Below are 50,600 nucleotides of genomic sequence, written 5' to 3'. Positions count from 1 at the left end.
GCAATATGACTGGAAAAACCCCAGTATTTTCTAAGCCATAAGGTGGAGCTGAAGGTCTCAGATGAGTGGGAGCACTGCTGATCTCTTTTGGGGCAGCCTCACTCCTGTGCTGTGGGCAGACTGATGAGCACAAGGCTCCCTGTGAGCACGGGTTCTGCTGGAAGCCAGGGCTCATTTCCCTGTGAGATGGGATGAAGCAATAGCTCTATCTGGGATCTTCTGCTGTGACAGCGAGCCAAGTTCTGGATGTTCCTGCACAACAGTCTTTGCTTACAGTCATCAGGAGCTCAAGGCTGATGAGGTCACCACCTTGGAAGCAATGAGACAACCAACTCTGTGGTTCACATTGTTTGAACATTTATTGCAATTCAGTGTCAAAAATGTTTTACAAAAATACTGTCTGCACAGAACAGCTATAAAAATCAGTTGAACATGCAAGGAAAGAGGAGAAAAGTGTGCAAATTTATAATGGAAGGATTTTAACCACACAATAATATTAAACAGAAGTCTTATATAAGGGATGCCTTTCACTTCATATCATCTCTAGTTAAAACTTCAAGGAAAAATAAAACAGAACACACGCTCTCTTCCATATATAAGTATTTATAATTACTGTAGATTAGTTCCTAAAGATGAGCCTATTTTCTATTTCAAATTAAAATGTTCTCTTGGTAGCTGACACATTAGCATTCTGTGCAGCACAGGATGGCTAAAGAAAAGCCAATTCCACCCTCAGTTGCCCTCCCAGGAGGAGAAGCAGCAACACTTGGTCAATAGAGAGGGAATTTCTCTGGTGTCAAGAGTACCTTTATACTTGACTGCATGTGTCAAGGACAAGATTGATTTGTTCTCCTGCAAAGCTGATTTGCTACCAACAAAATCACTGGAAGAAGACACTGGATAGAAGTTGGGTGCTGGTAAAGACTCAGAGCCAGCAGCCACAGACTGACAGCTGTGTGGAAGGGCTGACCACAGCTTAGAGCCTGGAACCAGCATCAGGACAAGCAAAGAGCTGAGAAAGCAGCACAAGCAGAACACCAGAGTCCCAACCCTTGAAGGAGGGAGGGAGTCAGTACCAGCCTGATCAGCCATCAGCTGCACAGGGCCTGGGTTGTGCAAACAGGCCAGCTACAAGAGGGGCATTTTAATTTAAAGCTAAGTCTTTTTGGCAAGGTGCTGATCTACAGGGAAGATGTGCAACACATTTGTAAGGACAACTGCGGAGAACAACGCTGCTTTGCTGTACCAAGCAGGAGCTCAGTATGAAAAGCACATCTGATTTGTTTGCTACACAACAGGATTTGAAATGTTCCTGCTCTAAATGAAATTCTAGCAACTAAGGGCCAAGGAATTTTTTGGGCAAGAAAAGCTGGTTTAGTACCTGTGCATATTCTAGAAGGTGACAGCTTCCCAAAAGTAATTGAAGTCAAACAGAAATGGGAATACAAACAGTTTAAAACCTGGGCAAGAAAAACAATATAAAATATATTCCCATATACAGAAAGTGGCAGGGTGCAATTAAATGTTTACATACAAAGCAATGTCTTCAGAGCAATACACATTTTCCTAATCACTTTACATAATGAAGGATCTAGCAACTCCCACAGTTAAAAAAAAAGAAACCCAAAAACATAAGAGGAGGTACACACGTTTTATGATCAAACTTCAGCATACCATAGTTAGTGTAAATGGCTTAAGGTATGTACAGCTGAAATCATGCCTCTTGAAATGGCCACCACATCAAAAACTGGCCTCTTCTGGAAAGCTGAAACAGAGATCTCCAGGATCTCTCCCTTCCTAAGCCTCCTCCCTTGCATGGATCTATTTTTCCTCTTCACAGCACCATGGTCTATGCTGTTGCACTAGTTAATACATCCTCTAAAGACAATGAAATTTCCCTGGAGATGTTGGCAAGAGAAAACCCCAAAGAGAGGAAAAACTCTCCTTTCCTAGTATAGGAACCGATGCATATCTAATGGAAATGCATCAACTAACTGGAAAGTGAAATGTCATTTGAAAACAACATTCCATTTCCAAAACACAAGCAAAAGTCTGTTTTTCCCTTCACAACAGCTTTGCCACAATTGCCTTAAAATGAAGAAGTCCTTTTTGCCAGAGAGCAGTCTTAAACCATCCCACCTGGAAGCCCCTGATATCACTGTCAGTTCTGTAACCCTGCCACCCTCAGCCAGGCAGATGCCTTTGCACCCCTAAAATACTGATTGCTTTGTTTGTGAATGACTAAGGTATTTGGATGCAACAGCATTTTGTTTTAAATACAAACCAAGAGTCTTGAATTCACTGCAACATCTCCCTGTACCAGCCACCCAAGAAACAATGGGTGTCCAAAGAGAGCAAGGCCATCTTTGACAATTGCTGCAGCAGGAGGGCAATGACTGAGGCATAACTGAATAAGGCTTATTCTGTTTCTTTCTGTTTACTCTATTTTGTTCCATACAGTAGCTGCTTGGTTTGTTGCTTGGTTTTGGACACTGACAGCAATATCCCAAGACCTCACACAAGCAACAGACAAGTGTCTATGTATAACAAATCATCTTCAGCACTTAGACCCTTACAGTGCTAAAAAATAAAACATACAGTAATTGAAGTAAGTTTTAAAACTAGGAGCCTCAGTTGCACATTAAATCTGTTGTCAGCATGACCCATGGTCTCTGGGTAGAGGAGGCCAGTGAAGGGTTGATAGAGGCAATGGCTGGAGCCAAGACCTTCCCAAATCACAGCTCAATGCTGAGAATTCCCATCTTCTTACAATAGGAATGCAGTAGGCCAGATTCAAATCTGAGCTTAAAATGCACTCAGTGTCCCAATCTCCCAGAGGGTAAGGGCTGAGCACAGATGCAGAGTAGGCAGAATGCTGCAGCATTTCATACCAAAATACTGTTGCCTCCCCATCACAACAGGCTGGCTCACCATGGGTGGCAGAGGCAAAACAACAAAACAAACCAACCCCAAGTCAGAGCTGGAAACAAAAGACGCCAAAGGGACAGATCTTCTCACTGCTGGAAAAAGGAGCTACAGGACTCTCCAAACTCAGTGGCAATGCTTCACTCACTTCACTTGCAAGTTTCACTCCTTAATGTCCTCACTCACTGAAGCCAGATTTCAGCCTTGCCTACCCGCTGCCATCAACGCAGGAAGGAAAACAGAAATTTGCCTCCTTTACTCACAAACATCCCCCAAACAAGCACAAGTGTTTTTCCAAGGTAGCAATTTTTAAATCACTTTCAGTTGACATGGGTATGATCAGGAGGCTTATGCTTTCCACCAGCAGTCAAACTGATGAATGGGGCATCAACACCAAGATAAAGCTTGTTATCCTGCATGTGCTTTCCCCTCATTTCTGGAGAGTGACAAGCTCTGGGCTAAGGGTGGTGCAGGCTCACAGAACTCCCTGGAAGAGCAAAAACTCAGGATTTGCTGTTAGGTGGCTGGAGAAGGGCAGTTCTTGACAGCATTTTCCATGTTTTCTTCCCCTCTTCCCACTGCTCCATCTAGAGGCAGTTTCTTTCCCTTTTCACATCTCTTCCAAGAATATGCAAAGTGATTTAGTTTGCAAAAATGCAAATACTGTCATTTTAAAATACAAACAGCTGCAGAAAAGTGTTCAAAGTCAGTTATAAAAATGTAAAAAAAGGAACAGCATATTTAACAATAATTAACTCAAGTAGTTCTTCCTGAATTGTCCTGAGTACTCCTTTTCCTCAAAATTTTTGTACATAGTCACACACAACCCACTAAATATTTACCCTTACGAGGTATCCTGCTTACATCATACACAGAGAAAGTGCTATACAGGAAATCCACTAGCAAACAGCAAAAACTTTCCACTGCAGGTTTTCAGACTGCTATGTAGGAGCTGGATTCTTCAAGCTCCACTCTAGAGAAAAGTGAAGCACTGCATGCAACAGAGGAGACAGTGAACCAGATCACAGCCATGGTGAAGTGGCCACTTACTCTATAGGACTGAAAATTTAGCTCTGGGTTAGGGTCAGAGGATCCCACAAAGCAGCTCAGCACTGGAAGCAGAAGGGACTAGGGTCCTTGGGTCTTTGCCCCTGGCATGGAGAAAGAACCAAAGATATCAATATGTTGGAAATCCCTTGCTTAGCCAAGCCCTGACTAAGTACCAATCACTCCCTAAGCTCCAGGGCTCTGACACACAACATTTGCTGCCAGTCTTGCAGGGAATAAAAACCGCATCATTTAACGAGATTCAGTGGCCCAGCTCCCCCATATATTGCCAGCTCCAAGATGACTGAATTCACTTGACAGCAGTAGGAATACAGAGCAGTGTATATGTTGGAAAACAGGCTCAAAAAAACAGATTCTAACCTCACTTAGGATTTCAACTAGTGCAATTAACCTAATGAAGCATATAAGAATTTACCTTGTGAGATTAAATCCAGTCCTTTGTTTCCCTATCATAGAACTTCCTCCCTTATAGATAATGCTCATCCTTTTGTCTTCTCTTGTCACATTTGCATGGTCTTTTATGAAACCAACAAATCAAAAGAGGATGGAGTAAATTCTTAGGTATTCGTATGGTGCCTATCATCTAGGCATTCAAGCACTGAGTAGAGCAAGAAAACTAATGTAAAGAGGTAAGCATTAATACAGGAAAAGATGCTTACTATCACAAACATTTCCCTTTAAATCATTGTACAAAATACAAAAGTTCACATTGTACACTGGAGTTTTGTTTGAAAGGTACTCAATCTATTGGAGGTAGAAAGTGGTGTGTTGCGATTCTGTCTCGCAAGTAGGCTAGATTTCTATCCTAAGTATTTCACAATGTGTCCTTTTAAAAACACAAAAGTATTATTAAACTTGTCACAGGGATATTTTTCATAAATATTTCTAAAATGTCATACTTATAAATATGTATGCTAAATAAAACCAGATGGAGGAACAGTTCAACAGTCCTAGCCTCGTATTGCTTTCTCTCTATTAGAAACAAACCAAAAGAGTTCTCAAATGGATGCGGGGCAAATTCATTTTTAACTTCTAAAAACAAAAAAATGAAGGTCTTTTTGCCCTGTATCTTGTACTCTGATGATAAAAAAGGGACTCTGTACAACATGCTGTATTTATACACCATTCCTATGGAAGTCTGTATTCCTTAAGTGCTGCTTGTCAGTGAGCAACTTCACCTTTCTTCTCCGAGATCCTCTTGTTCCTTGACTCAGGAGCTTCAAGCAAACATGAATATTTACACTATTTACAAATGGAGTGTCCAAGCTCTGTGACAGCGTCCTGTAGGAATTGCATAGGCTGCGCTGACCCAAGTTCAGAACCTGAACAAGTTGATAAACTCTTGTGGTGAAAGAGAGGTGGAGCAAGTCTCTGGGTTGTTGGCTGTGCAGGGGTGATCAGTACCCTGGGAAAGAGAAAACAATTCTATTTAGAGAGGCTGCAGAAAGGCTGCCAAAGCATCAGCCAACTTAGCACTGCCCCTCTGCCAGACATCCCATGTGCAAATAGGTAGAGCAGAGCCCAGAATAGCAGACAGCTCAGAACTGGAATTAACATCTTAGGGGCAAGTCATCAAAAAAAGCAGCAAGGATCCAATTAATTCTGTTCCCCCCTTCTGAGGGAAGAGAGGCTAGAGCCTACCATCAGCTACTGGAGTTTAACTCCAGAGACATGCCTTGCATATCACCACAGTGGTCAGCAGATTTTTGTCCTGAGCTGTTTTGCAGCCATCAGCTTTCATTCCAGCTAATCCTGTTGCCAAGACCTCCATTTGCATATAATGGGTAGAGGAAGCTGCTGGCAGTGCTAAAATGATTTCTTGCAGGCAGCCCTAAAACATGCCCCCCCATTTTCCAACCCTCTGGCCCCAATGGACACTGCTCATGTTCAAGATAAAGCTGGGATCTCTGAAGCACAGAGAAGAAAGGGCCTTAATAGCTGAGGGAGAATTAAGATGTAGGGATTCACTAGGCTATGCAGGCAAATGAACTGCCACAGCCTAAGCCAGCTGCACTCAGAGAAGCACTGGATGCCCCACAGCTCCTGCCCCAGTCAAGTCTGTCCCACCAGCACCTCGTACCTTCCAGGAAAGGATGTGGCAGTGCCTGCACAGCTGCAGTGTGTCACCATACTGCTCCTTCCGTGGGTAACACCTTATGAGCTTGAAGTACATCTTCTTCCAATCCAGCTGTCCTTTGTCAGATAAGATCAGACGTTTGCGAATCTTAAAGAAAAGATGCACACAATTATAGCAGGTCAAAAAACTGATTTGGTCTGTTCAGCTCATGGTGTTCCCTCCCTCACATGTCAACCCTGCCAGTGCCATAACAGTTCCCTTGCAACACTGAGAAAGCTCTTACTTTGAACACTTCTCAGCTTCTTACTTTCTATTTATAGCTGAAAAAGGTATAAGCATTTTCCTGATGGGAACAGCCTCACTCAACACCATTATGAGGGTCTGTTCTGCCTTCATCAACCTCACTATAGGAGGTCTGAAACCCTGGGAGCTCTCTCATACTGCTCTGACCACTGTTCCTGGCAGGCAGCACAGCAAGTAGAGTAATTTAGAGTAATTGATTAGCTGTAAAAGTTGAGGTATTTTTCTGTAAGAGTGATTTACCATATTAGTTTGGGAGACACCCATTTTTCTTTTAGGGTTCATTAGTTGCAGAGACTGGATTTGAATTTACTTAATAAAAGAAATAACTCCTTGAGAGTCACTTCCAAAGTCAGATTCAGAGTGAGTAAATAAAGCCAGGTCAGCAGAGAAATCTGGCACATGGTTTCTGAAGTGCAGAGGTCTAGCATAAACACCCCAGACATTCACCCATAAACAGAGAGTGATTTTTGTTTGTTTGCTTTGAAGTTTAGATGATCCCAGATGATTCCCTGCCAGAGATGTTTACACAGGTACAAAGTGGGCAGCAGCAGGGCTGTTTTCCACATATCATCCCATCACTCACAGAACAGCTCAGAGGGGATTTCTTGCTCTAAAGGGCAAGGGAGTACAGCTCATGGACACATCCACAAAGATTTTCTGCAAGGGTGTCAGTGCCTGGGACGTCAGGGTGATTGCTGGAGCTTGCCTGCACGTTTTCCCTGCACACGTGGGGCAAGGAGCAACTTCAAGTCATGCAGTTGTTCCCACCTGGATTAGGATTGAAATTCAGTGTATGATTAATTCCCCAAGCTCCTATTTCAGGAATCATTGCTGTGGCATGTAAAACCCTCTATATAAATCATCTTCACAGCCATTTCCATGCCAGCTTATATTATCAGCTTGCTGCACAGTCCTCAGATCCAAGAGCCAGCCAAGTAAGAGAACATGCAGGGCAGACACTCTTTCTGGGGAGGGAGAGAACACCAAAAACTGATGGCAGTTTGCACCTCTCCTCATACCTGTCTGTCTGTGAAGTGGTACTGGCACAGCTTCTTCCACAGCAGCCTGTCCTCACTGAGCACCTGGAGGTCAGGAGCCACCTGGCCCAGGCTGACCAGGTCCCTGCCATCGCTCAGTCGCTGCATGATGTTCAGTTGTAAACACAGGGGCAGGTCTGTGAGCGTGGTTCCTTTAAAGGCAGGCTGCAAGAGACACACAGAGCTGAGCTCCCAGGAAGCTGGAAACCTAAGAAATCCTAGCTTGCAGCATAACTGCTGCTTTTTTAAAAACTCCTTCACACAGAGAACAAAGCAGCAGTTCCCTCTTCTAAATAAAGGAGACATTTAACATGGATATATTGGATCTTCTGCCCCATAACTGTTTGGGATAACCTCAAGGAAGAGGACATTTATCTGTAGTACAGTAATTAGGAGAGTTGCAGTCCAAGCCTCCTTCTCTCCTTTTTGTCCACCCTACATCCATACTTGTGAGACTGCTCCCTGAAGTATCACCATCAGCTTTCACTACAGCAGGACATTGGCTGTATTGTGGTATCAGCTACTGTCCATCCAGGTCTCTCCACCTCCAGGCAGATGGGCATTGCTTCTCAAGTTCAGCTCTGGCTACACTGCTGGGAATCCCATGCTCTTCTGACATGGGTTTTAGCTTATATCATCACAGGGTCTTGCTGCAACCACAGCAGTGGCTGGTGAGCACTCACAGCATGGGTTCCCAGGTCACTGCTGGCAGGGTTAGCTTTTCCTCTGGGAACACTTGAAGGACCTGCCCCTTTCCCACAGCCCTGGTTTTCCAGGCTGTTCAGCCTCACAAAAGCAGATCCTAGCCTAAAGAGACAAAAGGCAGCCCCATCCACCTCTGCTTAGCCTCCACAGGGTCCAGGATTATTTTGCAAGTCCAGCTGGGGTACAGCTCCAGGGCAAATTGGTCACAGGAGATCTGCATGTCCTGCACTCAGGGCAAATCCAAGCTATACACAGGAGCAAGGCGTCAGCAAGGACCACAACCTGGGCACCAGCTGCAGCTTCAAAACCAGCCCCAGCCTTATTAAGGCAAGCAGCAGCTTCTAGGATTGGGCTCCAACAAAGAAACAATGTTAGACAGATGTGCCAAGTTCATCCTTTACCCTGCACAGAGAGGCTGCTATTTTAAGTTGCAGAGTCACAGCACCCGCCTCATCTCTGGCAGAGCTGTTAACTGTTTCTAACAAGCAGCACACAGCCCACCAGCAGCAGGGACACACTGCATGAGGCTGCTTTTAATCATGTGGTCCCATCCCCAGCCATCCCACGGCATGGGAGACTCCAAGGAACAATAAGTATGTCAGCACAGCAGCAGCTCCTGCCTTCCCTCAGTGCCGGCCTGCGCCGAGCAGCGACACTGCCGGGACCTGCAAGGACCTGAGCTCCTCAACCAAAACATCCATTCCTGCAGCACCACCTGCCAGGCAGAGCTGACAATCACTCCAGGAGGAGTCAACTGTCCCTACAGTGTCTGGAGGACATTCCTTTCCATGACAGCCTGGCACATTTTTTGGGGGAGGACAAATGCACTGGATCCCTGGATCGTGTCCCACTGCTCTTCCTTGCCAGGCTGCATTTTGCATTCTTCTGAACTATGGCTGCATATAAGCTTTGCTAGGGCACAACAGGCAAGAGTAAGCTCAGAGACTCTTGGGTTAAAAACAAAAAACAAAAAACAAAGAAAGCTCACACTTGTATGTCTTTTTCTGAAAAAAACCCAAAAACTTGTGACTCAAGCAAATCCTTACAGGTTTTCTGGATCAGGCCAAAAGCTCATCTGCTACTAGTTTTCCCTCAGTACTCTTTTCCAGAACTTTTCAAGCATTACTTATTTTTGCAGAAAGAACATAGATTAGACCAGAACAGATCAGTAAGCTGTCATTTTCTGGGCAGAAGGTTGTCTTTTTTTTTTGAAGCAGCTATGGCACATACAACATTTTTCAAGGTTGGTTTTACATCTTCTGGGTTTTTTTAAAAAAGATTTAGGTCTTGGTGTTGCAAGACACTTTTCCTTTCAGAAACACCACAAGTTCACTGCACCATAAGTAACTGGCTGCACAGAGCTGAGCTTCTTCCCTTCTCTGAATTAATCTGGTTTTGTTCCAGCTTGAACTGAAGTTATCTGCAGTGGTATGAATTTTTTTTGCATGTTCTACATGTATTTTATTTACTTTTTCTAAAGTGTCTGCAAACCTACACAACTATGTATAAAAGGCAGTTCCTTTCACAAGCAATATTTTGATCATTTTTGCCTGAATAGGCAGAGTTCTTCAAGACTACAAGGAGAACATCAACAGATGTCAGCATGGGGGGAAAGCTTTAGCATTTCAGTGGAGTAAGGAATGTACATATAGTCCTGGGCAACTTATTGTTGTATCCCTGCTTGAGCAGAGGGGTTTGACCAGATGACATCCAGAGGTCTAGTCCAACATCAAACCTGCTGTGATTATGTGACAGGAAACAAGTTCAGATTTGATTCCCATGTAAAGCCAGTCTAGAAATTTATCATCTAAAACATCCTTCCCATCCCCACAGATGCTGTTGAAAAAACAGATGTTGTAAAAGCAGGACTCATCCAGCTGGAACAGGTAACTCCAGACTACTGGAAGAATCATTGGTATTTTCAGCCAGGAAGCATGAAGTTATGCAGCTATTTGAAAATTTGCATTTAATTTACAGATTAAACAAATCTAAAAACCTTGGCTGTCTGGTAAGCAAGTTTTGAAGGCAATTGCTCAATTTGAGAAAGCCCAAGTTGACTTTTCACACTGAGGCCTGGCCTCTGAGGACTGAGGAAGGGAAGATGGTTTTTTGTCCAGCTCTGTTCACACAGTACTTCAAAGCCATTATGGACTCAAGCCAGTCTGTGACCAGTAACCTCAAGCATGATCCTGGGTTATGTACATTGAGTTTGAATTAAGGGAGTCAAGTAATGCTAGGAAAGCATCCAGTTATTTTGGCAACTCCAGGCCCTTTCAAGTCTGTGCTTTCACTGAGAGTAGAGTGGGAAGCAGTCACCCAAACGAGAGCCGTTGACAAAAAAAAAAAGTTTCATGATGGAGAGAATATTTTTAGCTTTCAGTATTTGTGCTTACCCTGGTGATCTGAATGTTGTTCAGTTGCTGCTGCCAGTGAAGAATGCTCTCCATCCTGTGCACCCACATGTTGATGTTTCCGACCAGGACAGACTTGCCGACGCGTTGAACCAACGTGCAGAGGGATGTGTAGAGGGTCTGCAGCAATTCCCTTATTAGCCTGATGTTCTGCTGATCTTCAAGGACTTTGGAAGAACAGGAAAAGTTAAAAATAGGAATTGTCAAAATCCTTCTCTGAATCTACATGTTTCTCAGGCAAGTTATTTGCTGTAACTTCACAGGCCAAGAGAGCCAGCCTGTGCTTTTCTTTTTAGAGGAAAGCACTTAAACCTTAGCCAGTCACAGCAGGTTAGACAGCAGATGGAAAGAGAGCCTCCCAGGATAAGCAGATGAGATCTGCTGCACTTCCCATTCCAGCCACTGGCAACCAGCCAGTTTTCCCCTCTGATACTGTGCAAGAAGTTATCTATGTGCACCTCTTCCCCATCTAATGCACATTTCTCATTATGTATAACAACAGGCTGCTGTCAATACCCAGGCTTTAGGGACAGCTAAACACCCACGAGGGAAGTGCCACATCTCAAGCACAATTCATTCCCCTGAACAGGTGAAGACCCCTCCAGAGCAGTGGGAGCAGCAGGTACAGCACAATGCCAGCAAGGCAGCAGCAGGGACTGCAGATATGCCTGGCCAAGGGCATGAGCAGCCAGAAATAGGACTCAGTAGGATGCAGAAGAGGTGGCAGTGAGCAAAGCTGGGAAAGGAGGAGTCACCTCTCAGACACCTACCAGACTACAGAAATTCCTTCCCCTCCCACCAAGCCCTTCATTGAGGAAAAGAAAGCAGAAGTGCACTACAGAAATAAACAGTGGAGCCCCTCTTCACCCATTTTGCATTGCCTGACTATTGTTAAGGATGTGGTTCACCAAAGTACACCAGATTAAATCAGACTCCTCTTCACCATTTCTGTTTCTTACCTTTCTGAACCACTTTTTCCAAAATGTTCATGTAGTTTTTCTGGGCAATGCCACTCAGTGACGTCAGCTGAGACTTTGCTATCAGCTCCAACAGCTGTGGATAAAAATAGAAGTTGCAAGCCTTAGAGCACAGAGATACCTTTCTAATCTTGACTCCTAGTCACATGACACAGCAAAACAGTCCAGAGACTTGTTTGCTGCTTGAAAATAAAAAGGAGACAGAACAACAGAGCAAAGTAATGCAAAAGGGAAGGCGAGCAGAGGCCAAATAATTAAACTCACATCAAAAGGTGAGGGGGGGGAAAAAAGGCATTTAATTATCTTCACTGTGGGGGGAGAGGGAACTTGATTTCATGGCTCAGAGATGCAGAGAAACCACAGTGGTGCTTGGACTGGCAGCCACTATTGACACCAAGGGAACAGCCTCAGCCAGCGTCACTGTCCCACACTGGGGCACAAACAAGCAGTGTCATAAGGGAGCACGAGCAAATGCCTGTGTGCATGGGCACATCACTGACAGACCATTAATGACAATCAGACTCCACAATTTACGTCACCTCCTGGTTGCATGGGCTTTGTCAGGGCGCAGTCACCACGACAGAAAGGTTCAGTACTGTAGGAAGAACAAAAATCCTCCCCACAACAAACCCCTTCCCTCCCAAAGTTTCCTTCCCTGTTTAGCTCTAACAGCCACAGTAACAAACCACCTTTCCCTCTCTGCCCTGTTTACTGGTTAACCTCCCTAATGGAAATCTTGCTTTTACTTTCAATTAGAATTTACTTCCCATCATTGACCTCCTGACTCTTGGGCAAGCTGAGCAGTGAATTTGGGCTGCAGTTGTTAACAGAAGGATACTCTCTCTTCCCCATCTCTGTGCCACAAGACAGCCGGGGAAATTTCCTATGGAACATGCTCTGCAGAACATGTGGCCTGTGATCTTACAAGCCTTTCTCCCTTCCCCCAACATTATATAAATGCACAGCCTGCCCACGTGTCAGTCCATTTGTTTTGGATGTACATAGACTTCTGTTTTAATTTAGAAAGGAAAAACCTTTTATGCTACAAATCAATCAACACATTGCCACATGACCAGCTTATTAATCCTTTATCATCTGCAGCTCCAGTATCCCATTGCTGGCACCACAGAGAGTCCAGAGAAGGTGCAACTACTTGTGTCAAGTAACTAAGATGGCTTTTGACTGGACTTGATAAGTCATGAGCTGAACTGTTTGCCCTGCTGTAAGAATGACAGGAATGCATCCAAAAAGTCACCGGCAGCTTGCCATGAAGTGGGAGCTGAGGGAGAGGTATTACTGCAGCCTGCCCTGCTCATCTGGGGCACTGGCATGTGACTGCCACTTAAGAGCAGTGAAGTCGCCTCAGTGACCAATCTCTTCTTCTGTTTAATATCCAGGCCAACACCACCATCAGATGGCTTTGAGTTTACATTCTATTAATATCTTGCACCTCACATGACCAAAAAGAACTCCAAGATGAAAAAAGACCTGCACTAAGTCCTGTCAAGGACAGGCTGCTTGTTTTCTTGGCTTGTTTGGAGGAAATGGGAGATGCAGGAGAGTTGGGGAATATTTGGTGCACAAGCATCAGTGGATTTTCTGGCTGTATCAGCTAAATGAGACCACAATAACTAAATACAAGGCAGCTTGCATGATGTTTGAAAAGTTTATAAAAGGTCCTTATTTTTTTAAATACTGGATGATAAACAGGAAAAAAACTCAACCAATGTCCCACTGTAGTCTGTAGTACTCTGTTACCCTAAACTGTTTAGCCTTCAGACCTTTGATTATAGTGATCAATTTGCCAGACTCCATCTGTACACTGGCCACACATGCACCCAGATCAGCTTGTCTGTGCACAAACAACTGCTGTCTCCAGATTGCACTGTTCTGGAGCTGGCACAGAGACAGTTTCCTCCAGGCTGGGTGTTAGCAACATTGTGCCCCTTACTAAAAACACCAAAATGCACACAGCGATAAGCATCATGTAATGTAAGAGCAGAGGAGCTGGACACCAGGGGTGTTCTTTTAGAACAATGAGGATAAAATTCTCAGTTCCTTGAGGAACACTAAATTGGTACAAAATTAATTTAGCCAAAGGAACACATTCAAATTTTCCCTGTCTGTGTTTACCAAGGTTCAATTTATGTTCAGTGAACCAGCTCAGATATCATGTGTCACCTCCCTTCTCCTACAGCAATAAACACAGGATGAAATTCCATATGAAAACTATGTTGTGAATACTTCTAGGCCTACTCCACTCCCCAGGGACCACTGACTGAAGCAACTAACTATCCTCCAAATCAAAAGATATTTTATTCTTCTGTGCTCATATAATACACAAAAACCAGGTAAGCAGTACAGTTCATCTGTGCCCCAAATGCTCCAGTGCATTGGGGGGTCTTTTAGTGTTGGCACAGTCCCCAATTATGATCTCAGTTAATGGATTGCCAAACTGGGGTCTACAGCAGTATAAAAAAAATAAATTAATGTTGCCACTTGCATAATACAGACTAAAGCAGACGGATGAATTCAGATTAATGCTGAGTAGGGTAAAAAGACCAGAGAGCTGCAAGCCTGTGTTATGATGTGGCTGCATTAAGTCCAGCCCACGCTCAGCTGAGAGGGACAGATGGTAGGAGAGAGTGCACAGGGAAAGGTTAAGAGCAATTTTAAAAGGCCTGCTTTTCAAATACACTAAGTAATTGCATTCCAGCCAGTTTTAACTGGAGCTGGGAAGTCTGCAACACCTCTGGAAAACAGGGCATTAGATCCAAATTCACGCTTCCAGCTCCTCAGAATTTGAGAAAGCTGACCTGGTAGCTCCACAAAAAAAAATCCTTCCCTATTTTATTTGCTCTTAGAGGTTTGCCAGAGCTATAGAGAAAAGGCAAGAGATGCAGTAGGTATCCCAAAGCCCACCCAGCATGGCAGTAACCTGCTCACTTCCCCTGAGTGCAGTGGGGCTCCTGCTCAAACCCACCAGCCACCCATCTGGAGCAGCAGCACAACAAAGTCTCTCAGCTTCAGCAGCAGAGCAGATCCTTCTCCTCCCATAAGCACAAGATAGAAAAAAGCAAACAGAACAGTGCCATGTGGCAGGGAACTAGGGCTCCTGCTTCAGGGCCATGAAAACACTGCTGAGCACCATGACTACTGTGTGCAGCATTGCTCAGACCTGCTACAGCCAGATGGCACTTTGGCCACAGTCTTGGTTCAACCCAGGGGTGTGCAGGCAATCCACACCCCAAATAAGCACTGCTGGGGCTTACAGCACAAAGAGCCAAAAAATCCTGCTGTGCTGAGCAGGAGAGTACAACCTTGACTGAAAAAGGGAAGGGCTCTGTAGTGATTAAAATCACAAGTCTCAAACTACTGAAGTGCCAATTCCCCACTGAATACCTCAAGCCAGCTATATGAAAGCTGGACTGCACCTTATGGGCATCCATAAGTTCCTGATGGTTGGGGATGTGACTCCTCACATCTGGACTGCTCAGAAAAAATGAAAAATTCCTCCTCTAGCCCCACCTTGCTCTCACAGCCCTTCACTTCTGGTGGCTGCAATGTCACATTGGCTGTCAGCTGACAGGTGGAGCCAGGGCAAGGCGAGTTATAATGATTTACAGTGCAGGTGCTGACAGATCTTCATGAGACAGCATCCAGCTGATATTCCTTCAGGACAGCACAAATCCAGGACTCCTGGAGCTAACCTCTATTAAAACTTAAGAAACAAATTTAAGAGACTACTTTAGAAGGCTGCACACAACCTAGATCATGTTATTCTACAAGAGCTGTGGCCAGGCTGCTTAACATGACCTAAGCTTTTACGACGAGAAACAGCACCTTCCCTTGGGACTACACAATCATCATATGAGAAATCCCTTTCTGAAGAAGCAGGCTGCAAAACCTGTCTTTGAACACAGTGTTCCTGAAGGAAAACCAACTTCTGGGCTGCAGGCACCTTTGTCTCTGCTCCCATTAATTATGCCTACAGAATGCTTCCAGTCTTTTCATTAAACCTCTAAGACCAGGGCTTAGAGAAACCAGGGCTACTTCAGACCAAAAACAGTTTGGGTCCTCTGGGTCAACCACACACTTCCTTATTGGCCCTGAAAAGGGAACACTGACTGTTCTGTAACATGTAAGCAGATGCACTAATTTGAAGGAGCAGCAAGGACCAAGTCATGACACCAATACCTGTAAGTTGGCACTTCCAGAGCTGTACCAGCAGACCATCAGGATAAGATTGATGTTAGAAGAAAATTTCTTCTGCTTCACTTACATGGACTTACTGGCTCCAGCTGATGGTATTTGGCCATGAAAAATACCTGCCAAGTGTCTTGCAGCTCATACCTCCACCCCACTTGAAGGCAGGTGCCCATTTCATCTGGGCACCATTAGAAACTCCAAGAACTTAGTTTGGGTGTATCTAAAGCACAAACTTCTGTGACAAGAAAGCAAGTACTGAAGACACTTATGGACTGTTCACTTAAGTTTGGAGAAACTCAGAAAGGTGAGCTCATGTTAAGCCTGAGAGCCCATTTTGCTACCAGCAAGTGATGCAGCTTATGTCTGTATAGGGCAAGCTTGGGTGTGGCCAGCAGAACCTCAAACCTGCAGCTGTTTCTCTCCTTTCTTCCCCTACAGACATTGTCATATTCTTTCCCAGTCTCCAGTTCCAAACTCCCTTCCTTGAAAAGCATTTGCTTGATGAATTAAGTAGCATGACATTAGGATCAGGTACCCTGAGCAAGGAGTGGAACTAGAGAGAACAAGGAGAGGGAAGGAAGGGAAAATTGTTTTGCCTGCCAATATTCAAGGCATTTTCCATGTGACAGATTGCCCATCCATGTGCTTTAGGAGGCCTGTGACTTGCAAAGGACCATAAACATGATCCACATCTAGGCAGAGCTTTTCATGAGTAAATCTGGCATATAAGGCATTTTATGAGCTACTATCCACTGGAGACTTGGCTGACACAAGCCTTTCATTTTAAGAAGTCAATTTTACAGTTTGATCCATGGTACCAGGTTTAATATCTTCTTCAAACTGCCAAACCACAAGTCAACCTCAATTAGAAACCTTCATACTTCTCAGTAGTACTGGATCTGTAAAACTACTGGGGGAAAGCTGCTCTTAAAAGCTCAGAAGAGAGGTAATTTGTAGAAACAAGGACACATGTCAGCTTCCATAGCTTTCAAAACTGTTGTTTTTGATAAAAGCATCCCAAATGTGCTGTGTATGTAGTCCTCATGAGAAAGAGAGAAGATCAGCCTGAGCTCCCCCACCAGACCCCACTGACTTCATTGAAATTTAAATTTGCTCTTCAAAAAATTTAGTGGGACTTCTGCTCCACCTTTGCAGTCCCATATGAGACATCTATCACATTGGGCCAAGCAGCAGAAGCCCATCATGTGGCACAGCATGGCCTGAGGTCATGCTCAGCAGAGGTCTTTGGAGTTCTTCACTGTCATAAGAAAGTTTGCCAAAGGGATAGCTGCAGCACTAAACAAGTTTTATTTTACATTCCTTCTTTATATTTGACTAAAGGGTTATGGCCTTGGCATGAACTGTTCCTTCTCCAGTAATCCCCCTGAAGATGACACGGCTGTGTGTGTATATATATCTCTCCAAGATCAGGAAACTCCACTACCTCAGCACTGGTGAGCACTTCAGCACAGGCAGGAAAACAAGTTGTCCCAAAATCAGCAGAGTTAGGAGAGCCTGAGTTTACATGACTTGGATCCTGCTTTGCCTCCCCCAGAGTCCCCATTCCCTGCCACCACTCCTGTTGTGGGACATCCAAGTGATCGCCCTTCCTATCCAGCCAGTGGGTCATCATCCCAATGCCTGTACCCTTCCCAGGGTGACAGAAGTTTCCACAGGTGACTTGTCACCTGGACAACCTAGGTGAACAAATCAAGGTGAGCCTGCTCAGATAATTTCTTCCTTAGACACTTTTCATGACACTGGACTCAAAGGGAAAGCAATACCACTGCTGCTTGCTCCAGAACCTAACACCTGAGCAGCTGTTGCCTCACCAGTGATCAGCTGCTCACAAGGCATCAAAAGGAGCTGTTCATAAACAGCCTCAAGTTAATAACTTTTAAAAACCTTATTGAATTCCAAATCTTGCTAAGCATTCTGAAATTCAAGATCAATTTGCAGGTAAACATACAAGTATGCACAGCTCTCAGGACAGTAGGTCCCCCAACCACTACCACCTCCTTGGCCACACCAAGCCCTGACCTGTTCTGCAAAGCCAGAGCATGGGAAACTTGAAGCTGATGACTCCTTTATTAACTAATGTTGTCAAGACTAAACAAATGTTTCACCCACTGAAACCACTGCCAGTCACAAAGGACTAAGAGCAACTGTGATCCTTAACAGGGAAGTTAAGATCAGTGCCACCATGAGGTTCACCCCATCCCCTCATTCCAAAAATGCTCAGCTCTCCTGAGTCTCTCCTGTACCACATCAATGGAGACAAGGCTCCACACACCTCAGACTGGAGCTTCTGGAGCAAAGAGGTCTCCAGTGCCCTGTGGCATCTGCAGACAGCCCATGTTCTTTTTCAGAAACTGAAAACTCAGGAATTAGAAGCCAAACCTTTTGGGTTTCAAAAGTGAATGACACAACTGAAAAGTAATAGGAATTCTAGGGTAAGGACAGCTCATCTTCCACATTATCACCACTTTCCTTTCTTTCCATTTCATAAACTAAAGACAAGATTTGTGCATCTATCCACACACAAAACTTCCATGAATTTCTTCATGCAGAAAAGCCTAACACACCCATGCATGCTCAGACATCTCTTCTTTGCCAGTGCTTCCCATTACCCAACTGGGGCTCAGTCCAGAGCCTCCACCACCATCACATCACAACAAGCCCTGGCCTTGGACTCACCCTGACGACGTAGTTGAACCTCCTGGAGTCCAGGATGGCACTGGAGAAGTCAAGGCGGTTGAAGGCTTCTCCCAGGGTGCAGTAACCATGGCGCTGAGAAGAAGAAACACTCTGGGTCATGTTTTGGCACACTTGAGTCCAGCCAGCACCAGGCAGACCTGACCCAGAGCCACTCTTTTTAGCAAGCTGATGGGTACAGACCATGGGAGCAGCTCACAGCCAGAGGAGGCAGGCCTGGCTCCTGCTGAGCTGCACTTACTGACATCAAGAGTGGGCATGGCCCAGTGTAGATTATGGTGGTTTCCCAAGGGAGACCCATGCTCTGCTCATGACCCATGAATTTACGTGGGAGAATGAGCCACACATTCCTGGGGTTCAGTATACAGTGTGAGCTCAGAGCAGTCTCCTACAGCAGCTTCTCTCCATGAGTGCAAGCGAGCCCTTGTGATAAATTCCAATGATTTTCCATGTTAGGACTGTACTGGGTGAAAGCCAAGAACAGTATTATGACTTGGCCTGCAAATGGCTGGTTTTTTTTAAATGAGGGAAGCAAACAAGTCATATTTTAAACACAAAGCCTTGTACATCAAGCCCTGGATCCCTGATAGGGGCTTAAAATCATTACTAAAATTCCAGCCACAAGCCAGATCTTCCACTTATCTCTTAAGAGCTTCTGCTGATTTACATCAGCACAGGATCTTCCACTGCTTGTAAAAATCAGTAGAAAAGAGAACAAAGAACCTGGAGAGGCACTCACCTCTTTTGTGCTTCCCTTGTGAACATAGATCCACTTCTCCTGGTGAAAATCTGTTTGGACAAAGACATCTCACTCAGTTAATCTTCCACCTCAGAGAGCTGTATCCCTGTTCTGCTTATAACACCCACTGTCTTTTACTATAAATTAAATTATTTTGTTTACACCACCACACTTGAAACCAAATCTAGCAACTTGCTGAGCTGCTTTGTTTCTGTACAGCTTCATTTGAGACTGTAGCCCTAAGCCTCAGAAAAGGCTTCTGTTTCATTGACACAGCTCAAGACTGTAAATGTTTAATCTCCCAGCCACAGATATACCATAGCACCGCCTCTTTGGTCCCAGACAGTAAGTGTGGCTGACAGCCAGGTTTTGTTGTTATTGATTTTATTAACTATTTATTACCTTGGTTACAGGCTTGGGATTGTATGTCAAATTTGAAGTTGAGCAAAAATGTCATGAGACACCAGGCATGTAAGAGAGAGCTTTCAGCAGTGAGGTCAGGCTCAGAGGAACATGCTTATGCTTGCAGCTAACTTGCTAAAAAAGAAAAAACTATGTGGGACCAAAATTTTCCTATTTCTAATTGCCCTTCCCTTCCCTCAGAATGGGAGTTGTCCCATCCATTCCCCATAAAAACTCCCCAATACCCAGCACACACTGCTAACTCTGTTTGCAGAAGAGCCTGTACTATAAGCAGTTATGCTGCTCAGTCCTTCTCCCACTCCATTTTCACATGGGCTTTTGACCCTACTTCCACCACACACTGGCAATTTAACTGCTAGTATAAAAAAAATTCTCCTCCCCACCCTGCTGGACTCCTTTCCATAAAGAAAATAATTGAACTCCTAAAGCAACCTGTAAATTAATGAACTGGAGCTATGGAATGTACTCCTGCCTGGTACTGTAAGTCCAAGGACAGACCCAGTCTCAGTTACAGGCATGCTGACCCTGCACCAAGCCCTTTTCAATGGTAGGTCCCAGCAGAATTCAGCCAAAAACTGTCATGGTAACATTTGTTTGTTCTGAGAACTGAGTACACTGAGGGGCCAACTTTTGGCAACAGTTTCCAAAATCCTGGGGGATGCACAATGAGTTAATAGCAGTGTGGGAATTGTAAGTCATTTCCTCTGGCTGTGTTTACATTTGTAGCCTTCACATGTAACTGCAGTACCTATCTTGCAGTCAGCCCAACTCAGGCCGTGCTGTCCCTGCAGGCTCCCCCGGGTGCTGCCCCAGCTGAGACCCCGGCTGCTCGCTGTGCACACAGAAAGATTTCAAGCCTTCTATTGTTTTGAGTGAGCTGAAATCTTATTTCATTTTTCATGCACTCCGCACACAGAGATAGGATCAAAGCTTACATTCAGGCTTGTAGCCTCCAGTAATGTAGATTAGTGCTCAACATGCATATGGAAGGAAGAATAAATTTAGCCTGTTGTGCACAAGGAAGTCTACAGGGGGAAAATACTGGAACTGGTTCATTTGAATGTACCATAGGAAAAAATTACCCTCCTGACAAACAAATGACAAAAATCTGAACACAACAAGCACAACTCCTCAGAACAGGGATTACTAACAGGGGCATAAATCTTCATGTTAAACTGAATCCAAGTTCTCTACTTAGGTCAAACATGGGCGCAAAGCCCTTCAAGGCTCTAGAAGGCTCTTCGTGCACTGTGCAAAAAACATAGATATGGAGCATTTTCCATTCTTCTGCAGCAACTTTTAGTTAAAAAGAAGTCCAAAAAGATGTCTTACATTGAGTCTTGGCTTTGTTATTCAGCAGATCTTTTTTTCTCTTCTTGGCAGCAACATCATAGTTTATGCTGTTGAAGAGATTCTCTTTGTTGTGATCATCTTTTTTACAAAAGCTGTGAATGACACAAAGCAAGGATTCTGTTTAGTTCTGCATTCTGTTGAACACTATGTTTCCTGCATGGAGAAAAAAACCAGATAAGTTTTTATTGTGGCCTCCAAAGCTGCCTTCTTGTAGGCTGCCCCTGAGAAGTAATCTGCATAGTTTTAACATCCAGTATTGGTATTTTCAAAGGAACCTCTGGTGCCTCAATTCTGGGCTAGCCAAGATACCCATGACAGGAGCAGGTAACAGAGATTACACAGTTCATGCTGGGACACTGCTGAGAAATGTTCTTTTCCACTCTTTAACCTATTTCTATCCTTAAGTAACACCATATCCTCCCAGTGTAGGTAGCAGATTGCTCTGAGCCACTCAGTCTGCTACAGAAGGACATATTTAGACATCCCTGAAGACATATATATGTACTGAAAATATTTATTAACAAAAGAGTTCCCACAAAATACTACTTCAGGCTTACAGGAAAAGCTTAGCTGAGGTTCAGACTTTCCTGATGGTTTTCCAGACCCCACATAGTAGTGACTACACAAGTTAACAGCTAGGATCTCTTGGCCAAGACTGCCCATTGCCTGCTTCTGCTGGAGCTCTGCTGTAGCTGTATTATTAGGGAAGGGAGCTATAACCCCTTACTTCCTTCAAGGGCAATGAAAGGTTAGCTACAAAGAGGCTGTGCATCAACATCCCCACATACTGCAGACCTGCAAATCAGCAGATCCAAGCCACAACTCGAAACTAAGAAGCCCCTGGGCAGCCACAGCATTGCTGCAGAGATCCCTGGGGTGGCAGGGGAGGGCAGCAGCACCAGGAGCTCTCAGCAGAGGCCCAGCACACAGCCTGCTGCCCAGGTGCCAAGGAAAAGACAGGCCACGTACCCAGGAGAACAAAACAGAGCCATCCCCACTGCTCTAGCAGCTTGCAAGGGATGAAGCATGGCTGCATGCAGGCCTAAACTCAAAGAAGGGTCCCAGGCACCTCTCAGCCACTGTGGCTCAGACAGCCCTGGAGCTCTGACAGGTGCCAAAACATGGTGCTGCTGCTTCAGCCCCTGGGAAGCTTCCTCTGAGACAGCCACAAGGACCCTTGCACAGCCAGGAAGCTTCCTGTACAGGCCATGTGTTTGCACTACCTAATCTCAAACAAAACCCAAACACAAGCACCATATCAAACACACCTCTGACAGCTATTCAGCACGGCCTCCTGTAAAGGAATGAAACCTGTGGGACAAGACTTCTTGTTTCCTCTGTTTACTGGCTGTGTGGCCACACCACCAGCATATGCAAAAGTCAAGTGACCAAGTCAGAGTTTCAGTGCCAGGAGGGATCCAAATCCCCTGTGGCATGATCCTGATGGGTGTTCTGGTTTGGCACCTGGACATGGCCCCAGAGGCAGAAGAAACCTCTCCCACTTTCAGAGTACCCTGACCCTCCTCCTACTCTGCATCCCCCTTGCAGGGCATCCGAGCTCTGGGGAGGCACCACTGCCATGGGCTCCACCACAGCACTGCAGAAGGGGAAGAGCAGCAGCATTGAAGGTGAACAATATTCACAGAAACAACAAATTGGGGAACCAGACACTTCTGACAGCTGCAGCTGGCTCAGAACCACCTAAACCTGAGAGCAGAACATCTCAGCTGCTCATGTACCCCCATTCATGCTGCTTCCTGCTGGGGGGATCAAAACCTGAGAACAGAATACGGCAGCAAGGAAGAAGTTGTTTTGGAATATCCAAGCTCATGTTTTATCATGGTTGCACAAAATCAATAGGGGGTCAGGTTAACACGCCCCATGCAGTCGCAGAATCTGAGCCCAAGAGCACAAGATGGATCTGCTTTAAATCTCACATGTCAACAGCACACGCTTGCCTGTTGACTTCCTACTGAATGACTCTGTAATCTGAAACCACCATAACAGCAGCAGTGGACGAGCTCCAGCATGGGAGGCAGATTATTACCCTGTTTATGTACTGCCAGGTTTCCACACAATTCTTCACAGCATCTTGACAGGCTGAGCATCTGGACCTGAGCAAGAACCTCAGCCCGGGGTCAATATGTCACCTCCTTGCTTTTAAATGGGAAAAGGAATGTATAAACCCATGCTAAACTCAGTATTACCAACACGCTACCATCAGCCAGACGTTTTTCTACCTATTTACAAATTACAAATCTAAACGTGATTTTTACTTACAGCTGACATGAAAGAGAGCAGGAGATACCTGCTACATAAGCCTCCTTGCACCATAGCGTCTCAGGAGCGGCTCAGAGCAAATCCCCTCTTACTCCAAGTCCCTTTGTCATGGGCATTCCTGACCCTTCCCTAGCAGTGGGAACGTGGCAGTAACCCCAACCCTGGCAGCGCACAGCTGAGGAGAAGATGGAGCTCTGTGAGAAAAGTTTGCTTTTGACAGGAGCGATCTTGCCGGAGCCCACGACACCCACGCTCTGCAAAGCTTCCTGCCCGCACCATCTTGGGGGTTTGTTGATGTTTTGCAGCCAGATTAGTCAAGCAGCACGTAAGGTACATTACTCATGGCCTGGGGAGGATTTATGGCTTCAGACACATCATCCTTCTGAGCCCGAGAAGCCCCAAGCAAGGTTGTTTTGTGGGGAGGGGGAGAGTGAGCAGCCACCCCAGGGCCCCCAAGAGACGCCCGGCGACGCTCCCCGGGGGCACGGCTCTGTGGCCGCGGGGAAGGGGAAGGTTTCGTCTTCTCCTCGATTTTTCGCCGCACTCCACAGCCATAAGGACGGCCCGGCCGCCCGGGGAGGAACAGCCTCCGTAGGGACGTGGGGACCCCGCCGGGGGCTGAGAGACCCCAGCTCGGAGCTTCCTATAGGCCCAGAGGGGCCGCCGAGCCCTTCGGCCGGCAGGGCCGGGGTCACCCAGACAACGACCCCCCTCCGCCGACACCGGGGCGGCCCCCGAGCCTGCCCGGGGCGCGGGGCCCCGTCCGCCCCTCACAGCCCCCCCCGCCCCGGCACCGCGCCCCCTGGCGGCACCGTCCGGCAGCGGGGCCGGACCGCGCCGCCGCCGCTACCTGCTGATGTCGCCCACGAAGCCGCCGCTCTTCTCGTCCAGGAAGCGCGTCCAGCCGTCGGCCGTCTTTACCCAGCTCTGCCCGGGGGAGCGCCAGTCCTGCCCCAGGAACGGCATGGCGACGGCACAGAGCGGGACCAACACCGGGACTGGGAGCGGCGGCGGCGACTGGAGCGGTGCGTAGCAGACCTGTGCAGAACCCGGTGCGGGGCAGAGCAGGACAGCACCCGGAGCGGTGCGGGACCGACCAGGGCGGAGCAGGGCTGTACCCGGAGCGGCGGCTGGAGCGGTGCGGTGGCTGCGGGCGCGCTCCGCGCTATTTATGTGGCGGCGGCGGGCGCGTGTTGCCGGAAGCACGGGCAGGCCCCGCCCCCCCGCACGTGGCCGTGTTTATCGGGGCAGGCCCCGCCCGCGGGGTGGGGGCGGGGCGGGTGGGGGCGGGGCCAGCGGCGCTGCGCGTGCCCGGCTGAGCGCGCCCCCGAGCCTCGCGCGCGTGCGCGGGGCTTTCGCGCTGTCAGCGTTGATCGTTGTGTGTCGAAAGCGTTGAGTGCGGAATACAAGCAAACGTAAAAAACAGTGTTTTATGTGTATCTGAATGCCATATATGGCTCCCATATTCGAGTTATTGGTACAAAAGATATATTTATGCAGGCATGTTTTCATAGGCTTATAAATATGCTTTAGGTATTTACATGTTGCATTATTGCAACATATTATTATTATCATTATTATATACCATAATATAGTATATATTGGTATAATATGTAATATAAGTATTGCAAAGTTATCTTTATAGAAGCACACAGAATCGAATCCTGCTCTGCAAAGGAGTTAAGCCAGGCAGATCCATGTCACTGGAAATACCGTCATCCTTTTAATGAGGATCACTGGGCAGCTCTGCAGCACAGTTGGGTTCGATCTGCAGGAGCAGATAAAGAGAGAAACAAATGCTAGGGAAGGCAGGCACAGAATTTCTCCTGTGTCTTTTAAAAGAAGACATCAATTTAGAACCTTGTGAAAAACAGAATAAATATAATGTTACATATTGGTTCTATATAGAGAATGCTATATAAAAAATTGTATTAGGGAATGTTTTCTAAATGTATATTTAGAAGCATATAACGTATGCTTTATAGGTGTTTTTATTTATATTTGTATTATACTTGTAATGGTTCATGTATATGAACCATTACAGATGGTTCATATACATTATCTGTATATGAACAGATACATTTTATGTATCTGTTTTATATATTCATGTGGGCTTATGTGTACTATTTTACATTCAGTGCTATTTATTTTCATATTTCATAGATAAATATGTATGACTGAAAGCTATATAAATATATATGACAGTGTTATGTGTGAAATATACATGCTGTTTACACATAGTTTATGTGGTGCATGTACCAGCACTTTTTAGTAAAACTGTTATTTATTGAATGTTAAAAACACAGAGTTTTTTGTATCCAAGCCCAGGCTGAGGGAATACCTTCCCAGCTAAGAATTTGCTACAGCACAGTCCGTATATGGAGGACATTTTGTATTAGGATGATGACCTATTTGCCCTGTGCTATGGTACATGTCTCTCAATACATACATTTTGGTTTTGCCAAGTCGTGTTACTCAGGGATAGTGTGCACAGGGTGTTCTGGGTGGCTGGAGCAGCTCCAGTCCCTGGGAAGGGCTGGGTGGCTGTGGGGACAGGCCAGCCTGGCCTGGGCTGAGGGCTCAGAGCTCAGGGCTCAGGGCTGGGGCTGAGGGTTGAGGCTGAGAGCTCAGGGATGAGGCTGAGGGCCCAGGGCTCAGGGATGAGGCTGAGGCTCAGGGCTGAGGGCTGAGGGTTGAGGCTGAGGCTCAGGGCTGAGGGCTGAGGGTTGAGGCTGAGGCTCAGGGATGAGGCTGAGGGCCCAGGGCTCAGGGATGAGGCTGAGGCTCAGGGCTGAGGGCTGAGGGTTGAGGCTGAGGCTCAGGGCTGAGGCTGAGGGCCCAGGGCTGAGGCTGAGGCTCAGGGCTGAGGGCTCAGGGCTGAGGGCCGAGGCTGAGGGCCCAGGGCTGAGGGCTCAGGGCTGAGGGCTCAGGGCTGAGGCTGAGGGCCCAGGGCTGAGGGCTGAGGCTGAGGGCTGAGGGCTGAGGGCTGAGGGCTCAGGGCTGAGGCTGAGAGCTGAGGGTTGAGGCTGAGAGCTCAGGGATGAGGCTGAGGGCTGAGGACTCAGGGCTGAGGGCTGAGGCTGAGGGCCCAGGGCTCAGGGATGAGGCTGAGGCTCAGGGCTGAGGGCTGAGGGTTGAGGCTGAGGCTCAGGGCTGAGGCTGAGGGCCCAGGGCTGAGGGCTCAGGGCTGAGGCTGAGGCTCAGGGCTGAGGGCTCAGGGCTGAGGGCTGAGGCTGAGGGCCCAGGGCTGAGGGCTCAGGGCTGAGGGCTCAGGGCTGAGGGCTCAGGGCTGAGGCTGAGGCTGAGGGCCCAGGGCTGAGGGCTGAGGCTGAGGGCAGCAGGGCCCGGGGGATAAGCTCTGCTAATCCCGTCCTGCTGCAGCCGCTCTGCCTGTGCCGCCACCGCGGGGCCTTCGGCAACATCTGCTGCTCACAAGTGACAGTGTTACATATTTACCCTCAAAAACCCAGAAAAACACCAATGAAAACAGGCCCTGGAGGTGTGGGGAAGGCTGAATCCACTGATGCTGGGAGCTTCACCCCAGGGTGTTGGCTGCCCTGGCCACGCCATGTCCTGTCCTGCTGTGGCTCACCTGTGTGGGTGTTAAAGAGGTCAGTGGAGGATGAGTGAAAAGACAGTAGCTAAAAGCAGCCATATCTGAAGGGTTCTGGCAGCCCCGTGGTACAGAGGGTGTTTGAGAGCAGTGGTGAGCCACAGTGCATGTGGAAGTTAAAATCCAGTTATGAAGGCCCTGGGGCTGAGGTCTCTTCCTTCTGCCCAGCTAATCCACTCCTACAGAGAAGTGGTCTCACCTTCTCTTTCAGGCAGTGCCAGCTGTTTCTTGAGTGTCAGGAGATACCTGAGCTGCAGGAGTGCTTTGAGCTGCAAAATCATCTCTGGCTTTTTTCTTCTGCAATTTAAATGCCCTAAGCATCTTTCAACAGCATCACTGCAGGTCACACCACCCTCCACACATCAGGAGACTCCAGAGGAGACCAGATCTGCAACAGTGGAGGTGCTTGGGGTGAGACCATCTCTTGTGTCCTGAATGTCAGTTGTCACCTGTCACCACGCCCTAACCTGGGGAGTGGGTGTGCTGGTTTTGGCTGGGCTAGAGTTAATTTCCTTCACAGTAGCTGGTCTGGGGCTGTGTTCTGGATTTGTGCTGAACACAGGGTTGATCATGTAGTGATGTTTTTGTTATTGCTGAGCAGGACTTACACAGATCTGAGGCCATTCCAGCTTTTCCTACAGCCAGGCTGGTAAGGAAGCTGGGTGTATAGGGGAGGCTGGGAGGAAACATAGCCAGGACAGGTGACCCAAACTGACCAAAAGGATATTCCAAACCATATGCTTATGCTCAGTAAATAAAGTGGAGGGAAGAAGGAGGAAGGGGGAGGTGTTTAGAGTGACGGTGTTTGTTTTCCCAAGTAACTGTTTTGTGTGATAGAACCACGTTCATGCTCTCCTTGAGATGGCTGAACACCTGGCTGCCTATTGGAAACAGTGAATTAATTCTTGGTTTTACTTTGCTTGTGTAATTGGCTTTTGCTTTCTTTATTAAATTGTCTCTGTCTCAATCCACAAGTTTTCTGGCTTTTACCCTTCTAATCCTCTCCCTGATGCTGCTGGTGGGGGAGTATTGAGCAGCTGCCTGGGGCTTGGTTGCTGTCTGGGATGAAACCATGACAGTGGGTTCAGCCAGCAGATCCATGTCACTGAAAATATTGTCACATGTCACTGTCACTGAAAATACACATCATAAAAAATGTGGATCACTTGGCAACTCTGAAGTGCAGTTGGGTGTGGTCTGCAGAAGGGGATGAGGAGAGAAGTGAGTGCTAGGGAAGGCAGATGCAAGGTTTAATTTCTCCTGCCTTTTAAAAAGCCATTGTGGTCTGTCACAGTAACCACAAACACCATCAGCCCTTGTGAGCCGCCAGGGAGCTGCAACAGGCAGTCAGCTGCTGACTGAAGGCACCGTGTCAGACCAGGACCCAGTGAGAGCCACAGGTTCAACAGAGCAGGTGGTGTGTTAAAACCTTTAGAGATTTGAACATGCTGTGGCAGGAGAGCTGCCACCACTGGCACTGTAGTGCAGCCTGACTCAATGGTAAAAAATGTTTATGACTGAAAAAAGCCCAGAGTGAAGCTCACTGTTCAGACATACAGGTGCAGAGCCAGGGGCTGGCCAGGCTGGGCCCACTGCAGGTACTGATGTTGTAGAAATGTTGTCACAGAAGGAAATTGGAGATACAGCTCCAGAGCACAGACTCTTTTCCTGCAGGCCAGAATGGATCCTGTCATGGCTGAGCTGCTCTGCTCCTCCTCCTCCTGCGGGGCACAGCAGCAATGGTCTGCAAGGAGCAGGTCATGGAGGGGTGGCTTTCTCGAGGGCGTCTCCGACAGCGTGCTTCCACACTGGTGTGTTGCAGGGCAGCCTCCTTTATTTACTTCAGCCTTTACTTAGCAGCTACCACAGGTGCTTGAACACTGCCCTCAGTCCTCCACACACCATTGGTATGCAGGGGTTAGTGAGCAGGGCCAAACCCATGTGCTGGCCTGGGAAGGTGCAGGGATTTGTAAAGGAACTGGTGGAGGCATCACCCTCAGTTTTTGTCCAAAGCTGATACACCTGTATCCGGTCATGGCCCCGTGTTTACATACCTGGGTATCAGCAGCAGAGGGATTAAAAGCAGCATGTTTTGCTGTGAAAGAACATCCCCATCCTACAGCAGTGTGGTGGCTCCTGTGAGTTCCTTGCTGCAGCATGTCCATCACAGCTGGCAGCTGTTGAAGCCAGCTGCATGAGCTGCCTGCTGTGCATGTGTGTGTGCAGACATCAAGTGTTGCACAGACACCAAAGCAGCCCCTTACATGCCCTCCTGGAGTCCAACCCTCAACCCACTTCCCCCACCTTGAACCCCTTCAAGGCTGGGCTCCTCTTGCCAAGGAATGAGTTTTATCTCAGGGCACATTGAACGGCTCAGGGTGGCTCTGCCATTGCCCAGTGCTGGTTGGAGCCAGGGGGAATTCACCACACCAGAGTTTCAAAAAACCCCCAAACTCCCATATTTTTTGGGACAAGCTGGTGCAGGGTGGCATTGCAAAGTAATCACAGGTGGCGGCTGTGGTGGTGCACACAGTCCTGGTGCTGCCACTCTGCATGGGAGGGTGGTGAGGACTTTATTCCAGCAGTATCTCAACATCAGTCTTTATGGTCAGCACATACAGATACCACAGGTGACAGCTAACAGTGCAAATCAGCTCTGGTTGCAAAAATGGGCTGAGGCTGGGGGTGAAGGGTGCTGCCCTGGGCAGTGCAGAACAAAACCTGGCAGCACTGGCTTGCAGAAGGGCCCTGGGTGATGCTGTGACCCATGTGGGTTCCCACAGGTAAGTGGACATTGGGAGAATTATTGATGTGTCATCACATTATCGATGTATGCATTAAAGGATGCATTACCCTTATGAGAATAAAGACAGAAACATTTATTCAGACCAAACTCTGGGCAGCAAACCCTCACTTGCCAGACCTCACAGGATCCTGCCCATGCAGGACTCCGGCCATCCCAAGTGTGCTCCCACCATCTGACACAGAGAGGTAGGGAAGCCATGTTTGGCTGTGGCAGCCTGTGCTCTCAAACCTCAGAAACATACCCATTCCTCTTCCCTAAAAAGTGAGCCAGCTGACAGATACTTCCTTAAAGAGGCAGATCTGGTGGCCTCCATGCCCATGTCATTCCCAGTGTGCTGTGGCTCATAGTGCTGTGGGAGGTTTTGCCATCTGGGAAAGCCATGCAGTGATGATGAATGGCATCTCACCTTGAGGTCAGTGAGTCATGGTAGGGCCCAAGCTTTATTTTACCACACCTCTTGTCCCTGAAAGTAGCAACTCACTGACTGAGAGCAAATGCCAGAAATAAGCTTGGATCACTGGCCTGTGTGCTCCACAGATGATTTAGGGGAGCTGGTTTTACCCCAGGACTCTCTGGATGCTCAGAGGTGTCTTGTGGAGCCTTATCTTTCAAAAAATTCAGTAGCTCTACCCTGGATCAGGCCTTCCTTTGTCCTTAGGCATGGGAGGCGACCCTCATGCCCCTGCCCAGTAACCTCCTGGAGACTTCCTGGTAGATCTGGGTCCTTTGAGGCACCCAACAATGAATTCCTTTGGGATCCTTTCAGGAGAGGGATGTCACACAGACACCAATGGCACAAATGCCTCTCACCATGGAATCCTGATGTGAGCATTACCCAGGCCTGGGCTGAGCACAGGTCTAACAGCAACAGCGGCACCCGGCGATGTCTGCTCTTCTTCTCATCTTCAAAGCATTTTCTGCCGGGAATTAATCCTCATACCAGGCAGGCAAGTCTCATGACTCTCGCTCCACAGAGAGGCAGAGTAAATGATGTGATGAAGGGTGAATCAGGTCACAGCTGCGATGAAATCACAGCAGTTCCTGCCTGCCCATCCCGTGACCATTAGCCCTTATGTACTCATCCAGGAGGTAGCTGGCATGCAAGGAAGTGCAGAAGCCAGCCTCTCCTCTCCGGGCAAGTTGCACAGCCTGCAGGGAGGTGCTGGGCCATGACTCACCTTTGAAAGCAGGTTCCAGTGTTAGATGAGGTCGAGGAGTCACTGAGTGCATCCTCCAGTGACTCACTCCAAGGGTCTGGCAGTACAAGGACACCCAGTAAAGGATGCTGAAGGGCTGAGGGAGGCAGCTCTGGGCAAGGTCAGAATGACAAACTTTTTCTTTGTTGCCTTTGAAAGTCTGAGCTTCAAATTTTAACTCTCTGGGTGGGATCTAGGCTGCTGATATTGAGGTGAGAGGGCCATTTGTGTTAGTCACTAGTGGGAACTTAAGCCAGGACACTGGCCCCAAGGGCAGCCCACTGCTGCTGTACCTTGAGTGAGTTACCTGATCTCAGGGGAGAAGCCTGCTCCACACTGAAATGGGAGCAGTGCTGAGCAGCAGCTCCTTGGGAGCCAGAGGGAGAGGAATACAGTTTCCTGGGCAAATACCTGTAAGAGGGTTTGGTGTGAAAATAAAAAACATTTAGGAGAAGTAAAATGATGCTTCTCTGAACCTCGGTTCACAGGAATGTACCCCTAAACACACGGTGATGTGCTTAGGACTGACACTAGAGAGGAGAAAGCCACAATAGTACTGGCAGTTCCCCATGCACAAAAGACAAACAGTAGGGTGTTGTCTGAGAGCCAACTTCTCTGTTTGTTGTGTGCAACGGGCCAGCCCATCCTCCCTCTTCCCCGTGCTGTAGGTAGATCTAAAGGAGGCAGGAGGCTGGCAGCAAATTAACGTCACCAAACCAACTGAGAAGAGAAGCAGCCCAAGGGACTTGTATCTTGTCAATCTAGGAATTATTCCTTGCTTATAGTAAACTGTGCATGATGTAGCTGACAACAGGCTTTGGGATATGATTTCATAGAAAATATATATTTTTCCATGTGAAAGAGTGTCTCCACCCCCTGCTCACTGCATTAAGTCCAGAATTTTGCAGTCAGGAGCTGTTAGTAGTGGACATTCAGTTCCACAATGCAGAGGATATGGAGTACAGAGCTGTAGTGGGCAAGAGGCCAGTGGCATCTGAACCAGTGTGGCAACAGTCCTGCAGGATGCAGGTTTCTCTGTGGGACAGCCACAAAGCAAGCCAAGAGCTGGATCAGCATCAGGGCCGCCCCAAGGTCCACAGCAGTGTGTGTGCTGCACTGCCAGTGCTGGGGAAAGCAGAAGGCACTGAAAGGCCCTAAGCTTGAGGCTATCACACCTGCAGAGATCAAGTCAGCAGGGGGGTTGGCTTGGCCCGGCTTTGTAGTGCAGGTGAGGGTTGATGTCCTAGAATAAACAATGTAATTATCCTGGGGACATCAAACAGTGGCCACGCCTTTCATCTCTTCTGTCCTCTCTGTGGCAGATCAGGGCTGTGGCTCTTACAGTAAGTCTGAAGTTTGTTCTTGGTGCTGCAGTGTTTTCTGTGGCTTTTGTGGCCCCTGTGTAACAAGCATTGCTGCCTGATTTGCCACAGCCTCAGTGCACCCAACTTGGTGCACCCAAATTCTCAATTTTTTACCTCAACTGCTTCTATTCTCTGACTGCCTGTTGCAGGGAGGTGGTTAATGTCAAGTATTCCCTTTTGCAGCCTTGTTGCATCTTCATTTTCCTGTCTCTTAAAGTGACTTGGAGCCTTCTGAGGTGGAAAGATGGTGCAAACCAAGGGCAAGCCTGCTACAGAGGACAGATGTCCCTGGAAGGGAAGGTAGGAACACAGATGGAGGGAATGGAGTGTGAAATCTCCACCCTTCTGTCCCTCCAGCAGCTTGCAGAAAGCAGCTGTTTCCATCGTGTGAAGTGGCATCCCTGGGCAGGGCAGTTTCTGAAGGTGAGAGGTGGCCCCAGGCGAGGCCTGGGAAGGTGCCAGGGCATTACAGGCATGCTGCCTGCTCCAGGCCTCCATTCAACATGAAGAGGGAGAAAATCCAAAGGTAACCCCTTGCTGTTAGACCACACAGCACATTTACCCTCCCTCACAGGCTCTGGAAATAGCTGTTTCTCTCACTGTGCAAGTGCACATTTCATGGTCATGCTGCAGAAGGTGGTGTGGGGGAAGCAGCCCAAGAAGCTGTTCCTGGCTGGCTTTGAAGGTGCCCCTTAGCTGACCTCTTGTCCCTTAGATGTTTCTACCCAGAACTACCTGTTTTACAGACCAGGTCATTTTCCATGTGTGAAAAAGCCCTCTCCTGCACCAGCAGGTACTTCCATGAAAGCCAGAGTGTAACTGCTCAGTCTCAATGAAGACCCCACAGGAGTTTCTCTGGATGCTCACCTCTATTTCTGCAGAAAGTTCCAGCCTGGGTTGCTCTGCATTTTGCTTGCCTCAACACCACCTGGGCAGTGTCAGTGGGACACAGTGAAGCTCTGTGTAAAGCTGCTCTGGGGTAGCTGCATCTCATGGGTGGCCAGGGCCCAGTGCAGCCTCAGGAGCTGGTTGCAAGGGGCAGCAGGGTGATTTGCTGCGTAAAAACCCCGTGGTTATTAGAGAGTTCCGATCCTCCACGCTGTTGGTAGGATACACAACTTTTCCTAAACACAGCCTGTCCAGCCACATTCCTGAAGAACACATTTCTTGCCAGCAAAGCTCACCCAGAGTGTGTCCAGGAATAGCACTGCAGCTTCATGTGGGACCTCTCCCAAATACATCTTTAATTGAATGGGGCCACTTGGCCCATGTGCTTGAACTCAGACCAGGACCAGTATTGTAATTACTGGTCCTCTTGCCATTTCCTACCCAAGGCCACCTATTCTTTATCTCTCGTATCTATGACTTATAAGCACCACTATTTCAGCTTTGTTTTCTGTATCACTGCCCTGTTTGGGGCTGTCCCTTGGGCAACATGGGTGCCAGTGACCAGGGACACTGGTGGAGTCACCTTCTTGAGTTCATATAGTTAAGGCTTGTTGTTGTGCAGCCAGAGGTACTAATTTCTGTCTCTGAAGCCACATAGCTGAGATTCAGCTGGCTGTTTGTAGCCACAAAGAATGCTTTGCTGGAAGGAGAGTTGCTGGCTCTTTGATTTTTATCATAAGCCTTGTGATAGCTGGCTTTCTCTTGACAGCACCAATATCTGGAGCATAGTTTTGGGGTGAGCAGCTCAGCTTTCAGTTAAATCCAGAATGCATATTTGGAGCCCTGACAATTGCAGAGAAGACACACAGTAACTTCCAAGCATGCTCCCATGACTCAGAAAATGCAAATTACCCCATATTTTGGTTAAGAAGACAATCAAGAAGGAATATTATGTTTTTCAAGGCTGCACAGTGATCCTAGAGTATTTGGCACTGGCAATCTCAGGGAAAGATGCCAATTTATCAGGCCTTTTTGTTATGGAGAAGTTCAGGCATAATTTTGAGAACCAGGACTGCAGAGATTTAGGTGGCCTGGAACAGATGACAAACTCTTCCTTCACTACTAGGCCATGCTTAGCAGGGCACAGCTGCTCAGAGGGACACCCCTCATGCCCAGGATCTTTCAGAGGAGCAGGTAGGAGACATCATACTGGCCTGGGTCCTTTCTCTTGCTCTGCTTATCACTGCCCACAGACAACCTTAATGCCAGCACTCCTAATCTAAATACATACAAGATATTTTTGTAATACTTTTCTCTTTTTATGAGCAATTGTAAAACTGAGCTTTTTCTTACCAGAGCTCCTGCTGAAGGCCCACTGCACATGTGAGTTTTCTCCTTCCAGTAGGTACTGAAGACATAACTCATGGGCTTTGGCTTCATCTCAAACTTGGTGTTGCTCCAGTACAGGCAAAGACTTTAGGGCTCAGCAGCAACAGATTTAAATACTTATTTTGTGCTTCTCTGTGCTGTGTACAGACACAACCACAGTGGTCAACCCCTGCTTTCAACTTCCCCTTTGGTGCCCTGTGATGTTTACATGGTGGGCAGTGTTCTGCAAGCATCAGACAAACAGAAATAAAAATCAGTGTTGGTTTGCTTTTTAGGAGTAACCCCTGGAGTCAACAGCCATTCACTCCTTGTAACCTTTAACTCTCACAACATGAAGGGGCTTTACAGAAGAAATAAATAGTGTATCAACTTAGGGTCCCCATGTGTTTTCCTATGAAAGCATTAAAAATCTCAACACAGCATGAGAATGAAGCAATAAAGCATCTGGACTTTCTTGGCCAGGCACGGAGCTGAGCATGCCTGATTTTTCCACAAAGCAAGTGGATTTGCAGAGCAAAGTGCCAAGTAGTCACAGCAGTGTCACTGTTATTACAAGGATAGATTTTTCAGCACACACTGTGCTGAAATGATGATGGGTGGCTACTGCATTTTTGAGAGCTCTTTGATTTTCTGCATGCAATGGGAACTCAATTCCTAGAAGACACTGGCAAGGGGGAGGCAGTCCTGAGATAACCCAAGGGAGATACTCTGCAAGATGTTTTTCATCAGTCCAGAGCTGGTAGCTGCAAAGAAAGGGCACAATACTGATACCTGCAAAAGGAGGAATGAAATCAGAGTATTTCTTTGGGCGCAAAATCTTTTCCAAGACTTAGCTGAGAAAGAGGAAGTCTTCTTCTTGTAAAATAGAAGGAAGATCTTAGTACCAGATCTATCCTTATAAATACATATCTAGTGGCTTGTTTTTTAAATTTGAAAATATCACTAAAACTGCAGGAAATAAAAAAACCCTGCTGCTTTGAGGGTCTTCCCATTGAGAAGACAAGAATTATACAGACTTGTGCAGAGTTGCTCATCTCAACACTTGAATGATGGGCAGAACCTTTTTTTAGAGAGTATCACAGGTTCCTTTCACAAAGGCTGAGGAACAAGCCATGATAATACCTCAAGGTCACAAAAGGCCCCATTATATTCTGCAGGGGTTGAGATGGTTGAGGTTGATGGAAAAATTATTAATTCTGGCCATAATAAAATTGTGATACAGGACTGCAGGACTCTGAATAACTCAGCAAACTCAGTGGGTTTGTAACTTAGATGTCCAAACAGGCCACCTGCATAGCTGGAACATTGATTTTGGCTTTTATTTTGGCAAGAGCTGCTGCCCACTAAGAGCCTCTGAGCTCAGCAGAAGCAGTTAGGTGCTTTACTCAGCCATTGCAAACCAATCTTAAAGGGGAGAAAAAGTTACCTGTCATTCTTTGTTGGCTCATGGTAAGACATGTGAGCTGCCACATTACAATTAAAGCCCAGTTGAGGAGAAAATTTTTTTCCTCTGATCCAAAATGCATCACCTGGCCCAGAAGAGGACTTTTCTTCTGTTTTATGATAGCCAAGGTGCAAAATGGCCTGGGTTTAACTAGTCCCTGGGCACAAGGAGAGCTGGAGGAATGCTGTGGCTCCATGCTTCTTGTGTGCATCAGCTGTAGAGTGATGGAATCAGCCTCCCACTCAATCAGAGCACCTTGGTTCCACTGGAGTCAGAAGTCTGCTCTTAGGGCAGTTATCCTGAATCAGCTCACAGGATGGAGATTCTTACATTTCAGTAACTAACTCAAAGAACAAAATTATCAGCTGAGTCTGTCCCAGCCTGCTCTTTAGGTTACAGGTTCCTGGGAGCAGGAGTAGCTTTTTTTTCAGAGCTATATTCTCTAATTGGATTTCCCACTCGTATCAAAAAAAGGTGAGTTCTCATAAGTTTGCATCTAGTTTTGTGGTTTTCCTGCTCTAACTCACGAGGCATTTGCCCAGGCTAGGTGGGACACAGTATCTGTATCTTTCTGAAAGTTCAAAACACTCTCCTCTTCAGCTGCCAAAGCAGCTAATGTGGCATCTGCAGCTGCTGTTGGCAACTTTCCCACTGATATCAGTGCAGCAGGTTTTGATCTTAAATTTGCTCTGTGTGTCCCTAAAGAATACTCTAGCTTGAAACTCTGTGGTGGTTCAAATGAGGCTTTTTGCTGATGGCTGCAGTCCCCTTCCTCCAACACTGCTGCCTGAGGCAGAGCTAGTGGTCAAGAAAAAAGATTTCCCAGAATATATTGTGCTATGTGTTGGAGGGTGCTGAGCACTGTGCAGTGTGTGCTGACTTTTAAAGTGACTTTTAAAGTGACCACTGTAAGTTCACCAGCTGGAGCACAGGGAAGGGAAACACTTCTGGATCCAAGTTTAGTGATCAGCTATTCCATTGAACATGAAACTCCTGTGAGTGCTTATAGCATTCATCTTTTTGGTTGAATATCCAGCAAGAATTGCAGCAAAATTAGTTTCAAGTAATACAAGTGAGGCTAACTTAATGGAGAAAAAGCCTGGAAAACTTTTCTGGAAGGGGATGTGTTGCATGTATCTATATATCCATATCCATTATGGGAAGGACATTAGCTCTGGTGTGGGAGGGTAATGACAGACACATGGGCCCTGACAGAGCTCCTGTCATGTGTCTGTGGAAAATACGAATCATCCAAGGCAGTGTGCAATGTAGGAGAATTAGGAAACCTTGAAGAGGTGACAGCTGATTAAACAGCTGAAGTTTTACATCTCTCTGAGCTATTTGATATGAGAAGATACATCATAAGACAGCTACCTTAAGCTGCCTGATACCAGTTTCCCCCCCCCTGTTCCCAGGCACTGCCTTTTACCTTGTACAAAGCTGTTACTGTTTAGTCTGTGCAGAAACAGCCTTTGTCATCATATCCTCCAGCTAAATTAGATCATTGTAGCAGTGTAGACAATATACAGCCCCTCAAGCCAGAACATAAATTTATCCATTTTCCCATAAAACTAATTTCATAATGTATTTGGAGCAAGCATCCTTGCTGTCTTTAATACAGAGCATTTTATTTGAAGAAAGAAAGGGAAGGTAAATTCAACTTAAAATCTTCAGACCCAAGATTAGCCCCAAAGCATTCATGTCATCAGAGTAGGAAGCCACCTTATCTTCTGGTGTGGTTTCACTGTAGCTGAAAGCTTAAAGAATGACTGATCTCATGAGAACATTTGATCCCTTTTCAACCTTCCCCAGTGCTGGGATTTGTGCAAGATCACAGTCAAATGTATTTCTTAGGAAAAGTCAACTGGGGATAGCACTCAACTCCCTTATCTTGATGGACCTTCAAAGCCATTCTCCATCCCAATACTCAGCCTTATCTGGTTATAAACAGATATGCTCAGTGCATCTCTGGGCCATCTTCCCCACATGGTCACACTGTACCATCATCAGCTGTTTCAGCAGAAGTCAGTGTAACACCAAAATGGCTGAAAGATTTGTAGGCTGTAAAGAAGGGACAAAATGCAAAGCACAGATGGATGCTATTCCCAGAGAGGAAGGGAGTGCCTGGGGGGGAATTTGTGCTCCATGTTGATCCCTCTTTACTGAGGTGTATGGGGTCTGGAGGGACCTTCCTGAGGGAGCCTTGGCTAAAGACTTGAGGATTTAGATGATGTAAATTGTGCTGTGAATTTGTGAGCCACTGTACACTGTTAGGAAAACCACAGTCCCTCTAGAAAGGGGAGCCCATTTTCTGTCCTGGCAGGGACTGAGGTACGGAGAGCAGAGGATCCTGCCTGATCTGTCTGACTAAGCCCACATAATAGGCTTCACCTCAGAGGCAGACAGTAATTGCAGTAACATGGGCTTAGTGGTGAAAGCACAGATTGCCACAGGTACACCCCAGCTGTGGAGAAGGGCATTGTCCCTTCTTATTGCTCCTCACCACACAGGACTTCATTTTATAATTTAAAATTGTAGCAATTGTGATTGGCACCACAGATCAGAACTAACAGATGAAACGAAACCTGATAGTCCCTCCCTGCTTTTTAAAATAATATTCCAAAAATATCCCCGTTTCCCAGACATGGATATCACAAAGGGCAGAAGAGGACATCGTCTCCCAGATTTTCTCTTTCCTCCATCTGTAGCCTATGTGTTGTCTATACAATGTGCCTAAATATTGCCATCATTGACAACAGAAAGGAAAAAGAAAAAGGGGCATTCTCTCAGCAGGCAAAAGGTCTGGCTGCAATATTTCCACCAGGAAAAGGTTACATTCAACTGTATGACATTTTTCATGAAGTAACTGCTTTCCAGGGAAACTCTGGGATTAGAAACATTAAGAGGTTGCCACAATTGTGATATTACCTCAGGATGACCCAGGACGCAGGTTTTTTGTTTCTCTGCCTTTCTGTCCTTTTGTATGGGCTGTCCTTATGAGATACTTAAAGTCTTCTGTGGTGCACCAGCATCAATGACTCTCATAACATATCATCTTTCTTCTCTGGGAGGACAACTCCAGTGCTCCTTGGGGATTTTGTTCCTAACCAGTGAAATGGCTCATACAACTGGCAGCATAAAATGCATTAATGACAGGTTCCATAATGTTTAATGGGGATACTGAAAGGTAGTCCTGGAATTATGCCTCTTCACATGGAAATCTAATTTTCTGACCAACCACCTTCATGGTTTTAATTTACTTCATCATGCTATCAGTAGCAGTCAGTCTGGTAGGAGGCTATAATTTTTTTTCCTTAAAAAAAGCTACACAGAGATTACATATAGGACTGGGATAAACTAACCTGATGCAAAGGACATTCAAAACAACAAAATAATGAGCCTGCACATAAAAGTTTTAAAGGATGCAATTAATTCCTGCAAATAAATTGTATCAGTCAGACCATCGTTCTGGTTTGCTGGACTAACAGAGTGAGATGAAAACTCAAGTGTCAGACACCACATTTATGGCCTAGAATGTACTTCCTGGGCTAAATTCCAAGACTGAAGTACAGTGTCAAAGGCAGGAGGTTATCCAGTAACAGGTTGGTTTGTTCTTCTGGAAAGACATTGCTTTTACCAGTGAACCAGAAGGACATCTTTTCTCAGAAAACACTGCTGTGAACTTCAGAGACATTCTGTTATATCCAGTGCTCATCTCTCTGACATGTTGGACAAAAATACTCTATTCAGAATAATAAGGTAATTGTCTGCAATTTAGCATATTAAGCAATCTGGTCTTAAAAGCCATCAGACAGCTCATGAGAGGACTTAGCCCCTATTACAGGCAAACATGGTGTGTATTTTAGTGGTACAGGTAGCACCAGAACTGTCCTCTCTCAAAGAAGAGATAACATTATGCCAAATACAAAATTGGCATCAATCTACTGAGGCCAATTGTCTCAGTATTTAGTATTTGGAGAAGAATCCTGCTGATCCTCCATTATGTGTCCCAGACATTTTTCATTCCCTCCCAGATAAAATGCCCTGCTGATCTAATGGTAGAATTTGGCTCTCAAAGCTAGAAAGCTCCAACTGTAGCCAAAATAATATCCTAAAATAGAAAGAAAAATGAGAAAGCAGAAATGTTATTTTCCTCTTTCAAAAGTTTCAGCAGGAAGCTAGCAATGAGAAACCACTAAAATGGCTCTCTCCCAACTACCTCTCCCAGTCTGGGCATTGCCTGAAACACTCAAAATATTCCTCATCCTAAGGTCCAGGGGCACCTTGGTTTCATGCCTTTGTCTCCAGTGTCACTGGAAACCACCTTAAGTTAATTGAGCTCAGGATTTGGTCTTTCTGTGTGAATCAGCTCTAGGGAAGCTGACAGCTACAAATCCCTGTGTTTTTGTTCTGATGAAAACAGCCTAAATTTAACATTTGGTTTCACAATGCTCATTTTTGACTGTAAGTAAAATCATCCTGGAAAAATAGCTTAGAATAGGAAGAGATATGTTTTCCGGATGCTGGAAAAGTGAATGAAGAAAAAGCAAGCATGACAAATTTATCCTCATTCACAATTTAGATTGCTCTACTCTCTGCTTGGTATGTTTGGATAAATACTGTGAATAAAAATTGCGCTAGTTACAGGAGAGATTCATAATTTCTGACCCCATTTCAGAGGAAGATGTAGCACATATCTGTCGTGTTTGGGTCACGGGAAACAATGCCTGCAGAGCAAATCTGTGTTGTGAATGGGTTTTTTTCACATGAGGAAACCAGGCAGAATATTTTCCAAGATGAAAAAGATTCTTCTTCATGCAAATATTTATTCTGATTAATTTCTTCTTGTAGACAAATTATCCTTTTCACTTACCCTACAGTTACATTACTACACTTTAGCAATACAAAGAGACCATGGAGTGGATGTAAATATAATTTATAGATGAAGAATGGCATAAATCACCTGCACGTTATGAGGCGATCTAGTCTAAATAAGACTGGGGCCTCTACAATGAAAATCTGCTCCCAAAAGTGAAAAATGGCATTTTCTACTCAGCTTTTTGTATTTGGAACAATGTCTGCTTCCAAATAAGCCCGGATGGATTCCAGAGGATGACCTGATCCTGCTCTTCCTAGTGCATTGTCAGCAGTTCACCAGGCTCTAGCCATGCAAATTCATGGAAGATGTTCATATGCCCTTGGAAACAGGATTTTTATTTGGGAACATCCTGAACCTTGGATGCCAGCAGCATTTTCTCAGTCTAGCATTAGGGAAAAAGGCATTGCACCTATAAACTGAGAGCAGCAGAGACCTTGAGCTACTTGAGAAATTACACACAGGCTTTCATAATACAGTGCCACAGCCCCCCCAAAACAGGAGATGTGGAGAATGGACCCCCTGTGGCTCAGGGCCTGCCTGTGGTCATGTCCTGGTGATCCAGGGGGTGACAAGTGTCCCCTCTGCCTGTGCAGGTGCACATCTGCACAGACACCTTTGGGGACCTGGTTGGGAAGTGGGTGTCAAGGGCACAGGTGTGGTCCAGGCTGCTGTCCTGGCCTGAGTCCTGGGCCTCCCTTGTCCAGGGTTTTTTGGGCTGTGTCCCAGGCTGGTAGATGTTTGAGTATGAGTCATCCTCATCTTGCAATTCCTTGGAAGCAGCTGTCCCAAAACCATCTGCCCACAGATGGGGAGCAACACCACCTGTCCACCACCTCTGTGAGCACCTTCTCTCCTGGAGGAGCTCCTCCTGCATTGCCCAGCAGGGGAGCTGCTGGTGGGAGGGCTGGCACTGGGACAGATGTGCCTTGGCAGGAGCTGGGTTCGGCCGGACGAGCTGTGCTCATGGCAGAGGAATGCAGGAATGTGAGGCACCTCCCTGGGCAGGCTCAGCACTGCTGCTGCACTGCCCGTGCATTGCTGTGCCTGCATGTGGCAGGTGAGCAGGCAGTGTGGCATGAGGCTGCTCTCTGCCCCTGGTGTGGCCCATTGCAGCAGCCATGGGCTGCTGCCAAGCAGGAGGGACAGCCCATGGTCAGGTCCTTGTAGCAGTCCCACCAGCTGTCCCACCCCCTGTTGCTCTGCTCTGACTTGCCCTCTTACATCACATTTCTGCTTTAGCTAAGTGTTTGGTTCTCAAGACAAATACAGGAATAAAAATAACTCTTTTTCCATTTGCTTCTTTACCACAATTGTGCCAATCACTTGGACCTTTGGTTCAGAGCAGACTGCAGCTTGTCTGGTCAGTCTTGTGGCTGCCTTGAGTGTCAACCTCCTAATCCTGCCTGGCTCAATCCTGGGCCTGCTCTTTGAGCTTCACTCTGCTTAGAAAGACTAAAAAGAGAACGTCTTTCTCTGTTGGGCCATGGGTCTTTCCTTGGAGGACAAATTCTTCCCACTCTGAGGACTTGGTATCTGCCTTGGGGAACCCACAGGCTCAGGTTGGAGCTCCAGCCACTGGCAGCCCCAGTTGCCAAGGACTGCAGAATTTATAGGGCCAGGAAGTCTGGAGACACTCAGCACTGGACCTGTTGTCTTGGGTGTTTCTCAGGCCATGTTGTCTACTCCTTGTTCTAGAGCTACAGTTTGATTCCTCTGAACAATCTAAAGTGAGGCTGTTAATGAAAATTTTAAAATATAATTTGCCATGAGGGATTCCTTACAGTAGAAGAACTGGTTTGGATGACAGAGGCCAGCTCATCAGCAGAATTAATCAGAGCAATATGAGTTTAGCATCAGTAAGGCTTTGCTGATTTGCAGATGCAGAGGATTTGGCCCCCGTGCCTGGTCTATATTATTTTACAGCAGATAATGAATGCAGCATGCCATGCTTGCTTTTCTTACCCTTCTCGGAAATTGCAGTTTTACTGACCTGAAAGTATTTTCCCACTATTAAACTTTCAGTCAGGACATAAGTCTTTTTTAAGATGCTGAACACCACAGGATGCCCTCTCCTTGTGTGGGAACAGCTCTGCTGTACCCAGAGGAGGTGTGATCTTGACTTAGGGGATAGAGATTCCTTGTGGCACTGACTCATACACTGTAAATTTGTGCTCATTTTCACATCTTCCTCCTGATCCTGTTTTAGGCTGCGTTTCCATTACTCCTCCACCCTGGGGGAGGAATCCTCAGCCAACACAGCTCTAACCCGGAAACCACAGGGGATGAAAAGACCTTTCATAGCAATAATGATGCCATGTTCCTCTCCTCTGCAGCTGCATTTTGAAAACAAAGGATCAGGAGGCAAAGTCACCACCCACGAGCAGAATCTGCAGCTCTGCAGCCATCGGGGACTGGTGCAAACGGGCCTGATGCAGATGCCAGAAAACATACTTCCCATTGACAGCAGGGAACAAGAACTGAAAGTATAACCTAATCTAGGGTGAGAACAATGTCTACTTTTGCATATTTAGCAGGGATAGCCTTGGGCCATGAGCTGAGGCTTAATTTTGCCCACACCATAATTTATTTTTCATATTTTTGTAACCAGCTGTTTGGATCAATCTATTGTAAAGACCATGTAATATCTGCAAAATAAGGTGGTGGATGCACTTCCAGCTTGATGCCCCTTAATAGATACCCATGCCTGGATGCACGTTCCAGCTCCAGTGTCCATGAAAGATTTCCCATATAACAGATAGGAGGACACTTGGAAGTACCGCCAGTAGTTTGGTGAGTCTGTAGTTCAACAAAAAGTGTAGGAAAACAGGTTGAAGGCTTTGGGTTATGACTTCTTTATACTACAGCATATTGCTAGGCCAGGTTTATCTGCATGCTCTGGGCTGAAGCACTCCTTGGGACTTGCCTTTCCAGCATGGATAGTACTTTTGAGCTGGGAAAGGGTAGGTGATTGACATGAGACAGAAGGCCTGATTTCATCAAGGCTTTGGCATGCCACTTGCTGGAAAATGTATTCCAATAAGTGCAACCCAGAGTTATTAAATGTGGCACCGAAAGGTGAACAAAGTTCCTGCCAAGGAACTGCCACTCTGGGCTGGTTTGGTCTCTGCTCCTACAGGCAGGCCTGATGTTAGTCATCAATAGGAAAAGGTCAGTGGGGCTAGGGAGGGTCTGGCTGCACGTTTTGAGAGCCCTGGGCACACAGCAGCAGTGTAATCCTGTAAGCTTAGTATGTTAAAATACAGCTCTTCCTTCTCTTGGGCAGCCTTCAGAACATGAAGTGGAGGTCAATGATGACTGTAGTATTTTGTGGTTACTTTACGTGCCAGTGCTCACATGAGGGGTGGAATGGTGGAGAACCCAGCTCAGTGTCCATATGAGACACTGAAATGCCTATGAGAAGTCTTTCTGAGCTTCCCCAGAGACTGTTTCAAACCTTGTGCTAATTGTTTTCTTCTTGACTGCTCTGAGTACACTCCCAGAGCTGCCAGGGCTTGATAATCTCTGGATCACACTTCTCTGCTTGGGTTTCTGTCACAGTCTCTGTGTGACCTGTCCTCTGCTGGGCAGAAACTTGCAGGGTCACACGAGGTGCCTCTGCTGGGCTGGAAATGGGGATGGGTTATTTCTTCTGGGTTGAGTGGACCCCTAAAATACGAACCTCATTTCAAATAGCATTTGATACAGATGAGTGCATTTGTCTTCTCCAACATGCAAACTAGAGACCAGCTATTTTCTGCTCAGCATGGAAACAGGAGAACTGAGACAGCAACACCCACATCTGTGAAGGTATTTAAGCACTTGCTGGGATCCATGCATTGTGGCCAAGCTGTTTGTTGATAGTAAGACATAGTCTGGGCAGCAGGTGCCTAAATCACATTTTTCCAAAGTCCTAAGGTACAGTCTTTATCAGTGGGTCGGATTTCTCCCAAGTTCCTTGCAGGACCAATTATAGGAAAGGGCTGATGCTCCATGTGCAGGTTCCTCTGTTTATTTTCCATGGTGCCCCATCCCTGCACTTTTCCACCCCGTGTTGTGCAGGCGTCTCAGCAGAGATTGCTCTCAGCACCCTGCACCACTTGTTCCTTGTGGGTGCCACAGAGGAACCACCTGTTACTCTAAATCTGGCAGTGTTTCCTCATCTTCCCTGCATCCCCATTTCAACTTCTGTAACTACATCTGTGTGACCTGTTTTCTCCTGCTATGTAGAAACTTGGGCAGTCACATGGGGATATGTGGGGTCACTCGTACTCCCCTGACCCTGTAAATGTAGAAGGGTTAGTTTATTTCCAGAAAGTATGGTTTACATATGGTTTTCCTTTCATTATTTTGGATGTCAGCTAGAAGGGTTCTGCTTGTTCCCTTCAGTAACAGCAAGTAAATAGCCGACCTGTTTAGAAAAACTTAACACTGGAGACCTGGAGAAATCCTTGGATGCAAGATGCATGCTGAACTGTGTGTGACCCTCTGTAGAGAAACATTAGCTTAATATATTAGTAATTGTTTTTTAGTGAAGATAAAAGAATATTAGAGAAAATATACAAGGCTTGAGGTCCAAGTTCCCTGTGCAGTCCATTTCCCATTGAAATCAAATGGCCAAAATGAAGAGGTCAGCAAAAGTTTGCTTGAATTCTGACTGAGGAAAACAAGGAAAGCTCTTTGCTCACTCCAGGCAGTGCTGTTATCAAGAGGATCTGGTCACAAAGACCAAGGCCAGAGTTTTCAAAGGCAGTTGCTTGATTTGCTAGCCCTGCTTGAAGCACACTGACTGGAGCTGCTTTTGGGAAGTTGTGAAAAACGGGGGATCCATGGACACCCATGCTAGTTCTGGGAGACTTAGTCAAAGCCACAAGGCGGCTTTGAAGCCTTTGACCTATCTACTGTCAGGTCAAGCTGCAGGGCAAAAAGTAGGAATTCTGACTTGTACAAGTGCTGACGAAATTTATGCTGTTGAGCCCCCTGGGTTTCCAGCTTGGGCATCTTCACACTGTGTCCCCTTTTGTACTGAGACACACATGCAGAGGCCAAAGAATGAAGATGTCTCATGTTAGCTGTAAGATTTCAGGCTGAGTTGAGCTTACCAAGACAGGTGGTGAGTGCAGGCACCCAAGGAATCATACTTGGAAGACAAGATTGAAGGACTCCTGCAGTTCACAAATGCTACTTGGGAACCGGATAGTCGAGTACTGCCAGTTCCTAGGATCAGCTTAAAGTTAATAGAGTGATGGCGGGTGCCCAAACATCTTTGCAATCCTACATTTGCAGAGATGTTTTCATCACAGAGCAGACAAAATAAAATGGTTTTTAAAACAACAAACCCTGCAGGTCTCTGCCTTTGCCATTGAGTATATGAAATTTAAACTAAAAAAAATTCCCAACAAAAAAAGGGAATGAATTCATATAAATAACATAATTAGAGAAGCTTGAAAGCAGCAAGAATGTGTGAGACTTCAATGCATTTTTATCCTTATAAAATAAAACAGGCACTGAGAGGATGTTATAAGAAGGCATCTCAGAAATGCTGGTGTAAAAACAGTGAAAAAACAGAGAAATTTGATTTTTTCCAGGAAGACAAGCAGGGACCTGGTTCTCCAGACCTGGGATGTAGAAATGGATGTTATGGAAATGCCATGTTTTGGCATGATCTGAAATTGCAGATTCTGGAATTAATTGAGTGTATGGAGTGCTCCATACATCCATACATCATTATGCTGAATTTGGAAAAAAGTTTCAGATGACCTCAAAGGGATGATTTTCAAATCTTCAAGCTTATTGGAGCTTTCCTCCAAGCAAGAAAGCCTTTGTTTAAGTGAAAGCATCACTAGACCATGGGCCCAATCCACATGCAAATCCTGCTAGTGTTTGTGTCCTTTTGGTAAGGTCCTGTTTTCCCCATGGGTCTACAAGTCCATGGTCAATACATCCTCAATTTCTATGGAAAGCAGTGTTAAAACCCCTACATCTTAGGAAAAAGAGATGGGGGCTAACTTCAGCACTCCAGCCCTGCTAGCTTTCCTTTTTATTTTTTTCCCTGGGGTGGTGGAGGGTGGGTGGCCTCAGTCAAAATCAATCCCATATTCCTTTCATAAGTCTTTGTGCTTATCCAGATGAATTAATATAAGATCATAGTTATATTAATTAAGAGCACTGTTTCTACAGTGCTCTTAATTAATATAATTATTAATTAAGTGTTAGTTAGTTCTTAAAGAGCAAGTAGCTGCAGTAGGATTGTACAAAAGCAATCTTTGGCAATTCACAAAATGCAGAGTTTTTTTAAGCTTTCGGAAATTCATTTAAAATGCCCTTATGGGCTCAGTACCATTGTTATTTTAATGATGTGGCATTGGAGACCTGAAAGAAACAATTTTTACCCACAATCACTCAGCAAGTCACATCCTTTCTCACTTACTGGTGATGCCACATAACTGCACTGCTGATACCCACTAGCAAACTAACTCTCATTTCACCATTAGTGATAACCAAGAGGGTTTCCTCAAGTTAGACTTTAGGCAAAATTCGAAGTAGGCTTGAGCAGTTTCTGCTGTGAGGCATCATCCACAGGCAAATGACATGACCAGAATGAAAAGAGGTGTGATCTACCACAGGACTGTAAGGCTAATAGCTCACAATTTGTCTGTTCAAGAATGTTTACTTCATTTCATGTCACTAAAAGAGCAAAATGCTGTCCCCTTTTAATAATAAACATTATATTTCACTAAAGAAGAAGTAAGACAAGAAGTGATGACAGAAATGCCTCTGAAAAGAAGCTATTTGTTTCCTGGCAGATGCAAATCTATTTTGTCTCTCCCTGTTTCCCTGTTCAAATGCACTTGTGTGGGTCCCACCTATGCACCAGGCAGGGAGATCAAGATCTGGCTCCACAGGGATGCTTTGTACTGTCCTGAAAGCAAAACTTAATCCAGGGAGAGGATAATGCACTCCTGAGTTACTGACTCCTTCATCCTTGTCTTGCACAAACTTCCTCTCATCTCCAAAGAGTTATCTGAGTAAAGATCTCAGTATTCTCCTCCCTAGAGTTTATTATGAATTTATTAAAAAAAAATACAATCCCTTCAGCTATGAAAATTACCCCCATTTGTCTATAAATAGGCTTAGCCTCTTAAACTGTGTCAGATGCTGCAGATTCACCAATTTGATCTAGATCTTCAGATCTTTCCTGCTCCTACAGCTCCAGGGCAAATGACTCATGCTGTTTGCAAGTGCCTGTCCCACTGAGCCTGGCAGTATCAGCGTGGCTGAAGGTTTCTACTAAAACCTGGGCAGGGATTTGCTCCTCATCAAGCTGAGCTCACCAACATACTGCAGCCACAAATCAGTGTGTTGTACTTACATGAAAATCCATGCATTTGCAGTGGTCCAGCCACAAATCAGTAGAGGAAAATATGTCCTAGAGTCTAACAAATATGATAAAGGCAAAATCCTATTGATCCATGTAATCATTTTCCCAGCTGCATTTCCCTTCACCAGTGGGAGTCCTGGGAAGATTGGTCTGCACTACCTATTACCTTACCTTTGAAATTGCTTTGGAAATATGAAAGAGAAATGTCAAATTATTTTCAGACTATCTAAATGACTTTTATAGCTTGTTCCTGGAAATCACAGTTCCCTGAGCTGTCTGAATGTTTGGTCCTTACTCTATAAATCACTTGTTTTTAGAAGCAGAAGGGATCCAATTTCCCAGGTGTGTGCCCATTCCTAGAGTTGTCCCACCCCTTCTGCTACTTTTCCTGGGGAAGGGAAAAATCTTGACATGGAAAATTAGGGGAAAAATATCTTCTTCTAGGTGAAGGGTAATGCTTCCCTTCTGGCTATGAGGCACCTGGGGATAGAAAGGTTGGTGCAGCCAGTTTTGCCCGTTTCCAGAAAGTCCTGGGCCTTGGCATGTATTTGATCATACTTGTGTACTGATCTGTGGACCAGGGAGACACATGTAAGAGCTGAATTTCATTTTATTTCATTTCATTTTATTTTATTTTATTTTATTTTATTTTATTTTATTTTATTTTATTTTATTTTATTATTTCATTTAGTTTCATTTTATTTCACTTCTACTTCAGTTATGAAGGTTATAGCATAAGGTGTTGCTCTTGCCTAATGAATGAGCTGGATGCTTTGGAAGTCCAGCTGATGGTGCTCTGAGGGCCATCTGTGTCCTCAGCTCCCAGTTTCTCATAAGCTCTTTGGAGTGAGGGCCTCCGTGTTTTATGTTGCCATCACAAATAACACACTCTCAGCTTGATATCCGTGATCGACTGTGCATGTCACATTTCATGCCATAAAAAACATATGCACGAGGTTGGAAGGACAAACATGCTTTTGGCTTCTCTGCCAGTTGTAGTTCAGTTTGCCTGCAACCCTTCTTCCATTGTGTGTTGCTACTTTTCCCCTGAAAAAATTTCCAGAGCCCCTGGAAGAAAAAACAGGCTCTATTTACTGACATTTGTTCCAAGTTATTATGAGCAGACAACTCTTGTAGGCTATAAACAGCATCTCTCAGCCAGAAGCCTTCAGTCAGAACCTACCAAGGCCAAAGACTTCCTTAATTTAAAAAGGTCTGAATTAGCCATTAAATATCACAGTAGCTTGAAGAACATCCGTAGGACCTCTCTGCTTTCCTCCTTGGTCAAGGTTTGAGCTGGCACTCTGTTAAGTCCCTGGGAGTCTTCTCTGTTGGATGCCCTGTGTGCACACACATGGGTTAGTCCACACTGTGAATTAATTCATTAGTTAATTAATTAATTCAGCTGCAAGTTCCACTGCAAGGGAGTGCCAGGGCTGAAATGTGGCCTGAAGCACTGAGGCATTGTTGACACAGCCTGGGTGATGAGGAGCCTTTCCATGTTTCTGCCCAGGATGAACCCAGGGTCAGTGGGATGGGGAGGAATCATTCTGTGCCATCTGCTCCCTCTCTGGCAAACCTCAGTGCATGGCAGGGAGTGTCCTCCCGTGGCTCACCCCCCTGTGTGTCTCCAAGGGACACAGCCCTGACAGGCTGTGGGACACTGTCATGTATGCCCGGACGCGCTGGCTTCCCATTTCACATCTGCTGATGGTCCTCATGCCAGAGGCCAAGTTTCCTTCACAGAGGCTATATTCTGCAGTGTTCAGGCTGTCTCCAAGATCCTACCCAGGGAATAGATAAACAGAACAATGTTTGAGCCTCTGGTACATTTTAATGTCATTTTCAGGGAAATATATGTGTCATAACAACACAAAGCAGGCACAGTTCCCTTGCTTTCGATCTGCCTGGTGCCAGGGTCCACGTCATTTCAGCATTGAAACAGATCCAGCAAGATCACGGCAACTTTGCTTTCTGCAGAAGTGCCTCTTTTGCCCCTTGGTCTGTACTTGTCTCTTGTCTTCCAGCAGTGTTCCTTACTCCTGTCAGGGAATGTCACGTACTGTTATGTTAACATCTGATTTTCACTGGAAACCCTAGGGAATTGGGCCCTTATCTCCACATACCATGCACATCAAAATAGTTTAATCAAGCCTATTAATTCCAGGGCTTGCTGCTAATCTGGATAAAACACTGCCCTTTCCCAGCACTGAAGCTTTGTAGCCAAGTTTCACATGCAGCATTCTCCATTAAGTTTGTTCTCTGCTCCTTGGGGCTGAACACATTCCCCTATGGTCTCCTAGGTCTTACAGAGAGGTGCCAGGGTTCAGCTCTAAGGCCCAGATTGATTTGGGCTGATTTTCCAGACCAGAAGCATCCCATCAGTTTGAAAATTTGGACTTGAGAGCCCTTGGTGTCACT

General features: G+C 46.1%; 1 protein-coding gene across 1 annotated transcript; it reads right to left on the bottom strand.

The window, feature by feature from the left end:
- Positions 1-354: 354 nt before the first annotated feature.
- FBXO32 (F-box protein 32) lies at positions 355-24,357 on the bottom strand. The gene is made up of 9 exons (XM_054290663.1): positions 24,073-24,357; positions 20,922-21,034; positions 19,167-19,216; positions 18,410-18,502; positions 11,486-11,579; positions 10,509-10,693; positions 7,393-7,575; positions 6,074-6,217; positions 355-5,398 (listed from the first exon to the last, which is right to left on the bottom strand). The coding sequence occupies exons 1-9, from the start codon at positions 24,186-24,188 to the stop codon at positions 5,309-5,311; spliced, it is 1,068 nt and encodes a 355-aa protein (XP_054146638.1). The 5' UTR covers positions 24,189-24,357; the 3' UTR covers positions 355-5,308.
- Between the last annotated feature and the right edge of the window lie 26,243 nt (positions 24,358-50,600).

This window comes from Melozone crissalis, unplaced genomic scaffold (genome assembly GCF_028551555.1).
Source record: "Melozone crissalis strain CALT ecotype California unplaced genomic scaffold, PUWL_Pcris_2 ptg000002l_1, whole genome shotgun sequence".
Classification (NCBI taxonomy): domain Eukaryota; kingdom Metazoa; phylum Chordata; class Aves; order Passeriformes; family Passerellidae; genus Melozone; species Melozone crissalis.
Note: the sequence above shows the minus strand (reverse complement) of the source record. Positions and strands in the feature narration are given on the sequence as shown.

Coding starts and splice junctions, on each gene's coding strand:
- FBXO32 (XM_054290663.1), bottom strand. CDS start 24,188: ATGCCGTTCCTGGGGCAGGACTGGCGCTCCCCCGGGCAGAGCTGGGTA. Junction 18,503..19,166: donor ACAAGGGAAGCACAAAAGAG/GTGAGTGCCTCT, acceptor TCTTCTTCTCAG/CGCCATGGTTACTGCACCCT. Junction 5,399..6,073: donor GCCACATCCTTTCCTGGAAG/GTACGAGGTGCT, acceptor TCTCTTTCCCAG/GGTACTGATCACCCCTGCAC.